This window comes from Arvicanthis niloticus, chromosome 22 (genome assembly GCF_011762505.2).
Source record: "Arvicanthis niloticus isolate mArvNil1 chromosome 22, mArvNil1.pat.X, whole genome shotgun sequence".
Classification (NCBI taxonomy): Eukaryota; Metazoa; Chordata; class Mammalia; order Rodentia; family Muridae; genus Arvicanthis; species Arvicanthis niloticus.
Window position 1 is genome coordinate 4687063 of NC_133429.1, and position 60948 is coordinate 4748010.

At 42.5% G+C, this 60948-nt stretch overlaps 2 protein-coding genes, 1 non-coding gene and 2 pseudogenes across 3 annotated transcripts in view; 2 read left to right on the forward strand and 3 right to left on the reverse strand.

The window, feature by feature from the left end:
* LOC143435945 (uncharacterized) overlaps positions 1-3269 on the forward strand; it is a 14094-nt gene extending 10825 nt beyond the window's left edge. The window contains 2 exon segments of the mRNA XM_076919709.1: positions 533-879; positions 882-3269. Coding sequence (XP_076775824.1) covers positions 533-879; positions 882-1858 — 1324 coding nt within the window. The 3' untranslated portion in view covers positions 1859-3269.
* An 11454-nt stretch (positions 3270-14723) lies between these two features.
* On the forward strand, positions 14724-14826 carry LOC143436550 (small nucleolar RNA SNORA17; annotated as a pseudogene).
* Positions 14827-23871: 9045 nt separating this feature from the next.
* Positions 23872-41568, reverse strand: LOC143435942 (uncharacterized). The gene is made up of 4 exons (XM_076919704.1): positions 40681-41568; positions 28329-28455; positions 28082-28136; positions 23872-27157 (listed from the first exon to the last, which is right to left on the reverse strand). Exons 1-4 carry the CDS (start codon positions 40825-40827, stop codon positions 25591-25593), a joined length of 1896 nt encoding a protein of 631 aa, XP_076775819.1. The 5' UTR covers positions 40828-41568; the 3' UTR covers positions 23872-25590.
* On the reverse strand, positions 34111-34252 carry LOC143436535 (small nucleolar RNA SNORA48). Its single transcript, XR_013106499.1, has one exon. It is a non-coding gene; the product is annotated as a small nucleolar RNA SNORA48 (small nucleolar RNA).
* A 13099-nt stretch (positions 41569-54667) lies between the features above and the next one.
* LOC143436474 (uncharacterized) lies at positions 54668-60382 on the reverse strand (annotated as a pseudogene).
* Positions 60383-60948: the final 566 nt, after the last annotated feature.

Below are 60948 nucleotides of genomic sequence, written 5' to 3' on the forward strand. Positions count from 1 at the left end.
ACATTAACCTATGTAAGATCTGTTTTAGTGTTTCGTTGTGCCTAAATTATCCTTTATACAGAAAATTATGTAGTATATTTTATCAATTTACTTTTCAGCTTTGGATATAAGGTATGTGCAGTAAAATGAATTTCAGGTTTAGGTTAAAACCTATTACCAATAAATCACATAAAGGATTTATTTTAAAACCCATAATGTGTTTGATGCACACCATTTTTTAATGAATATTCAACTTCATTAACTGTGGTACACATAGTTAAAAGCAGTAATATTTAAGAATTTATGTTTGTCTGCTATCTTCCGGACCTGGGTTGAATGTTCAGTTAGCTCATTTATATTCACAAATTCTCATAGAAGCAAAATGAGCCGTGCTATTCTCCCTCCTCCGGGGTCTTTGTGTGTGGCCCAGGCGGACCTGGCACTTGCTATCATCCTGCTGTCCCAGAAGAATAACAGGGGCCCAGCACCCATCCTTCAGCACTTCACTTGGTGACTATAAGAGTGTAGTTATGCTTTTCCCCTTTTTTTGCAGAACTCAGGTGGTTGAGAGGAGTTGTGACTACAGAGATGGTAGTCAGTGTGGAGAAACCCAGCAACAGATTCCAGAACATATCGTTCATAGAGGCACACCTCCTGAAATAACAGTGTGTGAAAACAGTGTGCTTGCAAGAGAGGCCCTTGTTCATTCATCCTCACATGTGCACCTCAGATGTGAAACTGCAGAGAAACCCTATGGGTCACAGGAACCTGTGGAGAAGGCTTTTACACGGGAGAGGTGTTGGAAAGATTCTACTTATTCTGAGTCCTTTCAGACAAATCAAAGTCCTCCTCGAGAGACACCCTATCAAAATAAGCAATCTAATAAAGCCTATAGGAGTCTTATTCTGACCAGTATTGTGAGCGAATTCACGCTGGAGATAAACTCCATGAATGGAAGCAAGTTGAGAAAGCATTCTGGAGGTACAGTTATGGTCAAATATATGAAAGGATCACCATTGGAGAGAAACGGTTTGTGTGTAAGCAGTATGGTGAAGCCTTGGTTAATTCCAGTCACCTAATTAAACATGAAGCAATTCACCCCGAAGAGAAATGTTACACATGTAAGCAGTGCGGGAAAGCATTCAGATATTCCTCATCCCTCCAGAACCATGAAAGAATTCATAGCGGGGAGAGGCCATATGTATGTAAGCAATGTGGAAAAGCCTTCATTCGTTCCTATGACCTTCTTATCCATGAGAGAATTCACAGTGGAGAAAAACCTTACACATGTGAGCATTGTGGAAAATCTTTCACCCATTACAGCGGCTGGTACAGTCATGAAAGGATTCACACTAGAGAGAAACCGTATGTATGCACACAGTGTGGAAAAGCATTTTCATGTTCCACATCGTTTCGGAGGCATGAAAGAATTCACACTGGAGAGAAACCTTATCTATGTAAGCACTGTGGAAAAGCCTTTACCCATTCCAGTGCTCGTTATATTCACGAGAGAATTCACACCGGAGAGAAGCCCTATGTTTGTAAGCACTGTGGAAAAGCGTTCCTCCGTGCCAGTCATCTCAACAACCATGAAAGAATTCATACTGGAGAGAAACCATATGTTTGTAAACATTGTGGGAAAGCCTTCATCCAACGTGATGCTTGTTATAATCATGAAAGAATTCACACTGGAGAGAAACCATATGTATGTAAGGAATGTGGGAAAGCATTTAGGATTTCCACATCTCTTCGTGACCATGAAAGAATTCACACTGGAGAAAAACCTTATATATGCAATTATTGTGGGAAAGCGTTTAGGGTTTCCACATGCCTTCACAAACATGAACGAGCTCACACTGAAAAGAAACCCAGTGGGTAGAACTTAAGACTATGTGTATCATGTGGAATTATCTTTGATCAACTTGCTGTTAGGAAGTGTCTGCAGGGTCAGTCAGATGGCTTGGGTAGAAGCACTTGCCCCAAGTGTAACAGCCATAGTTGGATCCTCAGAACCCTGTGCAGAGAGAACAGAGTCTCCAAGGCTTGCCTCTGACTTGCACACATGTACCATCATTCATATGCATACCCTCACATACACATATAAATAAATGGGATAATTTAAAATACGTTTTGTTATTTTTTTTTTTTTTTTTTTTTGAGCCAGGGTTTCTCTGTGTAGCCCTGGCTGTCCTGCAACTCATTCTGTAGACCAAGCTGACCTTAAATTCCACCTGCCTCTGCCTCCTGAGTGTTGGGATTAAAGGTGTGCATGACACCGCTGCCTGGCTTTAAAATACATTTTGATGTTGTTTTCTATTTTTAGTTATGTGTAGGAGTGTGGGTATGTGCATGTGAGGACTGGAGCATGCAGAGGCCAGAGGCTTCAGATTCCCCTGGAGCTGGAGTTACAGATGCCTGTGAGCTTTTCCATGTGACTGCTGGAAATTCAACTTGGGTCCTTTGGAGAGCAGTATCTACTGAGCCATCTTTCCAGTCGCATAAATGTAATTTTTTTTTAAATCTGGAAGGAAATAGCTGGAATAGGAGACCTTAAAATGTATAAATTTGGACAGATATGGAATTTGATTTTGGATAATAACCAGTTCCATAAAATGTTTAAGGCACATTTTTTTTGAAAATTACATATAACATAAATTACAATTCATGAAAGTTAGATTTATGTAGGTGTATGTGCATGGTGTCCACATGCCAGAGTATGCGTGTGAAGTTGGACAGCTTTCAGAAGTCTGTTCTGTTCTTTCCTCTCTGTAGGTAGAAGGAACTCAGGTTGCCTTCGAAACAAGTACCTTAACCTGCTGGGCAGCCTTGCTGTCCCTGCTTTATGCCTTTTACTCATTAAAGAAGTAGAGGTGAGAAAATGACAAAGCCGAATACAGTGGATTTGAACACACCTAGGAGAGTTAGGAAGAACTCATTCCAACCAATGAAAACTTCAGCATTAAAAATAATATAAGTCGTATGTTGTCTCAAATAAGGTAAAAGGGAATTCTGTATGTTGTAAAAGCAAGAAAATTTAGCACTCCAAGCAAATGTTTTCTTTTGAAAGTCTAATTTTTGGGGAATTTGTGAAAATATTGGCATGATTTTGCCTATCATTTCTGCTGTTTGGAAAACCGAAGTTACAAAATCATGTCTCAAAGAATAACAGTAGCAACAGTATATATTACATGTGTTGAAGTGTTTTTTAGTTTGACAAATCAATTTTTGTACGGAAGCAAGTTCTCATGATGTAGATCAGGCTGGATTATATTAAAGGTGTGTGCTACCAAGTCATGGTGATTGATCTTATTTCAATGGGCATTTTCTGAAAACCAAGTGAGGTAGTACCTTTTTCCATTTTATGTAAAACTGATTCATGAAACTTAGTGAATTGTAAGAGTCCAGTAGACTTAATTTATAATGTAGCTTTTTGTCGGCTCCTTGCAGCCGGCAGGTCCAGGCAAGAGGAGAGAGAGGTCCTGGTCCAGCCAGATCCCTCTGGGGTTGAGCGGGATGGTGAGTGTTGGTGGCCCAAAGAAACACACTAGGCCGGGAGTCTTATTGAGCAGGAACTTAACTTTAATGTAACAACCTCTTGTTTATATAAACTTGGAGCATAGGGAGGAGAAGTTTTGGTGGGGTGAGATGATGTAAGGGGCAGGGAAGGGTGACAGAGGGTGTGGGGTGACTGACAGGGCCAATGGCAAAGCTCTACATCAGCAACAGCTGAGCAGAGGCAGGGACAGACAGGTCCTGTTGAGTCACTCTGGACAGAAGTGACTAAGACAGGTCTCAAAACTCGAGCCTGGCTCAGGTTTGTCCATAAGGCCTGAACTAGGGCCAAAATGGGGCTCAACATCTCCCCCTTTCGTTTTTGTAATGAGCAGGTTACATGGCTTCTGTCTTAGGTTGTCCCCCACATGGGGATCTTACCCCCGTCTCTGGATACCATGTGTCACTCTGGCTTAAAGGGGTGGGGGCTGCTCCACAACCTGTCTTAGGTTGTCTCAGCACATCTGAGGTCAGGTGGAGAGCTGAGGAGGGGTGTTCATAGGCAGAGGGATATATAGAGCCAGGCTCAGAAGAGATAAGTCTTTGGTAATGAACCTCAACTTGGTAAAGCCGGACTGCCTCTAGCCTCAGATAGATAAACTTGAGTGAGCTTATTGAGCATACGTGGCCCGACAGTCAAGATAAGAGGAACGAGAAGGAAGGGTCCAAGGAGGGGGGGAGATAGGGTAATAGGCCAGGGGAGGAAAGGGGGTCTTGGTAGGGTGAGATGACATTGGGGGCAGGGAAGGGTGACAGAGGGTATGGGGTGACTGACAGGGCCAATGGCAAAGCTCTACATCAGCAACTATTGAGCAGAGGAAGAGCTAAACAGGTTCTGTTGAGTCACTTTGGGATGGAAGTGACTAAGACAGATCTCAAACTCGAGCCAGGCTTGGGTTTGTCCACAAGGCCCAAAGCAGGGCTGAAATGGGGCCCAACAGTTTTTGAATAATTGTGGGTCATTTGAAATTGAAAAATAGGCTGCTTGTTAACTACTAGTGTTTGCAGTTGTCCTTACATAATGGGTTATATATATTTTTTTTTGCTGTTCTTAATTTATTGGCAGTTTTTAAAAATTTTATGTACACGTGGATTTTCTGATAGTAAAATTTCTTACACAGATTTTGTATTTTGTGCCTTAAAATATATTTTCTTCAAGTGAGATGTTTTGGGGGCAAAATTGGCTTAGTGAGTAATGCCTGAGGAACTGAGTCTGAGTCCCAGAGCCCACATGACACCACATGATAATTCATTTGCTTGGAGAAATTCTCATTGATCTATACATGTGCAGCTCAGAGTTTACACCACATTTGAACAGGGCAATCAGGAATCTGTAGAAAAGCCCAATAAATATAGGGTGTGTGGGAAATGGTTCTTTGCATTCTAATGCTTTTAGAGCCACGAGACAACTTTACACTGGAGAGAAAGCCCATGAAAGTAAGACACAGGATGGAAGCCAGTAAGGATTGGAGGTCATGAAATGTCTCACACTTAGAAAAACATTATGAACATAAGCAACGTGGGAAAGCATTCAGGTACTGCAGTTACATTTATATTCGTGAAAGAAACGAAATGCTATAGGGAATCATTTTTATGTAAGCCAGTGGGAAGGACTCGTTTCATTACAGCTCAAGAAAAATCAAAGGATTCACACCAAACGAAACTGCCATCCCTAAACAAACAGTTCAGCAAAGTGTTTCTTCTAGTTTCCTTCACAAATTTAAAGTTTCTGGAGAGAAACTCTATAGATGTATTTAAAATATTCTCTTTTGAGCCAGGTGGTGGTAGCACATAACTGTAATCCTAGTTCATGGGAGGCAAAGGCAGGAGGATCTCTGAGATCGAGGCCAGCCTGGTCTGTATAGTGAGTTCCAGGACAGTCAGGGCTCCACAGAGAAACCCTGTCTTGAAAAACCAAAAATTCTCTTTACTTACCTACACATACATGGAAGTGAGTTATTGGAAAATCTTATGTATGTAAACAGTATGTGACAGTTGATTGTGGTGTCAAACCACTTTAATCAAGCTACTTACTGATTCCTAGGCCAGTCTGGTCTACATAGTTTCAGATTAGGCAGGCCTCCCCTATCTTACCAAACCAAACCAAACCAAACCAAACCAAACCAAACCAACCAAACAAACAAACAAACAAAAACCCAACAAAAAACAAACAAAAAACTATATAACAGTCTTTCCTCATTACATTTCCCTTAAAACTCATGAAAGAATTCATACTGGAGAAAAGGTCTATATTTGTAAGAACTGTGTAAACCTTCATATACATAACAGAGAGCTAGAAAGAAGCCTTCTGTCCCTCAGCAGTGTGGAATGTCACCAGGTCATGTTCAGAGTTAGTACAAGACTCACCAGAGAAGTCCTATAAACATAATGTCTAAAAGTATTACTTCCATTTACCGTCACAGGTGTGAGAGGGATGACAGTGGAGAGAAACTGCATACTGTATTCGTATATGGGAAACGGTCTCAAATCACTATCATCCATAGGAGAGCCATTCTATCCAATCACCTTCAAATAGACAGAAGCTCAGACTGGAGACAAAAAAAAAAAAAAAAAAAATCATGTATTTAAGCCACGAGGGCAAGCCTTGAACGTCCATATTTCTAACTGCCAACATGAAAATACACTGAAGGATAAATTTAGATGCACAAAACGTACAGATCTCAATATACTGCGATATTTGTGAGCTCATGAACATTCACAGTAGATTTTTTTATGAGTGTAATGCATGTCAAATTGCCTGTGGTCAGCTTGTTTGAATCCACAAATACGATACACATTTGCACACAGGCTCAAATTTATCAGTTGGAAGACCAAGAAAGTGAATTAGATTTTTAATTTTTTTTTTATCTATTTTATGTTTATTTTGGTTATTTTGCCTGCATGTATAACTGGGCTCCACATCATGCAATGGCAAAGGAGGCCGGAAGAGGTATCGGGGCTACTGATGGCTGTGAGCTACCACACATGGAGGAGGCTGGAAGAGGGTATCAGGGCTACTGATGGTTGTGAGCTACCACACATGGAGGAGGCTGGAAGAGGGTATCAGGGCTACTGATGGTTGTGAGCTACCACACATGGAGGAGGCCGGAAGAGGGTATTGGGGCTACTGATGGTTGTGAGCTACCACATATGGAGGCTAGGACTTAAACCTGGCACTTCTGGAAGAGCAGCAGTGAGTAGTTTTTTTTGGTTTTGGTTTTGTTTAAAAGACAGGGTTTGTCTGTGTAGCCCTGGCTGTCCTTGAACTCACTCCATAGACCAGACTCCTAGGACTCACTGACCCTCCTGACGCTCTGCCTTTGGAGTACTGAGATTAAAGGCGTGTGCCACCACCTCTTGTGCTCTTGACTGCTGATCAATCTCCAGCTCTCCAAATTTTGGATTTTATTAAAATATAATTACATCACTACCCTTCCCATATTCACCCCCCTCTTCTACCCAAATTCTTTTGTATTTTTCACCGTTGTTACAAGTAAATATAAATGAATAAATCCATAAATGCAATCTGCTGAGCCTCTTCGGTGTTTCCTGCATGTATATGTGTCTGGGGCTACCTGTTTGCTATTCGATAAGCAGTTAGGGCCTTTATCTCTGGGGAGACTAGTTCTCCCTTTTTCAGTAGTTGCTTATTGACTCTAGTTATGGGAGTCTCTTCAGAGTTCCCTCAACTATATTAGAAAGTCAATTGTTGGGACTATTTGGATCTTTGTTTTTAGATACTGTGTCTCCTGAGTGTAGCCTTTATGTCACTTCTAGAAGGTTCCATCTCAAAGCTGATTTTCCCGTCCTCTGGCTCTTACAGTATTTCTTTCCCTCCTTCAGCAAAGTTTCCTAAGACTTAGTTGCTGAAGTTGAGTATGTAGGTGTACCAATAGGACTGGGTATCCCATGGTCATTTTGAACAGTTGTCCTTTCTCTAGTAGATTCCTGGTGCTGCAAAAATAAGTTGCTTTGATGAGGGAACAGAACGACTTATCTGTTGGCCAAAGGATAAGATTTGGAGTGCCGTTAGGAATTACACTGATTTAGAAAAGTGGACACAGTACGTTCTCCTCTAGGGACTTTGACCTCTAGCCATGAGTAGCTGGTTAGATTTACAGTACTAGGCAGGATTTTTCTGTTGTTGATTGGGCCTTAAATCCAACTGGACAATTAACATCCAAGATAAAAGTGCTGCTATTTCATCACTGTAGATATGTTACCAGTCTAGTCATTGTTGGTATTCATAGCTTCACAGTTGGATGGGTCTACTGAATGCTCCCCTTCTTCCTTGTTAATTTGCATAGCATCTTCTGATGCTCAGAACCACAGTGAAGAGGCTCTAGGTCAGTTAAGCTATATTACTCCATGTCCCGTGTCCAGATTGTGTCATGTCTTCAGCAATAGGGGCTTACCTATTGTTGGGATGCAACAAAAGGCAACAATAGCCTATATTGTTTTGGGGATCTCTGGCATTTCCTAATCAACTTGAAAGAGTTTTGTTGCACGCGCGCGCGCGCGCACACACACACACATGTATCTTCAGCGGGAACATACCTCTTCCCCACTAGGAGAACTAGGAAGAGCTGGGAATTATGACCACAAGTGGATCACCTGGGGATCTAAGGATAAGTTCCCTGACTTACCTCAGCTTTTTCTTCACACACACACACACACACACACACACACACACACACACACACACACACACTAATTTTAGGTAAGTATAAAATAATGATGCCCTATGTCCTTTCTGATTATTTTCAGTTATTTATTCCCCCTGCCCCTTACCTCTCCTCAGTTCCCCTCCTTTTCCCCTCTATTTTTCTCATTTCTCCATATCACTTGTTTCCTGCCAGTTCCCATGCTAGAGGTCCCCCCCCCCCAATCCCTCTTTACTTTCCTGTGTCAGTGGTTATTTTATATTCATGTCTCAATATTCAGTGCTAGAACCACAGAGAGATTTTTGGGGGGGTTTGTCTTTTTGGGTCTGGGTTACTTCACTTATTACAGTTATGTTCTAGTTCCACCTGAAAATTTTATGCTGTCACTTTTCTTTACATCTGAGTAGATTTCCATTGTGTATGTGTGCCACAATTTCATTACTTGTTCATCAGTTGATGGAAACTCAGATTGTTTCCATGTCCTAGGTATTGTGGATAGAACTGAAGGCTGAGCAACAATCTGTGGAGTAGGGTGGTGAGGGCTGTTGGCCGAAGGGTGGTCTATCTGAGTCATACGGTAGATTAACCTTTAGCTCTTTGAGCGTTCGCCACACTGATTTCCAGAGTGGCTGAGTCGGTTTGCAGTCTCACCGAAAGTGAGTGAGAGTCCTCCTTTCCATGCCTCCTCCCCAGCACTTGTTCTTTGTTTTGTTGATTTTAGCCATTCTGATTGAGATAAAATGAAACATAGATTTTTGATTTGCGTCTCCCTAAGGAAAAGAGGTAATGGCAACCCTTCCTGGTCCTGATTTCAATGGCATTGTTTCAAGTTTTTCTGCACTTAGGATGATGTTGGCTGTAGGTTTTGTATGTTTACTATACTTTGCGTGCAGAATGTGGGGAAATCAAATTGGAATTGATCTGGAATCTTTCTTGTGAATAGCTTTCATAGTGCCTTCCAAATACTTAGAATTGCACCCATCCGTAAGTGCCGATTACAGCCTTGGTCAGAGAAGCTACTGTTTGCCTTGGGCAGTGAGTATTTCAGAAACTCATAACTGGTCCAAATGTTGAGAATAAATGATTTAAAGTAGCTCATCCCAAAGTGGAAATTTTTGGTTTCTTTGAAGACTCAGTTATGTCATGTGACAATTCTGAAAACTGTCTTATGAGAAGATGTTTCTGCTGAAGCAGACACATGGAAGGATGTTTTGCTAAGAACAGACAGGTGCTTTTCTGGAAGCCCCCTGGTTAAAGGGCATGTGGTATTTTGCTAGAGCAATGCTTGAGAGAACACATGAATGTAGAAAGGGTATAAATATAACCTATCAGACAGTGGATGACGCTCTGTGGTATTGATTCATGCTGCCACTCTTTGCTGATCATTGTTTGTCATGCCTTCATAGAGAGAAACACACCAAAGAACTTCTGGTGGTGTTTCTGTGGCTTCTTGCCATTTTCATGGACTTGAGCTGATTGGCAAAGACTTGCAGTATCTTCTGGATCGACCTGGAGTTGCTGATTTGTGAATGGTGTTTGCTAGTGGACTGAGCTGCCACTGCTGATTGCGGTGAACTGAACCGCTTCTATCCTGACAACATAGACTGTATTTCCCCCAAAGAACTATGTCTAAACAGGTCCACATCCTCCTTTGCCCTATCAACCTTTCGTTTCCACTACCTCTGGTGGGTGGTGGGCTAGAAGGGAGGTTAAAGCACTTAAGTACCCTCACTAAAGTAGGTTTTGAAAAATTTAAGCCTGCACATCCCTAAGTGAATGATCTCTATCACTACCTCCTAGGATTAGGGAAAATTGTGGAAGAGGAAGCAGAAAGAATTGGAGTTAGAGGATGTGGAAGAGACTGGAAATGATTATTTTATCCACATGACATGGCTGTTACACTCATGGGCTGAGAACAGCTGCTGCTATTTGCCCATCAACATTCCATCACAGGTTTAGGGGAGGGCCATAAGATCTACCTCTCCCCAGAGAGATATAGGTAGTTAATGGCAGCAGGAGCCATTATTATTCCACTAGTATGTTGCCCCTAGTCAAGTAAATAACCCTTGATCATTCTCTTGCAAGCTATGCAAATTAATTAAATGTAGTCACACACACACACACACACACACACACACACACACACACACACACACAGAGAGAGAGAGAGAGAGAGAGAGAGAGAGAGAGAGAGAGAGAGAGAGAGAGAGAGAGGCAGATGTAGACACAGACAGACATTAAAGTAAGAATGGGAACTTATTGGGAAGTTCGATTAAAAGAGAAAAGGGAAAATTTAAGACAATTGTATATATGCTCAAAATACATTATAAATATATACATGAATATGTATGCATTTGAAGGACTGGAGACGTGGATCAGTGGAACTTGGTAGATCAGAACACTTGGTGGTTTCCAGAGGACCAGAATTCATTCCCCAGTCATGTAGTTCACAAATGCCTATAAGTCCAGTCCAAGGGGATCTGATGCTTTTTATTTTTTGCCTCTGCAGTTGGCTTCATGTACACAAAGGCACACAGGCATATGCATAAATAATATATAAATTATATTTTGTGAAGAAATTTTAACATATCTTTTAATAAAGGATATTCAGGGCTGGAGAGATGGCTCGGAGTGAGGAACACTTTTTTACTCTTTCAGATGACCAGATTCAACCCCTAACACTCACATGGCAGCTCACAACCATCTGTAACTGGGGATTCCAAGGAATCAGGTACCCCCTTCTAGACTCTTAGGGCACTAGGCATACAAGTGGCACACAGGTGACATACATGCAGGCAAAACACCCATATACATAAAATAAAAAGGACTACTGTGATGGCTATTCTTGGTTGCCAACTTTACTACATCTGGAATTAACTAAAACCCAAAAGTGGTTGGGCACACCTATGAGGGATATTTTTTTCTTAATTAAGGCATTTGCAGTAGGAAGACCCACCTCTACATTGGGCCATACCCTCTGGAAGCTGATATAAAGACATAGAAGTGTCTCTCTCTTTGCCTGTTTGCTTTTGCCCTTGCTAGCAAGTCCATTCCTTCCTTGGCACTAGAGCCCATATCTTTGGGATTCTGGCATGTACTGCAGACTAGCTGACATATCCATCCATGTGGACTGAATAACTACTGCATTCTTGAATCTCATTTACAGGCAGCCATTGCTGAATTAGCTGCACCACTGGGTATAAGTCTTTCTAATAAATCCCCTTTATATATAAAGATTCACTTTATAAGTTCTGTTATTCTAGAGAATCCTGACTATACAGTGAGATATCTACACAGTGGGTCTCAAAATAAGTAAGTAAAGACTATTCCCGAGGGTTTGTAATGTGACAAGTGAGATATGCCAGGATTCAATCTTCAAGTTCAGTGCCCAGCCTCAATCTTGCCCATTTCTTTCCCACATTTCCGTGTTGTCTCGGTTAATCTGTATTATGATCCAGATTTATATCAAAAGTTACCTTTAATGTTGTCAGACTCGTTTTGTACCACGACTCTGACAACATACTGAGAAGCAGCTGACATGGAAATCAGTAAAACAAGATTGAGAAAACTTGGCCTGAATGTGGGCAGGAGCATGCCCATGGGCAGAAAGGCATTTGTAAGTTGTTGTTGTTGTTTTAATAACCTGGTGTGTGCATTTTCTATTGCTACTATTTCAAAACATCAAAGTACATCATCTTCTGACTTTGGACCAAGGAACTTCTTTGTCTAAATACATCTAAAAATATATCTTGAATCCTTTATTGAATACTGCTGCCATATAATTAATTTTTCTGTGCACTCAGTAATTGTATTCCCTGGCTGGTATTTTAATTTTCTTGGTAGAAAATGGAAAGGTTGACTAGCAGGATGAGTTAGACTGAAGTCTTCATCCTCGAATTCTAGAGACAGAGGCAGTTGATCTAAGTCCTAGGCCAGCCTTGTCTTGTTCCAGGATAGCCAGTGCTATATAATGGGGGACCCTGCTTTCAAACAAACAAACAAACAAACAAACAAGCAAACAAGCAAAAAGAAAATGAAATGGTTGAAGTATATGTTGGAGCAAAACATATATTATGAGACATATTTTTATATATTGTGTGATATATTGTGATATATATATGTGTGTGTATATATATATGTATATATGTATATATGTATATGTATATATATGTATATATATATATATATATATATATATATGGTGTGAAAAAGCTTCCAATGCATTTACATCATTCAAATAACAGCAACAAAAACAACAACAACAACAAAACCCAAAACACTTGCTCACAAACACCTGCAACATAAGAAGAATCTCTTCGATGACTGAAGAATTCTGTGGTTGAACAGTGGAAAATCACTGAAGAATTCGACTTTTGACCATAGGAAAGGAGAATCATGCAACAATATATAGTTTGGTTATCTCAGGTATCATAGTCAACAATAATGCATTTTGAAAACATCATATGACTTTTATCCGGCATACTCATTCTCTTATTTACCTTCTAAAGTCATGAATAAATATTTTCAGAATAATGTAGATTAAAGTAGTGGTAGATATATAGAGATTCTATTTTTTAGGTTCTATTTTTTAAAATAAAAATACAGTCCATTGAATCTAATTAATGCAGCCTCTATTTGCAATGTGCATAGGGTCATACACTATCATATGGCGAGTCTACCAGTGGCTATAATCCTAAAGGGAATGGTCTCCCCACCTAGAAGCCATTAATTAACACTGGGATCTCAGTAAGGGGTGGGACCTCGGTCTACTTGTGGAAATTTTCACTGTCAGGATCTCATGCAGATCTTATGAGTGTCACCATAGCTGCTGTGGATTTATCAGTGCCACAGCCACGCCATGGACAGAGCACAGAATTTCACTATCCTCCCGTTCTCCAGCTCTCATGTCTGCGCTTCAGCCTTTCCTGAACACTTGTTACCGTTGCTTTAATGATTGTTTTCAACTTTTAGTCTAGTAACATCTCTCTCTCTTTCTCTCTCTCTCTCCCTCTGTCTCTCTCTCCCTCTGTTTCTCCCCCCTCTAATTATTTGACTGCATTTTCTGTGTAACCCTGGTAGTCTTCCAACATGCTAAGTAGACCAATCTTGCTTCAAACTCACAGAGATCCAACTGCCCCTGCCTTCAGAATGCTGGAATTCAAGGTATGCCTATCCACTGATAACTCTTAATATTAGTGTCTGTCCTTCTCTATAAAGAGACACTAGCTAGCCTGTCATAGAAAATAAGCTTTTTTAAAAAAATTTTCTGTCTTCAAACTATATACCTCATCACCAAAGAAAGGTATCACCTTAGGGTAAAAGAATAGAAAAAAAATATTCAAAGCCAATAAAACCAACAAACCATGGGTATTCAGTTAAGTTTTATGTTAAATTAACATAACTTGTCACTTAAGAAGACAGACTCTTAATTGAGAAAATGTCCCCATGAGATATTCCTGTATGTAAGTCTGTAGTGAATTTATGAGTTGGTTGAGTTTCTTGAGACAGGGTCTCCCCCAGGTATTCCTGGCTGATCTGGAGCTTGCAGTGTAAAACCCATTGGTCTTAAACACATGCAGAACACTTCTACTCCCAACTCTAGGGTGCTACTAAAGGCATGCAATATCATGCCCAGTGATTATTTTCTTGATTAGTGGCTGCTGTAGGTGGTCTCAGCTCATTGCAGACAAACAGTGCCACCCCTGGGCAGAAGGTCCTGCATGATATAAGAAAGAATCCGGAGCAAGCTCTGAGGAACAAGCCACTAAATAGCACTCCTCCATGGCTTCTGCTTCAGTTCCTGCCTCCAGTTTTTAGTTTTTTTGCCTTGACTTCCTGCCCTGACTTCCTTTGATGGTGACAGACTATGATGTGGCATTGGAAGTGAAAAAAAATGTCCCCACTCTCTAAATTGATTCCAGTCATGGTGTTTTCTCACAGCAATAGAAACCCTCAGTGAGGCAAGGGAGCATATTTATTATAATATCAGACAAAACAACTTCAAGCCAAAATGAGTCAGAAGGTCATTTAGTGCTTCTTAGAGAGAAAGCCACCAAGAGCACATTACAAGGCTAAACACAAATGTCACACACGTTGGTGTAATCAGTTTCATAAATGACACACTTCTGGGTCTAACATCACAGATAAAGCTCATTGCTGTAAGTGCCTTTAGTAACCCTGCACTTATCAAATGACGTGCCATTTGAATCTAAAGAAAACGACCATTGGAATAATCATAAATGGACTTTACTGGAATCTGCAGATAATTTACAGGAACACTAAAGGCTACATATTCTTCTCCGATGTCCAGTTGATCTTTCTTGAAAACTGACCGTATATTAGGACCAAATAGCTGCCAACAAGTATGGGGAGACTAACATCACAACTTGTGTTCTATTTGATCACAATGGGATGAAGGTGGATATCAACAACAGTAGAAAATAGGGAAAGTGCATGGATTCATGGAAACTAAACATCATACGTCTGAACGGCCACTGGGAAAGAGAAAAACCAAGACGGAGATTTAGCCCTGGCCCTAGAGGCATCGCAGGTACGGCTGCTGTGTCACATGTGTGTCAGTAGGTGGCAGAGAGGAGAAAGCCTATGAAAGATTAGTAAGTAACCTAACACTCTGAAAAAAAGTGATCCTGAGACCTCCACCAGTCAGCACTGAGAAGACCCAGATAGGCTTCCAGAGTGGGAAGCAAGCTGGAGCCTAAAAGACCCTTCCCTAGACCTCAGACCCCAGGCAGGAGTGAACCCTTGCATGGGGCCACTAGGGCAGGCCCAGGCTAGAAGCAACCACCAGTCTGGTGCCATGGGGCCTGGACAGGGAGCTAGCCTGAGCTAACCACCAGTCTGGTGTTGTGTAGGCCTTTGGGGTCAGACCATGTCCATGACAACTCCTGCCTGGTGCCATAATGTATAAACTGGAGAGTTAAGGGTAATGTGATGTGAGTAGCCAGTGATGCCACCTGGGACGATGGTGTGGTCATAGCCTGTGCTACCACCGGGAACATATCTGGGTATTTGACCCTGCAGCAGTGGCAGGGGTCTGTTACCACCAAAGGCCAGGTGGATGTCCCTGGTCTGAGCTGCCACTCTGGGGCTTGCTGATGTCTGAGGGCTCTATGGAACTGGCCCCACCTCTCACCTGGGCATTGTGAAAGAGCTGGGCCTAGGGGTGGGAGACCAGGAGAGCTGACCTGTCCCTAGCTAGCGTCAATACTAGGGAGAGTGGGACCTACACATTTCGGTAGTTTTGGGTGAGCCAACCCTGAGAATATGAGCATGGGAGATCTAGCCCTGCCACTTGTCTCCAGTGTGGTGGTGTGGATGAGGGAGAGATACCTTTCTCCCCTCCCCTTCCCTGTGTGGCAAGTGGGAGACTTGGCCCTGGAGTCATAGGAGAAGGAGACCTGGTGCTGCACCTTCTGCAGCACTCAGGAGAGTGGGCCCTTCATCTTGCCTGGGCAACACACCAGAGCTGGCCCTGGTGGCAGGGGTATGGGCAAGCCAGCCCTGAGGGTGTGAGTGTGGGACAACTGGCCCCTCGACTTGTCTGCCGTGTTGCAGTGTGAGCAAGGGAGTGATGCCCTGCCCCACCCCCGCCCCTTGCCACTTATGGCAGACAAGAGAGCTGGCTCTGGGGTCATAAGAGCAGGAAAGTTGTCCCTGTCCCTCACCAGCTATAGCACTTGGGAGAATGAGCCCTGCACCTTGCCTACCTCGCCTGGGCAGCACAGTAGAGCTGGCCATTGACATGGGGGTTGCAGGTGAGCTGGCTCCAAGGACATGTGTGTAGGACACCCCCCCCCCCTTAATATCTGCTGTATGGTGACACGGACAAGGGCGAGATGCCATCCCTCACCACCTACAGCACATGGGAGAGCTGACCCCACGATCATTAGATTGGTAGAACTGGCCTTGTCCCTCACAGGCTGCAACACTCCAGAGAGTGGGCCCTGAACCTTGCCTAGGCAGCAGGGTAGAGCTGGCTCTGGTTTCTGGGGGGGTATGGGGGTAGGGGATTGCTGGTGAGCCAGCCCAGAGGGCATGAGAACAGGAGAGAGCAGGGGAGTTGGTGGTCTCACCTGCTCAGACACCTCTCAGGCCCAGATCCTGGGCTTTGATTCAGCTCACTCTAACATCTACCCCATCCATTAACTGCTGGAGTGCATTAAGGGGTCAGTCCTACAGATGCAAAATTACAGGATCTCCATGACACAGGCCAACAGTAGGATATTCAAGAGGAACACCAGTGAAATTCCAGTATTGATGGAGCAGCAGAAGCCAGAGACCACTTAGTCATCGAAATGAACATTTGCAAGTATAGAAGTGTGGACAAAAGGGTCTACTGTGGGACACACTGTGACACAATACAGCTTCCATAATGAGATTGTTTTTCTCTGTTGTGGGGGAGATTGCAAGGGTTGAGAGTGGGTACAGGGGAGGGGCACATGGTGTGAAATTCACAAAGAACCAATAAAAAGTTTTTTGTTTTTTTAAAAAAAAGAACATTTAGAAGGTAATTCCTTAATCAGCATACCAAAAAACCAACAGCAACACCGTAGGCTCACATGGCAGGAGGTGAGAGATGGCCACCTGATGTGACAAGCCAGGGTTTTAATCCCCACACAGGGTGAACTGCTCTTTTCCAGACACTTCCCACACACTGGGGATGAGTCCCAGCCTTGTTTATATGTGACCATCACTCTCAGACGGAGCTTCCCACCGACAGCTCCATTTCAGACGGCCTCACTATGGTGTTCTTGGAAGTTGAAAGATGGCTTCGGCTTTCCTGAAACTTGGAACTCTTCTGCCTCAGACTTTAGATGTCTGGTATAACACCTGGCTTTCCTTCTGAGAGATCTTAAATTTTTACTCTTCAATTCCCACAAGAGTTATCTGTGTTTTTTTGTTTGTTTTTTTAATTCCACTTGCTGTCACATTGTCATTCTAAGTATGGTTGTTTCCACAGATCTTCGTCAGGGAAATGGTGGCTTTCACATCCCAGTGAAGAAGATGCTGTTGCTGTAATAGAATGTGACATGCTGGATACTGTATCCTTATAACTGAGCGTTGCTACAATTCCTTCCCTACAGGAGATATAAAGCAATTCTTTCTAAGGCACAACCAACAAATGGAGGCAGGATTCTGCCATAGTTCCTTCTAGGGAATCTGGGAGTTGATTGGAATTCCTTAGAGAACTTAGGTAAAAATTGCTTATAGGGATTTGGTCATTCCTCCCTCAGCCAACTGACCTAGAAAGTCTTACCCAGCAGGGATGAGAGCTACCCAGTAGTTGCAAAAAGAGTCTCCCTCATGACTTCTTTATTTATTCCCACCTTAATATATTTTATCCCTTTCTCAGACCTTGTTCAGCTGGGTCCTCAGCCAAGACTCTTATTCCGTCCTCTATCCTTCACATGGGGTTGCAAATAAATGTCCATCAAGTCCAGCTGAGATAATATTCCAGGGGGATTTCTGAACTCCCCAAGATGCTAGTTATTTAAGAAGGCAGTCACAACTTAAATTAGTTATCACAGTTCCTCTAATATGAAGAACATCTGTGCCAGTCATATTTAGAGACACAATTTGGTAGACTCCTGTAGGAAGTAGTTCTGAATTTGTGAATTTTACTGTTTTTTTTTTTCTAAAAGCTTTTCATGAATAAGGGAGGGAGGGATGGCTTGACAGTTAAGAGCATGTACCTCTCTTCCCAAGGATCACAGTTGATCCCCCAGACTTCTGTGGTAGCTTACAACAGTCTATGACTCCAGTTCCTGGGAAAACAATTCTGTCTTCTGGCATTCCATGGTACTATTAGGGTCCAAAAATTGCTGAAGGAAGACCCCAGACTCAGATAGTTTGCAAAGACAAAGAGTGTTTATTCTGCAGAAACAACCAGCATTCAGGATCAACCATTTTCCAAAACAGCAACCCCAGATAAAGATGTGAAGGCTTTCTTATGAGGAGCTGGGGGAACTCTCTAGAAGGATTAGGTAATCTAAAATTTCATTGGTGGATGCTTGGGGGTCACAGGTGGTCAGTGGTCTGCTTTCCTATGTCATGAACGTTTACCCATAGGTTGAGATAGGGCTGCCTTGCACAGATGGCCCATTTTGAGATATTTCCCCATTTTTGAGGTTATTTCCAGGCTGTTCTTTGGAAGGGGGTTTTATGACTTTGTTTCTGGATTTCATGGTCTGTTCCTGGAGCTGGTGCCTTATGGCCTTCTTTTTTGAAATCAGGCCTGGTTCTTAAATGGGGACAAATGTGGTTTATGTCATCCTTTCAGCACCATCCACACATGAAGCACACTGATGTGCATGCAAGAAAAACACCCAAACTCATAAAATAATCTAATGTGTGTGACTGATATTATTACTCTGGTGAATATTATGCTGTTGAAATAATTATTTCATGACCTAGGAGCACAGCAGGCATGATGAAGCCCCATGGTTAAATCATTTGGTAGGTCTGCATCATCACTAGAGACTGTCCATTTTAGCACTGTGTGCAATCCAGACACTTGTGAGTATTCACTCTAGTGAATGGAGACTTTCTTCATGATCTTGCTACCCCTCCCCCTCAAAAAGTTTTCTGAAGCTTGCTTTTCATAACTCTGAATTCCTGCCATGTTGTGTCTATTTTATCCACCCACTGAGTAATTGTATTCCCTTGTTGCTGTGCTTTAATTTTTGAGACAGAAAATGATACATTGAAACATGAGATGTGGGATAGTCACGGGCTTTTGCATCATCCCTAGTCTTTACAGTTTCCTATCAGATCTTGTACGTGGTCCCTGTGCTTGAGCCTCTCTGAGCCCTGTTTCTACCCTGAGGTCCTGTGTTTTCCCTTTGGGGCATGAGTTTGGAGTGTATAGAGCAAAATTAAGGCTCTGTTTTAGGGGGGAAGACAGGTGGGGAAATAGTGGATATGAGAGGAAAAGAGTGAGAGCACCCGAAATCCCAGAGCATGTTGTCTTATAATGCAGTGAAATTTCAGATTGGAACAGGTTTATTTATTCCAGAGTGCAAGGACCAGAGTACAAGAATAATATGTAATTATTTTTTTTTCTTTTTTTGGTTTGTCTTTTGTTTTTCTTGTTTGTTTTTTCCAAGACAGGATTTCTTTGGGTTATCCTTGCTATTATGGAACAAGCTCTCTAGACCAGGCTAGCCCCTGACTCCATCTTCTTGCCTCTGCCTCAGTGCTGGCATTAAAAAGGCATGCCACCATGTCCATCTCCAATGGTTTTGAGATAGGATGTCACCACGTGGCGCTGCATGGCTTTGAATTCACAGAAATTCTCTTTCCTCAAGAGTTCTAGCATTAAGTTGTGCATTTGAGCTTCCTTCAAATGTCCTGATACTTAGGGTTGAGGAGGCAGGCTGGGTACAGTTCACCACTCACAGACCTTATTCCTAAAAGGAAAGAACTGTCCAATGAGGATTATGAACAGGCATAGGGTGCTGCCTCTGCAGTCTTTTTAAAGGTTGCACAGCAATGGGGATCCTTGTGACCACCGGGCTTGGGTGACTGTGCGTTGTGATGACTGCAAGCTACTTTGAAATGACACCTGGACACATCTGAAGCACATACATGCTGAAGGTATGTGGGCTCCTGGAGTGCTGGGTGGGATACTAGCAGCTTTGGAGCTACGTGGAGCTGCCACCCGAAGGTTTTTCTGGTGTTGGGCAGCCCAGTGAAAGTGGGATCTGCCACACATGCTCTTGAAGTGTGCATCCACGGACAGGACAGCCTTGAACCTTGAGTCCCTCACTGTTCTGTTCTGGTGAAGTTGCTCCACCGCATTCCCCAGCTCTCTTGGGCGAGTCCTTGCTATGAACCTGTGCTCACACATAGCTTGCAGTGCTGGCGGGCTGGTGATGCTGAGTCCGGGCTGCACTGTGGAGGGATGTGGAGGGACTGTGCAGTTTCCCTTCTCCTCTTGTGTGTCTATTTGCACTGATTCGCCCCTCCTCCCATCACCTGGGATTTCTTTCCTCTCTTCTCTCCTCCCTTTGTCTCCCATATTGGGTCTTCTTTAGAATCGAGCCCAGTGCCTCCTGCTGTAAGAGAAATTTCCCATAGAGCTGTGTCTTTACTTGTGGGGGAAAACCCCCTAATATTTCAACTCTTTCCTTCAGCCTTCAGATAGTTGGCTTTTGTAGGCAGTGTAATTTCTGACCATTGGAAAAGCTTCAGAAAGTTCATATGAAAGAAAAAAAAGTGTGCTTTCTACCTGCTTGAGAAAACGTTTTTATTGAAAGATTACTTGAGTATGCAGTACATTCATAATATATGTTTTACTCTTTATGCACGTCTGACACTTTATTATTGTTTGTTTGCTTTTCCAGACAGGGTTTCTCTGTGCAACCCTGGCACTCACTCTGTTGACCAGGTTAGCCTTGAACTCAGAACCCTAGCAATAGTAATAATTTTTAAAAGGACCATAGTAGTAAAACAAAAGCAAATACTGATCAATGGGATACAATTGATGATCCAAATAGAAGTTCAAACAACTAGTTATTTGACTTTTTAGAAGACAAAATACACATTGGACAAAAGACAGGAAATGGCACTTGGAAACCTGAATATCTACAGTGCAAAAATAAAATGTGACCCTTATCATTTTCTGTATAAAAATAAATTTAAGTGGATCAAAGAGAACAATGTTAGACCTGAATCTCTGAAGCTACTGGAAGATAAGTCGAGAGTACATTAAAATACACAGGCCCAGAGACGGCCCCTCTGAACAGGAGTCTGGGAGCTCAGGAAGAAGGCCAACAATCAAGGCTGCCACCATGTGGAATTTAAAAACTTCTATCCTGCAAATCTGTCAAACAGTCTACAGAATGGGAGAAAACTCTCCACCAACTACATATCTAATAGGAGATTCCTGCATAGAATACATTAAGTAACACAACCCCAAACTAATGGGAAACGACCCCATTTAAAATGATGTACGCAAAGAAGGTTTTCAAAGACAAAAAAATCAGTAAGAAAATTAGAAAAAGTATGTAAAAGCCTTGGCCATGTGAAAAATGACAATTTGGTTGACTTTGTGTCTTTATCTTCGTGTCTACACCTGTCAGAGTGGCCAAGACTAAGAAAACAAATAATAAATGCTGATAAAACAAACAAACAAACAGGAAAATAGTAACCCAGATCTAATGTTGCTAAGAGTGCACATTGGTGGTGGTGCCGCACGCCTTTAATCTCAGCACTTGGGGGGCAGAGGCAGGTGGATTTCTGAGTTCGAGGCCAAGCTGGTCTACAGAGTGAGTTCCAGGACAGCCAGGGATATACAGAGAAACCCTGTTTCAAAAAATCAAATCAAAACAAAACAAACAAAAAAAGGTTGCACATTGGTTAGTGCAGCCATGATGGAAATTAGTGTAGTAGTTCTTATTAAAAATAATCTAAAATAGAACAGCCACATGACCTAGCAATACTACTCCTGTGCACATACCCTAAAAGAGAGATACTTGTACTTATGCAATCAAGGAAGTGGTACCTGCCTGAAACTCTATCAGTTGTTGAGTAGATAGTGAAAACTCGGTACTTATACATACAACAAAATTTCATTCGTAATGAATGAAATCATGAAATTTGAAGGAAAAAGACTTAGAAAACATACTGAGTGAGGTAACCCAGACTCAGAAAGACAAACACCTAAGGTTTTCCCATTTATGCAGTTCCTACAGACACCTTTTTACAGCAGCGCTCTGAACACTGTATGCTATAAGGGTCGGGTAAATAGAAAAGGGTCATTCAAGTGAGCAAGGAGAAAAGGGTTTATTCAGCTTACACTTCCACACTGCTGTTCATCGCCAAAGGAAGTCAGGACTGGAACTCAAGCAGGTCAGGAAGCAGAAGCTGATGCAGAGGCTATGGAGGGATGTTATTTACTGGCTTGCTTCCCCTGGCTTGCTCAGCTTGCTTTCTTATAGAACCCAAGTCTGCCAGCCCAGGGATGGCACCATCCACAATGGGCTAAGCCCTTCCCCCTTGATCACTAATTGAGAAAATGCCTTACAGCTGGATCTCATGGAGGCATCTCCTCAACTGAAGCTCCTTTCTCTGTGATAACTCCAGCTTGTGTCAAGTTGACATAAAACCAGCCAGTGCACCAATCTGTTCAGACCCTAAAGAGTCCCATAAAAACCCTAAAGTCTGCACATACATTACTGCTGTAATACATATGCAGAGGACCTGGTGCAGACCCGTGCAGACCCAATACTTGCTGCTTCCACTTCTGTGAGCTCCTATGAGTTTTGCTTAATTGATTTGGAGGGCCTTGGTCTCTTGTTTCCTCCATCCTCTGACTTCTACACTCTTTCTGCCCCTCTTTTGCAGGGTTTCCTGAGCTCTGAGGGAAAGGGATTTGATGGGCATATCCCATTTATACAGTCTCCACATAATTTCTTGCTGCAGATCTCTGTATTTGTGCCCATGTACTGTGGGGAAAAGCCTATCTGATGATGGCTAAGTAAGGCACCTATCTATGAATATAGCAGTATATTCTGATATATGGAGATTATATATATATATTTTTTTTTTCTCCAGTAGTATTTGAATTTATCCTTGGTCTCTGGGATATCTAGTCTCTGGTTCTTGGTCACCCAGTATTGGGTATGGATTCCATGTCATGGAGAGGATCTTAAGTCAAATGACATTGGTTATTCCCATAATCTTTGTGCTACCCCTGCTCTAGCATATTTTGCAGGCAGGACAGATTGTAGATCACATGGTTTGTGGCTGGGTTGGAATTTCCATTTCTTTTTCTGTAGCCTGCAAAGCACCTTCCCATACCAAAGACACTGGAAGATGCCGTGAGTGTTCTATGTAGGCACCAGCTCCACCTCTCCATGTCCAATGAGCTGTGTTGGTGTTGTCTTAAGCAGGGGGTTCTTGCTGTCAGTTTTCAAACAATAGCCTATTGTCTTGGCAACATCCTGGGAATTTTATGGGATCCCTTTGGCCAACAACTCAATTGGATGGGCACCTGCACTAGAAGCTGTGTTTGTTGACAAGAGATACATCTCTAGTTCTTCAAAGCCAGTTTAAAAGCCTGTGGCTGGTGAGACCATAGGACCTGGGGGAGGGGGAACTTATTACTATATTGCTACACGGTCACTCAAGTTTTCTCTTCAGAAGATAATTTCTGATCTATGCTTGAGCAAGAAATTTGAGTTAGACTCAGTGGGGCACACATAAGACATGGAAAAAAAGAAGGGGACTTGTTAAGAATCCCAGCAGAAAAGGGAGGGAGATGAAAAGGAATGTGGGAGAAAAAAAGTACTAAAATTAATTATGTAAGTGTATAAAACTGTCAGAAAACATAAGAGCAAGAAGGGACTGGAGAGGTGGCTCAGCAGTTAAGATCTTTTGCATGTCTTCAGAGTTGACTTCAGTTCCCGGCACTTATTTCAGCTGTCCGACAAGTACTGGCTTGTACGTTTTAATCCTGGCCACTGGAAGTCAGAGGCAGGTGAATCTGTGTGTCTGAGTACCAGGACAGCTAGAGCTACGCTGTGAGACCCTTTCTCAAACAAACAAACAAACAGACCCAAAAAGCAAACAAAAATAAAACAAAACCAACCAACCAACCAACCAAACAAAACCCCTGTAAAACACACATACAAAAATCTCATTGAGCCAGAGGTGGTGGTGTAAGTTTTAATTCCAACTCTTTGGAGACAAAGGCAGGAACTATGTGAGCTCTCGGCCAGCCAAGCTTACATAGTGAGATCCTGTCTACAAACAAAAACGAAACGAAACACATACACTGAAAAACACAAAATATGAAATCTATACAAGCACCAGAAACATTCCATTTTCACACAAATGTAAGGAAATTGCAAAGGAATCAATAATAAATTTTTAAAATGACATATAGTGAGAAAGTACTTTCAAGAACCTTACATTTTCAGATGAACCACTTACCAACAAACTAGATAAAATTAAGTCTACTGTTTTATTACAAATGTATGTCAGTTCAGTGACTCCAACAGCTCTACAGTAAAGTAGAAAAATCACTACCTCACTTCATTTAAACAATACCCACTGAACTGAAATCAATCAAACTTACATCACCTCAATGCAAATGTTTTTTTGCATGGCTGTGGTTGCTACTGTCTGAGATAGTGTCTTGGTAACTTCAGCAGTTCAAACACCAGGCAATACAGGCAAGCAAAATCATGACATTGGTCACCTAATCTTATTTCAGAACTATCAAAATCAATAATGCAAACCAAAGACCTCACATAAGAATTAAACAATGGTAAAGATGCTCTAATTTTACTGTATTCCAGGTTATTTCCAGAAACAATAATAATATTATTATTATACATTATTATTCTGTGCAAATAAATTTGCTCAGTCTCCACATTTATTATAAGATTAGATTACATGATATTTCATATTTTTTTTAAAAAAAAAACACAGCTTTTTCCTATTTGCTTTACACACATAATTTTTAAAAAGACTTATTTATACGTGTATCCCATGTGTTCTATACCTACACAGGCCAGAAGAGGGCATCACAGTTCTTGGATTTGGAATTGCAGATAGTTGTAAGCCACACAATGTTGATGCTGAGAAACAAACTTGGGTCCTCTGGCAGAGCAGCATGGGCTTTGAACAGCTGAGCCATCTCTCTAGCTTTGTTTTCTTTTCTTCTTGCAAAGAAAATTCCACATGCTTGTACCTGGCTCGCCCTAAACTTCCCATGTACTGTTCAAATCCACTGTATCCATTATAATTCTCTAATCTTCACCATCCCCACCTCGCCCAGTGCTAGAATAAAAGGCATGTCTCACCATGCCCAGTGCCATAGGATTTTATCCTATATATGCTTGCATATCACGGACACAACTATACTTTTGAAGGTTTCAGTTGTTCTACATATGTATATACATTTTAAATAGTAAGTTTGGGTGTAGCCGGGCAGTGGTGGCGCACGCCTTTAATCCCAGCACTTGGGAGGCAGAGGCGGGAGGACTTCTGAGTTCGAGGCCAGCCTGATCTACAGAGTGAGTTCCAGGACAGCCAAGGCTATACAGAGAAACCCTGTCTCGAAAAACCAAAAAAAGAAAAAAAAAAAAAAAGTTTGGGTGTGAGCTCACATGTGTACATGGAATTCAGAGGTAAATTTTGGGGAATAATCTTTTATTTCTATCATATGGGTCCCTGGGACGGAACTCAGATTATCAAGTTTAGTAACAAGCACCTTTACCCACTGAGCCTTCTCATAAGCTGTTCAGACACGTAAGTTGTATACAGACAAGGCCACCAGATACACTGCTGTAATTTTTTCAGTTCTTTTCTGTCAGCTCTTTAGTGTATTTAAAGGAATGTGGAACACATAAAAGTTTCTCTATTCTTACATGTGTAAGACTTCTCTCCAATGAATTCTTTCATGCTTTACAAGGTAGCTACAATCACTGAAGGCTTTCCCACATTGTTTACATACATAGGGTTTCTCTCCAGTGTGAATCCGCTCATGACGGTAACGGGCACTCTGGTGTGTGAAGGCTTTCCCACAGTGCTTACATATATAAGGTTTCTCTCCAGTGTGAGTTCTTTCATGGTTGCGGAGGTATGTGGAACACCTAAATGATTTTTCACAATATTTACATGCATAGGGTTTCTCTCCAGTATGAGTTCTTTCATGATTGTGACAAGCCTTTCGTTGAATGAAGGCTTTCCCACAATGCTTGCATGGGTACGGTTTCTCCCCAGTGTGGATCTTTTCATGGCTGATAAGGTGACTGGAATGAATGAAGGCCTTGCCACACTTTTTACATACATATGGTTTCTCACCAGTGTGAATTCTTTCATGACTATACCGGGTACTGGAATGGGTGAAGGCTTTTCCACAGTGCTTACATGTGTAAGGTTTCTCTCCAGTGTGAGTCCTTTCATGGTTGCGAAGGCATGTGGACCATGTAAATGCTTTCCCACACTGCTTACACACATAGGGCTTCTCTCCAGTGTGAGTTCTTTCGTGATTGTAACAAGCATCACGTTGGATGAAGGATTTCCCACACTGCTTACATGCGTAAGGTTTCTCTCCAGTGTGAATTCGTTCATGGTTGCGAAGGGATGTAGAACAAGTAAATGCTTTCCCACATTGCTTGCAGACATAGGGTTTCTCTTCAGTGTGAATTATTTCATGTCTGTAGCAGGCACTGTGATGGCTGAATGCTTTTCCACAATGCTTACATGTATAAGGTTTCTCTCCAGTGTGAATTCTCTCATGGACGAGAAGGTGTGAGGAACGAACGAAGGCTTTGCCACACTGCTTACACACGTAGGGCGTATCTCCACTGTGAATTCTTTCGTGTTTCTGGAGGTATGAATAGTGTCTAAATGCTTTTCCACACTGATTACACACGTAACATTCCTCTCCCGTATGAATTCTTTCATGGTAGACAAGTTGGCTGAGATGAACAAAGGCTTCTCCACACTGCTTACACTTAAAGGGTTTCAGTCCAGTGTGGAGTTTTTCATACATCTGAAAATAAGCGTATCTCTGGACGGCTTTTTCAAACTCATTATATGTACCTTCATTGTAAATTCTCTCATAATTTTGATCAGAAGTGAGAATCCTATAGGTTTCATTAGGTTGTTTCTTTTGATAAACTATCTCTCTAGAACCTTCTAGTATGTGAAAGGGTTCAGAAGAAGTGAAATCTGCATAACATTTCTCATAGTGAGAAGCTACATGCACATGTCCCTTTGTTGCAAATGGTTTCCCTCCAGTATCATCTGTGAGATGCACATCTGAAGGGGAGTGACCACTGATGCCTCTTGCACACACACTGCTCTCACACACTGCCATTGCAGAAGGCACGTCCTTGTTAACAACATATTCTGGAATCCGGTGGTGGGCTTCTCCACACTGAAAACTATCTTTATATTTACAATGTCTCCCAATCATATGAGTTCTGCAAAAGATGAAAAGAGCATAACTAATATTTTATGATTAGCCAAGGGAAGCACCAGGGGCTGGGAGCTGTGGCTAACTCCTGTTAACTCCTGCTAACAGAGCACTCAGGAGGCGGCAGCAGAGTGACACCAGCTTTGAGGCCCACATAGAAAGAGCTTGTTCTAAGAGTTGAGTTTACTCTTAGAAGGAATTATTCTTCAGGCGTTTGAACTCTTGTGGGTTCATCATGCTCCATTGGAACACTCTGCACCCATTCCTATAAACATAACACTAATGAAATTCCATGGGCTATGTAAAAAAACAAAACAAAAAGAAAAGAAAAAGAAAAAGAAAAAACCCTTCTTTAAAAAAGAAGACAAGAAGTTACCAGAAGAGGGATGTAAGGACGGATGCCGGAGGAGTTGGGAAGGAAGGAAGGAGGATGGACCTATGATTGGATACGTTGCATGCATGTATGCAATTATCAAAGAATAAGTTTTTAAAAATGTCTATACCAGTTAACAATGGGAAAAATGACTTATGCAAAGGACATGGATCAAGCATGATGCAATCGAAGTATCTGAATATTCTTCATGAGATTTATTGAGGCTAGATCCCAATTTAAAACTAAAAGTCACTATACTTAACATATATCCAAATCTTAAAGAAAACCTGATAAAAGTTTATTAAATGCTTTTGTGCATGAAGAGAAGGTTGTATATACAGCAATGTCTGATATTGCTTAACGTAACATATTTAGGAAATATTAATAGATTAAAGAGATGGAATCCTCAACACCTCTGGATGCACAAACTCAGTGCAGGTTTAAAAAATTTGTCAAAGAACTAATTTATATTTAGATATAGTTGGATCGCTGGTTTTCATATTTCCTAAAACAAACCGCAAACGTCTGATGCCCATCCCCCCTCTAAATGTGGATTACCGCATGTTTCTTCTGACATTCGCATAATCCTCTTCAATGTTTCCTTCTGTTTTCCCTGGAAGTAAATCACAAGAAACCATCATGACTTATCCAACACTAGAGAACACTTTTACTTTTCCTGTGGTGTGACTTGACCTGTTCCTCCACCATCATGTCCCCTTTCCATATTCATTTCATGAAACTACACAGATGAGCAAGAAATAGCTATCCTCTCCCTGAAGAAGCAGAAGAACCATAGTGTTGTTACCAATGGAGATCAGGTTCATAAAGGTCTCCGTCATCACGTCTCTGTAGAGCTCCTTTTGGTAAGAATCCAGCAGAGCCCACTCTCCTGGACTGAAGTTCACAGCCACATCCTCAAAGGTCACTGGCTCCTAAAACAACAGGGAAATGGTTAGTGTTAACTGACAATCTGACAGGACCAGGCCATTGTAGTGAAAGCTGGAAGACAAGAATGCTGATAGAAATGCAGACAGGCATCCCACCTGTGACATTTTTTGAGAGAAACTGGAGCTCTATCAGAAACAGGGCATTTGTGTCCTTTACCACAAATCTGGACTCATTCTGCTCAGGGCTTAAGATTCTCGATGACTTTATTATAAAGACAATGGGCTAATTATTTGACAGAGGAAAGGAGAGTGTGCAATTTTAAAGTCTTGGACAAGCAGATCACAGATAACCAGGCAGCCATATTGATTAAAAAGGTCAGCATTGGACACTGGGGCAATGCAGAGGTGGGCAAGAACAGGAAATAAAAATGTGAGGCTGCACGTGGCTTGGATAGTGTGAATATCCATTTCTGAAAAAAATTGTACCTGGTAACTTACTGTCAGTCTAATACTCTCTATTCTCCAAGATGCAAGTATGCCCGTCTTAAACAATCAAAACACACTACACCACTTACCCAAGCTTTGCTAATGTCTGGACTCCATTCAATACAAATGAGAACACATCCAGACTGTCTGGATCTGAACAGAACTAGTTTTTAGGTACATGGGCAATAGGCACGTTTTTCAAATGAACCTATAAAAATAATCTTTTTTCCATCTCATGCTTATGTGTAACTGGGCATGGATGTGACCACATTCTGATGAATTGTGGCAAAGGGTGTGTGCTATGAACAAAGGCTCATCCCAAACCAGCCTATCAGTCAGAATCATCTGGGCATGTTACCCTCCTTAGCAACCAAACTCCCTTTTCAACTCTGTAACATAAGGAAGCCAGGAACAAGTGACCTCACTGCTCAGTACCGAAAGCAAACTTTGCAGCTACATTTGTTTTAAAGGGCTGGAGAGACAGTTCAGCAGTTAACAGTAACCGTTCCTCTTAAACAGGAGTGGAGCTCGTTCCCAGCACCCACTTCCAGATGGCATGTAAGTCTAACCCCAGGGGATCTGACTTCTTTGGGCTTCCACTGGCACTAACACTCTCATGCACGCTGACATACATTTAGACAAAATTAAAAACGCTGCAGCAAATGTGCAACTTGGTGCTCACGTGGGTCCCCTAACAAGTGGAACAGCCTGTCTTGGCTTCTGTTCCCTGACATTGGATGCTCTTCCCTCTACTTGAACGGCCTAGATGGGTCTGTGAGAGAGGGTGTGCCTAGACCTGCTGAGACTAGATGTCCCAGGATGGGGTGGTACCCAAGGGGCGCTCCCTTCTCTGAGGGTGGGGGCAATGGGAGGAGGGATTTGTAAGGGTGGGACTGGGAAGAGAAGAGGGAGGGGGCTGTAAAAAAATTTAAAAATATAAGAAAAAAGAAAATAGATCTTTTCATAAAAGCCAGGTGTTTCTTTTTTCTCCTTCCATTTTCTCCTCTTGTGCTCTCACACACGTGAGAGTTACAGAGTGTCACTGCCTCAGGAGTTAGTGTGCGCTTGTGGAGATAAGCAGACAAGTAAAAGGACAAAGAGAAAAAAAATTCTCTCCGTGGGCACAGATTACAGAAAACAACTACAAGCTACTGTGTTGCCACATGTAACACTGAGAAATGATGATGGAGAATGGCTTTGTTCTGGGCCCCGGAGCTAAGCCACGCCTCCCAAGGAGTAACCGCTGAGCCACAAGTTCCACAACCACCCCAAGAAAGCAAGCCTCTGACCGGGGAGCCTTTGCTTGAGTACTACTTATCTCTTTAAAACTTCTGGTCCCTGCCTACATTATATAGTTACGGTCATGGTGGTGTCAGCCCATTTCAAAGTAGCCCGATCACGGAATTGGGCATGTCAGACCCTTCTGGTTAAAACAAACTGTCAGGTCAATGTTTGCCTAATATGAGTAACTTTCATCTTCCTTTCTGTGGCTTAACATCCTGTGATCTTTTCAAATCTCTCTTCTACACTAGTACAATGTGCACACTTGAGGGCTCAGGAGCCCTCTCTTTTTAGGTGACATTAAACTGTAACCTGTGCTCTCTAATTATGAAGTGATAGCCATTTTATGGACTATTTCTCTATTTCCTATCAAATCCCAAGGAAGCAGCTCTCTCAAATCATAGCATTTCCTTGACTCTCTTAACCAGATAAACCTTCACCAACTCCCATTCAAAGAGCAACTCAACCAATGAGCCAATGTCTTTACAAGAGGCTTATTGGGGGTTCGTGTTCCCCAACCGGAGGTTGCCACAAACATATTGTCATAGAAATAGCTTTAGCAACAAGGGACTCCATTTGTCTTGGGCTACGTACATACACCACTTAACAAGTCACCTAAGCATGTGGTAACAACCTGAGACATCCTACCACACCCCTGCAACAAATGATGGAAACAGGTTCCTTCCCTTAGAAAACACAAAGACCTATTTCTAGTCAAATACAAACCAGTACACATCCAGGACATGGAAATTGGACCAATCCAGTATTACCTAGTTTTGGCTTCAAGCTCATTAAGACAAATTGTGCCCTCCAAAGGATTTTTCTTTTTTTAAAGGAGAACCATTATTTATAGTCTTACGCCTAAGCATACTTAGGAGTGCATATGATTAAAACCAGATGCATTATGAAAAATAGGATATAAAGTCTCTGTCAATGATGAAGATGTGATTTTATTGAAGAAAATAAGTGGACAAAAATACAAAGGAAACAGGGCACATATTCTTAGGACCTCAATGTCACACATTAAAAAAATCTTTATCAGGCTAGCCTGGTCTACAGAGTGAGTTCCAGGACAGCCAGAGCTACACAGAGAAACCCTGTCTCAAAAAACCAAAAAAAAAAAAAAAAAAAAAAAAAAAAAAAAAAAAAAAAAAAACAAAAAAAAAAAAAAACAAAAAAAAACCAAAAAAAAAAAAAAAACCAAAAAAAACCTTTATCATAGATGTGTCAAAGTATGAAATTCTCACAATACTTTAGATTAGGCCAGGATAAATTCCAGCACAGGTTTGGGAGGAGCTCACAAGAGCCACTTCCTGATGGCTGGTGGGGGGAGTCAGTATCCCTTTGTGCCTACAGGCAGGCTGATTTTGCTCCAGTGGGAGGCTACAGCCATCCATTTTCATCTGTATTTCATAATGGCTGAGGACCTTGAACACTTTTATGTACCAGCCATTTGCATTTCTTATGAGAATGATTTGTTCAGTTCCACAGTTGTCATCTCCTCCTCCTCTTCCTCCTCCTCCTTTCGGGTTTTCAAGAGAGGGTTTCTCTGTGTAGCCCTGGCTGTCCTGGAACTCACTCTGCAGACCAGGCTGCCGTGAATGCAGAGATCCGCCTGCCTCTGCCTCCAGAGTGCTGGGATTAAAGGCGTGTGCACCATGACTAGATGCCACAGTCTACGCCTTTTTTTTTTTTTTTTAACTTTTTATTGATTCTTTGTGAATTTCAGATCATGTACCCAGTACTGCTCATCTCCCCGTCCCCTCATACATGCCCTTCATCCTTGCAAACCCCTCCCTCAAAAACAAATGACACAAACAACAAAAAACGTCTCATTGTGAAGTATGCCAGTGTGTCCCACAGTATATTTTTCTGTTCACACACCTTCACTTGCGAACCTTGTTGCCGTGGGTCACTGGTCTGGTTTGACATCTCTGACTGCTGTGACACCATCAATATCCTCACCAGGACTCCTGGTTATCCTGTTGTGGCCTTGTGTCATGGAGGTCCTGAAGCTTTGGAACAGCAGGACTGGCCCTTTCATACATCACAACTGTTTGCAGATGATACAGATTTTGGGGTGGGCCAACTCAGAGCTCTGGATCTGGGCCTAGGTGGTAGCTGAGCTGGCCAGCCTGCTGGTTCTCTCTTATCTCCACCACTTTTCGGCACTGGTCACCCAGTGTCACCATCGGCAGGAGCAGCGATCAGCTTTCATACACTCATGCTTTCAGAGCTGGATCACCTGCATCCACGCCTCCAGAGCCAGCTCCACTGTGCTGCTTGGTCAAGGCACAGGGCCCATTTTCCCAAGTGCTACAGTCTTGGAGGAGCTGGGACAGCTCTCCTGTACTCACACCCTGGGGACTGATTCATATGCCTTTGCTATCAGCGTCAGGGCCCACTCTCCTGGGTGCCGGAGCCAGGGCTAACTCTTCTGCTCTCATGCCTTCGTAGGCAGCTCTCCAGGCTACTGCAGGTGGCAAGAGGAGCAGAGCAGCACCCCAGCATCCACACCACCTCATTGTTGATGTGTGGCCGGACCAGATCTCTTCTGCTCTTGTCCTTGGGGCTAGCTCATTGGTGCCCCTCTACCAGGGCCAGCCCCACTGTGCTGCCCAGGTGAGGCACTTGCCTGCTCTCCTGAGTGCTGCAGCAGGCAAGCAGCAGGGCCAGGTCTCCTGACCACTGCAGTTGGTGAGGGGCTGGGGGTGGGGGAGCACCACCTCACAGGAGACAAGTGGTGGGGTCAGCTCTCCCATGTTCTCACCCTCAGGGCTGGCTCATCCATGCCCTCTTGACCAGGGCCAGACCTATTGTGTAGCCCAGGTGAGGTGCAGTACCCACTCTCCCTAGTGCTACAGCTGGTGAGGGCCAGTGCCAGCTCACCTGCTCTCATGACCCTGAGGTCAGCTCTTTTGATTCTCCCAGGGGGCGAGGGGTTAAGGGGTGGGCATCTCCCCTGGGCCCAGGCCACCTCACAGCAGAGTGGCAGGGCCAGCTTTCCCATGCTCTTGCCATTGGGGATAGCTCATCTGCACCCTAGCACCAGGGTCAGCTCTGCTGTGGTGCCCAGGCGAGGTGCCCAGCTCTCTTGAGTGCTGCAGCTGCTGAGGGCAGGCACAGCTCTCCCGAGCTAATGGCACTTTGGGCAGCTTTCCCGAATGTCAGAAGTGGCGAGAAGGGGGTGCAGGGGGGCATCACCTCTGCGTGCATAACACCCCATGGCAAACAAATGGTGGGGTCAGCTCCCATACTCACACACTCTTGAGGCTGGCTTACCCACACCCCCACCACCAGGCAGGACCAGCTCCAGTGTGCTGCCTGGGCAGGGAGCAGGGCCTCTTTCTCTAGTGCTGCTGCAGGTGAGAGATGGGGCCAGCTCTCCAGAGCACCACATCCAGTGAGGGGCAGGGCCAGTTATGCATAGACCCTGGACATCCACATGGACCCTGGTAGCTGCCCTGACCAGGGACAGTCCTATGTTCTCTAGTGGTAATACAAACCATGGAAATCTACACTGACCCCTGAGCCATGGACTCGGACATGGCCTTCAGCAGCAGCTCGGGCTGGGACCTAATCACAGCCCCATGTGGCGGGCTGCCCACTCACCGCAGGATCCTCCTCTCCACCCTGGAGTCCCCAGTTCAATCTCTCTTCATCATGTTCAAACCGTCCCACTCCTCTTCTCTCCGATCTGACCACCACATAGTCACACTGTGGTTGTTTCTGCTCCAGACTGGCCATGCGACTGGGAGGCCCCTGGGTGACACTGTCTAACCATGCTGCATGGTGTGGCAGTAAGCAGGTACCTATGGCTCTCTGTGCCATGCACTGGAGGGCAGGTCTGTGGGTGGCATGGCTGTCTGCAGTTCTCTCCCTGACTTCCTCCTCCTGCATTGTACAGGAGAAAGATTTGATTTAATCCGATTTTTATGAGTCCTAGGTATAAAACAGCTCTGGACACCAAGTGCAGAATCAGGCTAGGATGAACAAAGGAGTGTCATCAGCTTTACCTCTGACTGATATGAGAACACCACCATCAACAAGGTGTGTCTTTGACCATTGCCGGGTGTGTGTGTGTGTGGGGGGGCGGTGCACAGTCTACATTTTAGTTGTTGTTTGAAGTCTTGATTTTTTAGTTGTTTTCTAAATTGTTTTATATGTCGTAGACACTAATCCCATTAGAGGTATAGTTGATTTTCTTCCATTCTGTGGGCTGCCTCTTCACTTAACTCTTTATTTTGCTGTACAAAAGCTTTTCAGTTTCATGAAATCCCATTTGGCTTACTTCTTAGTTCAAACTACTGGAGTCCTACTTAGAAAGTCCTTATCTGTACCTGTGAACTTAAGTGTACTTATAAAGTTTTTATCTCGGAATTTCTGGATATCAAGTTGTGTGTTAAGGTCCTTAATCCATTTGGAGTTAAATTTTGTGCAAGGTAATTTTTGTGCAGTTTCATTTGTCTGTACCTTCCAACTGCATTAAGAATCTCTCTCGCCAGAGTCAAATGGCTGTCATGAGGGATACAAAGGATACAGATGCTGGGCGGGATGTAGGTACAAGGGAGCCCTTCTGGTGAAATGTAAACTAGCATGTACCTGCTGGTAATCAGTCTGCAGGTTTCTTAAATAAAATAACCACATACATACATACATACATACATACATACATACATACATGAAAGGATGATTCAGCAGTTAAGAGCACAGGAGTGCTTCCATAGCCCCCAAGTTATATTGTTAGCACCTACATGGTATCTTATAACTGTCTGTAATTTCAATTCCAGGGGAATCAATACTCTCTTCTGAATTCCTCAGATACTACCTATCTCTGCCTACTTCCTGTCAACAGACACACATGCAGGGAAAATATCCATACAAATAAAAATAAATGAAAAATGTAGAAATTTGAAATAGATTTACCATATGGCCTAGCTATACCACTCCTGTATGTCCAAAGCACTTTGTATCTTATTACAGAGATACTTGCACATCCATGTTCACTGCTGACCAGTTCATGATACGTAGGAAATAGAATCAACCTAGATAGTCTTCAGCTAATAGATGGATCATGAAAATATGGCACCTATGCACCATGAAATATTATTCAGCTATAGAGAAAAATGAAACTTTCATGAAAATTTCAGGTACATAAATGGAACTAACAAAAGTATACTGAGGAGCTCATCCAAGCTCAAAAAGAAGCCCTGAAAGCTCTTCCTCAGATGAGGTTTCTAGGTTCAAATTTTGTTTTTGTATTTGTGAGTATATATGGAGGAAAAGAAAGCAAAATTAGGCTACTGGGGGGTGGTGGGTGTACAGGAGGTTAGAATATGGGTAAATTGAAAGTAGAGGGTAATACTGGGGACAAAAGGGCTCAAGGAGGTTTGTGAATGACAGCAATAGGAAAAGAAGGGGCCAGAAACAGGCTTAAACAAACCAAAACTCACAAAAAGAAGTTATCTGGGCACCTATGACCTTGCAAATCAAGGGGATAGAAGACCATGTGTGATGAGTGAACAGTGAGAAAACACTGGAGACTGAAGATTTAAAGAGTGATATGGATGGAGCATTAGGAGAAAGAAGGGTCAGGAACCGGGTTAACCAAAACTAAAGATGTGTCAAGTAGCATCATGAAACACCACTAGTTTGCAAGCGAGTTTAAAATACAGTTTTCTTGGAGGGAATAGGAAACAAGTCTTACTAGGTAGCCCTCGTTGGCCTGGAACCCTGTATGCAGACCATGTGGCCACAAGCCCACATAGATCTAAACAAACAGAAGTACCACCACATATTAGTGAATAATGTTGCTCCCAAATGTCACAGGGACAAGTCATCATCATATAGTTTATTGGTCAGAGAGCCCCCAGTGGCATCTTGTCTTAGTTAGAGTTTCTATTGCTGTGAAGAGACACCATGACCAAGGCAACTTGTATTGGTGCTGGCTTACATGGCAAGAAGCATGGGAGCATCCAGGCAGGCATGGTGCTGTAGAAGGAGCTGAGAATTCCGTATCTTGATCCAACTGCAGCCAGGAGAGAGCCTGGTGTCCTCAGGCAGCTAGGAGGAAGCTCTCTTCTGTAATGGTGGCAACCTGAGCATAGTAGGAGACCTCCAAAACTCATCCCCACAGTGACACACTTTCTCCAACAAGGCCACACCTCCTAACAGTGCCACTCCCTCTGGGCCAAGCATACTCAAATCACCACATTCCACTCCCTGGCCTCCACAGGCTTGCTCAAACACATGACTCTATGGGGGCCATACCTAGCCATAGCATAACGCAAAAATACATTTAGTCCAACTTGAAAAATTCCCACCGTCTATCAGTCTCACCAGTGTTCAAAGTCCAAAGTTCAAAGTCTCTTCTGAGATTCATGTAATCTCTTAACTGTAATCTCCTATAAAATCAAAATGCAGATCACAGACTTCCAACATATCATGGCATAGGATATACATAATTATTCCAAAACATCCTAGCAAGGAAATACTGGACCAAAACAAGGAAATACCAGCTGGTCAAACTCCAAACTCCATGTCCAATGTCAAAGCACTCTTCAGATCTCTAACTCCTTTCATCCTTGTTGACTGCTGTTGACAGATCTGCAGTCAACTGCATTCCGCAGTAACAAACTTCATTCTCTTGGGCTGGTTTCACTACCTTTTAGCAGTGCTCCTCAGCAGATATCCCATGGCTCGGCATCTTTAATATCTTGGGGTCTCCAAGGCAACTTCAACCTCACAGCTTTTCGTTTCAGTGTCTGGGATCCACACATGATCTTTTGGGCTCCTCCAAAGGGCTCAAGTCACTGAGTCACTTCTCCAGCTCTGTTTTCTGCAGCACTCTAGGCTCTGCTTGACTCCACTCCATTGCTGCTGCTGTCCTTGGTTATTATTCCAGAGTACTGTCATCTCCAATGTGCTATAGTCTTCTACTGCAACTAGGCTTCACCAATAATAGCCTCTCATAGGCTCTTTTCAGAGTGCCAAGCTTCAGTTTCTTTGCATGACCCCTTCAGTTCTGGGCCGTCAACTACAACTGAGGCTGCACCTTTACCAATGGCCTTCCTAGGCCTCTTACAGTGCCAACCTCACCTGCTCTTCATGATCCCTTCATGCCTTCAAAACCAGTACCACCTCTTACACATTACCAAGTCCAGTTGAAGCACAAAGTACAACTTTAGTTATTTCTGGAAGATAGCTTCTTTGTGTTCTCAGATAACACTTCCCAGAAGACTTTACCTCAGTGATGCTAGTCTCTTCTTAATCACTGCTAATTTCTTAGCTTCAGCTAACCAGCATCAACTGTCCCAGTAGTCCCTTCTATTCTTGACTCTAAAGCCAGAGTCACATGGCCAAAGCTGCCAGGTTCTGATGCTTGCTTGGGCTGGATCATAGCCCCCCTTGTTCTATTATATCATCACCAACTTTCTGTTTTTCAACTTCTTCACTGCCTCAGCTTGGTTGTTCTGGAGCTTGCTCTGTAGATTGACTTTGAACTCAGAGATCTATATGCCTCTGTCTGTTGAGTTCTGGAACTAAAGGCATGTACCACCACATCTGGACCTAAGATTTTCTCTACTGGGAACTTGCTGTATACCAGGCTGGCCTTGAACTCGGAGATCTGTTTCCCTGTCTCCTGGGATTAAAGGTATGTACTAACTACCATGTCTGGACCTATGCTTTTCATGGTCACTATTCCTCAAGATCTGGATCAAAAGCCTGTGTCATCCATTTCTGGATTGTAGAAAAGTCCAAATGAAAACAATGAACAAGTAATAATAATGCCAATATGATATAACTACTCCTAGTGCAACAGCAAATACATAGACAATAAGCTTAGCTGGTGGGATCCTGCCCCAAGGTCACCACTCCCTTAATCTGTTTATCTCCTCAAATACAGGATTTAGCTCTACTGTACTTCCTGGTCCCTTTTATTACTGGAACCAAACATTTTTGTATTTTTCCTTCCTAAGCTGGCTAAGCTTGATCAAAATGATCTCCATGAGAGTATACCAGAAGACAAAGGTCTATGCTGAGCTTTTCTGAGCATCGTAAGAATTACCTCATCATAAGAATGAGGCCCAGAGTTCAATTCACCCTCAGTACCAATGTCTTCCATATTCCTACTAGGATGGCCCATTAGATCCCACTTAAAGCATTCCATGGCTTTCCAAATCCAAAGCCCCCAAATCTACATTCAAAAACAAAACAAAACAAAACAAAACAAAACAAACAAACAAACAAAAAACCCAAACCCCAAACCGAAAAACCATGGTCAGGCCTATCACAGCCATAACACTCCTGAAGTGAAACTATGACTGCTGGAGGGTGTGAGCAGTACCGTGAAATGCTGTGTTCAGTGCCCGGCATGGCTGCTGCATACATGAGTTAACAATAGCTGTGGCTACCCACACAGGTTCTGCATGGGATCGTGCCAGTGAAACACTCCAGCAGTGGACTTGGGAGTGGCTTCCAGAGCCCCACCATTAACTGAGAAGCAACTGCTGGAACTTCAGGAGTTCACTATGATCAGCAATGGCTCATAATTTTAATCCCCTCAACAATGGTACCACCACTACTAAACTTCATCTCTTATATGTGATTATTTTTCCCATATAAGAAAGGTAGGTTTTCTATTCTAATGTTTTCTGTCACTCCCTTGTGCATGCAAATGGACAATTGTTAACACAAATTTGTATCTTTTATGTGTAACTGCTCTCATTGCAATAAATTATATTTTGCTTGCTTCTTTTAAGATTTATTGTTTTATATGTCTCTGTGTATGTCTGTGTGTATACAATTTGTGTACAGGCTCTAGAGGCCAAAGGAGAATGTCAGGCGCTGGATTTACAGGTGTTTGTGAGCTGCCCAGCCTGGCTCTGGGAACAGAATCCAGGTCCTCTGCAAAAGAAGCAAGCATTCTATTGACAGTTGAGTCATCTGTCTCGAGACCCTACTCTTTCCTTTTAACTTGGTATTATTTTCTTTTCAAATTCTACTAGAAAATCAAAAGTGCTCTTTTCTAAATACTGTTTACTCAGAGTTTAAAAAAATTCATTGTACAAGTAATTTAAATTCATTTCCAAATAATAGTATACTGTTTCATAACCCTCTCCATGGTCTTCCTCATTTTAATATAATTTTACCTATAGCTAGCCAAAAATTATCTAGTGCACTCCTAACATTCCATCAATTTGAGCATGAATACAATACAGAGAGAATTTTAAAAAGTAGTATTTTTTGTAACATTTAATACTTTTTAAACATAGGATATAAAATCAACATACAGTAAACAATATAATTTCTCTACTCCAATAAAAACTAGAGTGAAAGAGAAAAATCAGAAACAAAATACCATTCATAGTAACAGGAAAAGAATTACTTAGAAATAAACCCCAGCAAAATGTTTAAAAGACTTCAACGATGACAACTTCATACAGTAAAGAAACCGAACACTCAAGTCCACGAAGTGGCAAATACTGTACAAATGAATGTTGTACTGAAAATACTAACGTCTTTTTTCCCCCCTCAGAGAATGTCAGCTGGTGAATATTGATCAAGTACTCCCAGTCACAGTTTTTCTATTTGGAGAAGCAGCCTCCAACACACAAGCAAATGATGTATAGCCACAGGCACCTAATCTCTGTCACTAGGCTCACACACACCAGGTCTAGGAAAGCTTTTTTAAAACCCGAATTTTGGCCTCAGAAATGGTCAGTGGGAAACAAAACAAAACAAAACAAACTTATACTTCGCTACTTCCTCTAAGATTGAAAAATTTGGCCCACTCTCACAGAGGGCACAACTAAATACTAAACTCAGACTAAATACTAAACTAAATCTCATTTTTAAAAGGGCAGAACACAGAAACACGAGAGACAGAGCAGAGAGAGAGAGAGAGAGAGAGAGAGAGAGAGAGAGAGAGAGAGAGAGAGAAGAGAGGAGAAGAGAAGAGGAGAGAGAGGAGAGAGAAAGAAAGAGAGAGAGAGAGAGACAGACAGACAGACAGACACGCATTTATAAAGTGGAGTTTGGGGAACGTAGCCCTTGTCCGGTCCTAGTGTTCAACTGCAGTACTAAGCAGATATAATTTACAAAGGCGATGAGAGAAAAGTCTCAAGCAGCACAGACACACGTGTAAGGGCATGGAGCAACTGCTCACACCACCCAAGTCCCCTTACACCGGTCTGGACTCAGCGTCACCAACCTGGCAGTGCTGTAGTGACTGCGGAAGCGCAGGTTTCCGGGCCTGGACGTACCCCATGAAGATAGGGGTCCGGGACGAAGTAGCCTCCCTAGGACAGAACGGGGCGGGCTCCGGTGCCCGGCCGCCGGCCCTGCACACAATTCCAGTGCTTTGGGCATCACCGAGCCAGTGCCCGGCTCCAGGGCACAGTCGGCTGCACAGCACCAAGGGAACGGCAGGCAACAGCGCCACAGACTCTGCAGTGTCACAAATCTTTTACTTACGACTCCAGGAGCCCAAGGCACACTCACCATTTCCTCTTTCAGAGGCATCCAGGTGTTCTTCCCAACAGACCTAAAAACGGAATAGTCCAGACCCAACACCACAGACCTTCTGGACGACACAGGACTCAAACATGGCGGCAAGGGCGGGGCCTTCCGAATATTCGGGCTCGTCATTGGACAGTCCCCAAATAGCAGTAACAGCACCCCTGATTGAGGAAAAGATAGTGACAGCCTTGAGCTTAAATGCCTTAATTAATAACATTCGTCTTCTCCAATGCAGCTAGAATGGCAGATTCTTTTGTACCCCAATTTTTTTTTTGTTTGTTTGTTTTCGTTTTGTTTTTTAAAGCTGGGCTAAGCCCGTCCGGACCTAGTTTATAACTTTGCATTTAAGGGGAACAAGCTACTTTTTGCTGCTCACACTCGCTTCTTGTGAACTCTGGGGCTCTCTATTGCTTTGATCACAGTGTCCGAGTTTGCCCTGAACATTCCTGATTCAAGTTCTTAACGGGAAAACCCACAGACTCAAAGGAATCCCAACGTCTGTCCAGAGACAGGAACAAGGAGGGCCTACTATGGAAACTCGTGAATTTAGAATGCGGCAAAAGTGTTGTGAAGCTCTCTCACACCTTATGTTTCAATTTATTGATTGTGTTTGCTTGTTTTTATTGTTTGTGAGGCAGAATCTCTGTTATATAGCTGTGGCTGTCCGAGTACTCATCATAGAGACCAGGCTTGTCACCAACTTACAGTGATCCATCTGCCTTTGCCTCCAGAGTGCTGGGTTTTAAAGGAGTGGGCCACTACGCACTGCTACTCAACCAATGCATTTTTTTTAACCAATAAAATTAAAGCAACAACAAATGAATACAATTATTGAATTGCAGAAACATGAAGTTACATAGCAGCAATATTCAATATAGATTTCAAGACATATAAAGAATAACCTCAATTCAGACAAAAACGTTCCTTGGCCCAAAGTCTGAAGGAATGTCTACATCCAAAAATGTAAACATAATCACAATCCTCAAGATCACAGTGATTAAACAGTCCTTCCATGGTGCTGAGACAGAGACAACTAAGAAGTCTGGGAAATCACAGAGGAAGCCTTCTATTGCTTCCTACAAAACAAAACAAAACAAAACAAAACAACAAAACAGAAACAAAACAACCTCTTTCAACACCTTAGTATTCACAAGAGGGACAATGCTGTCCACAATGGCATTAAGATGTATAGGTGAAATTATCTGGGCTGAAGAGATGGCTCAGCAGTTAAGAGCACTGACTGCTCTTCCAGAGGTCCTGAGTTCAATTCTCAGCAACCACAGGGTGGCTCACAACCATCTGTAATGGAATTTGATGCCCTCTCCTGGTGTGTCTGAAGACTCATATGTATAAAATAAACAAATCTTAAAAAAAAGAGATTATCTGAGTCTGGAAGGCAGACCCCACACATGCAGGTTCTCATGCCTCTGTGCAATGACTTGTAGAGACAAAAGAGAAGCTGGTGGAAGAGCCTGAATCTATGCCATATCTGGACTGTGGCCTGGCCTTTAGACAGCAAAGTTGGGAAGGTGTTGGAAGGGGCTGAAGGGAAGGCGTTTATGAGTCTCCTCCAAGGTCTCATTACCAGAGACTTCCCAAGAGGGACTGGCTATTAATAGTCCTGGATGAGATGCTATTCCTCTAGTCCTTGTCTATATTGATACAGGTTCCCACAGGATGGCTATTGAACATCCAGAAGGACAGTTGCTCCAGGATTAATGAAGTCCTGTTTGCAAACAGAGCTGTTGGGGCTACAGAAATGGCACAGAGGTTGAAGAGCACTTATAGTGCACCCGACATGGGTTCAATTTCTGGCAACCAGTTCGTGGTCAAAACCACCATCAACTTGAGTTTTACAAATCTAGAGTCCTTCTGACTTCCACAAGGCACCAAGCCCTCACATGTTGAGCATATACATTCAGGGAAATCATTCATACGTATAAAATAAAGATTTAAGTATTGTAATTAAAATAGTATTTGTCTGTAGTGTAATACTTGGCTAAAGTTTGACAGTGAAAGATTATAAAATAAACTTGATAATAAACCTTGATATGTTAAAAAGAAATCTGACATAGTTGTGGGAAACTATAAACAATTATTTTGGTGAGACATACTATTTGGGGTTTGTTTTTAAGCCTATTAATTACCTAAGGAACTCTGAAATCCCAAGGCTAAGTTATTTTTTTAGTCTTTACATTTTAAGGATCACAGAGCCTACAGGATCATCTCTGAGAGGAGGGCCTTTTTCATGATAATGAAATTGGATGCTGGTATAGAAGCTATAGTGTCCTGAAGCAACAAGGGGATTTTAGTCTTCTTAGTCCTCAGAGCTGAGATGACAATTCATCAAACTAATACTAATGCTTTGTCTAACTTTTAAAAAATACTATCTTTAGTTACACTGTGGACTAAAAGAAATTTAGGCCAGCCTAGAAGTTTTAATTAATATGATCACTTAGTTATAAGCTAAATTCTACCATGGAAGCAATATAAAGACACAAGCATTTATACACATACCATATATACATAGGTATAATAAAGATAAATTTAAAGCAAAAAATATTAAATCATTTTTCAGTTTTAGATTAGGCTGCTTATTGTATCATATTTTACTAGCATCAACAATCCTTAATGTAAAGCTTGGCTTTAAAGATATAATTGTAATATAAGTTGAAAGCCTCTAACTCAAAGATTTAGAGCCTTAACCTGGTAATGGTAAGGACTTTTAAACCTCAGCTTGATTTAAATTACCAGAACGTAAAAAAAAAAAAAACCTGTCATTAAAAAGGAGACACAGACAGTTCATTGCTCTTAATTTTACTGTTACAAGTTATACTTTATCTTAGAAACACAAAGATATTGACTATTGTTATTTTAATACTTAATAACACAGCCAAATTTCTTATATATGGAGAAGGTATTCTCAGATTTTGAATGTGACCTTGGTTGGTCTTGCATGTTTGTCATCTTCACCACAAAATGAAATTTCACAAAAAAATTGCTAAGCAAGCTTTATCATTATATATGTGTATGATCATGTGCATATGTAATAACAGCCTTACACTTAACATTTGCATATTAGGACTACTTCTGGGGTCTGGGAGACAGGTCCATTGGTAAGAGGTCTTGCTGTTCTTCCAGGGGACTTGAATTTTAATCTTAACACCCACGAGGTAGCTCACAACCATCTTCACCTCAAATTGTGGGGGTCTGGTGCCTTCTATCCTCCATGGCACTAGGCTGGCACATGATATCTAGACACAGTATTTGTCCAGCCAAATAGTCACACACAAGAAAAATATAAAATAAAAAAATACTTTTGGAAAAGAAATGTACAACAATTTGTCAAACAAAGACTTACAATATATATTATCTACAGGCGGCATCCCGAATGTTATAAATCAAACTTTTTGTCTTATTTTTGTTTTGCATGAGAATCATCACAAATAAAATAAAATTAAAAAATTTTGAAACTAGATCATTGTTAGAATCTCTGGATTTTAACTTGTTGAAAATCAAGTTACAGTGTTGACTGTAATACTTGAATGCTAATTGTATTTCATGGTGAAAATGGATTTTTTGTCATAAAATAACTAAACATTGTTCATTTAGAATAATTTTTATTCTTATAAAATAAAAACATATATAGAGTTTTAAAAATTAAATGATGGGCCTAGCTTTTCTGAAAATCAGTAGCCCTGCATCGCCCATCACACCCTCCAGTCCTACCTCCCTTTGAACTCTTAACAGCCTCCACATCTCTCAGTAGTGGTTCCTCTGGTATCAGTTAGTTCCATGCTTTGCATCTGACTTCATTTCAGGATACAAGAAGGTTGTTCTTCTGCTCCCTCATCTTTCATCCTTTTTTTTTTTTCTTCTCTAGTTTCACCATCACAGCACTGACTGTGATTTTTTGTTAAATCACTTTTCAGTATTTATATTATTCCAGTCGGGCTCGAGTTAGTTTCTTATAGCTATAGGACAAATCACTTCAAAACTTAGTGCTTAAAAATAGCACAGAGTTACACATCTTACACTGTAGGGACCAGACTCTGAAATGGGCCTTATTGGTAGAGCCAAGGGCTGTCTCCTTCTTTAAGTAGTCCCTCCCTTAGAAGCTTCTAGAATTCCTTAGCCTTGGCTGTATCACCTATCTGCTTCTATCATGTCTCCAACTCTGTCTCCTCCCTATTCTACATTATAAGGACTCTAGAGTTTATACTGAATGGATGCCAAAAAACGGCAAGGTCGTTCTCTTGCCTCAGCATCCTGAATCTGAAAAAAAAAGTCCAATTGCAATGTAAGATGATTATTACAGATTGGTCATAACAACATCTTTAGAGGCCCAATATTCGTACATAATTGTGCTCTGTATCACCCCACTAATCACGCTTCGTTTTCTGTATCACCCCCCACTAATCACGCTTCCGTTTTCTGTATCACCCCCACTAACACGCTTCGTTTTTCGTATCACCCCCACTAATCACGCTTCCGTTTTTCGTACACCCCCACTAATCACGCTTCCGTTTTCTGTATCACCCCCACTAATCACGCTCCGTTTTCTGTATCACCCCCACTAATCACGCTTCCGTTTTCTGTATTCACTTTGCATCTGGTCATTGCCCACATCCTGGTCACCCCCTCCAAGAACCCCCTCACCAAACCTCTTCTCCTTCTCCTCTGAGCTGGTGGAGGCCTCCCTGGGTCTCCCTCCACCCTGGGCACATCAAGTCTCCATGAGGCCAGGTGCATCCTCTTCCACTAAAGGTCAGACAAGGCAGCCCACGCTAAAAGTGGATATTGTTTCATAGAAATAATTAGCATTTTAAGATTTTATTAAACATTTAATAGAGCTTAAAATATCATATTAAGAATATTTGAGAGCTGCTGGGGTAGGTATTAGGGGAGGCACTGTCAACCCAAGTGACATAAAACATACACACATGGATATGTGTCCGTATCGTATATTCACACATACATGGTTTGTATATAATTTTATGTATTAAAAATAATGACTCTTTAATGATGTATCAAACATCCTAGGTATCTGCCCTCCTTTCAATAAATGAAAAAATTTAAAATTATCTTTAACCTTTTTTACAGTCCAGTCGTTATCCCCTCTATATTCTGCCCTCCGACAGCTCCTCATCCTATTCTCCTCCCCCATCTCCAAGAGGATGTCTCCCCACACACACAGACAACCACACCCCTCTAGGCTTCCCATCCCTGGGTCCTCAAGTGCTCCAGGGTTAGGTGCATCTTCTCTCACTGGGGCCAGGCCAGGCAGTCCTCTGCTGTATATGTGTTGGGGGTCTCGGACCAGCTCCTGTGTGCTGCTTGGTTAGTGCTCAGGTCTGAGAGATCTCAGGGGTTCTGGTTTGTTGAGACTGCTGGGTCTCCTATGGGGTCGCCCCCCTCCTCAGCTTCTTCCAGCTTTTCCCTAATCCTACCACAGGGATCCCGGCTTCTGTCCATTAGTGGGTGTAAGTATCTGCATCAAAGACTGTCAGGGAAGTTCATGCCATGTTTTAGGAATCCATACTTTCTTGTCAGCTGGAGTTGAACAATGACCCGAAAATAACAAGAAAATGTTATTTAAGAGAAATCTTCAGAGATTTAAGTCAGCCCCTTGAAGCAGGCTGCATCTCAACCTGGCTGCAGATTATGATAATTTATGTTCTTTCAGGCAGTAGTAATTTTGGCGTCATAGAGCTGCTGATTGAAGGGAGCATGGAGTCTAACCCCGTCAAAGGCCAGGGGAGGCCATGACTGAAGGTGGAGCTTTGGTTGCAGTGGAAACCGCAGGATTGGGAGCGGTTATGAAAAAACTGAAAGTGCCAGGAGGGAACCCCTGAAGAGAGGCCAGGAGGGCACTGAGGTGCAAGCTGCGCAGTCTGTGGAGTATTAGAGATGCTGGTACCATGAGAAGGCTGTCGAGGACTGAGCGCCTGCGCAGTGGAGCCGGTCTGAACCCATCAGTCACGTTATGTGTTCTGTGCATGGCAGAACAAAAGGGTGCATCATGCAAAAACACTTGGGAGATCAGGAGATTGTGAATGAACTACAAACATGGGATATGAAACTAGATCGTTTGATTTACACTGCGTAATTTTTGTTTTGCTTTGGTTTCAGTGGAAGTCTATACTGGTTCTTCATATTTAGAAAGCAGAAATAAAAAAAAATTGTTATTTTTCAGGAGTCCACAGTAGAGACTAATGATTTAAAAACATTAAAAATTTTTATACACTGGGGACTTATAATGTTATTTTATACTTTGTATAGAGATATTAAGAGTATTTGGTGACAAAAACATGCAATGTTATGGATTACTAGTAGCATATTCATGTGTCATGTTGACAAGGGTTCAGTAGTCACCTGACACAGCTAAGACACACATCTGAGAAGAAGAAACCTAAATGCATAATGATAAAATTAAGGTGTAAGCAAGTCTGTAAGGAATTTTTGGTTAATGATTGATGTGCAATGGCCCAGCCTACTTCAGGTGGTTTGCCCCTAGAGCCCACATTGTGTAAGTAAGGTAGCGGAGTAAGCTATGAGGACCACAGGGATGCATGGCACTTCTCCCATCACCTCTGCTTCAGTTTCTGCCTCCAGGTCCTTGCCAGGCTTGACTTCATGCTCTGAACCCCTTTCATGATTGGACTGACATGGAAGTATATGCCAAAATAAGCCTGCCCCAAAGTAGGCAGAGGCAGGCATATTTCTGAGTTCAAGGCCAGCCTGGTCTACAGAGTGAGTTCCAGGACAGCCAGGGCTACACAGAGAAATCCCTGTCTCAAAAAACCAAAAAAAAAAAAAAAAAAAAAAAAAAAAAAGGAAAGAAAGAAGCAAATTAAATTATAGTCCTTATATTCAAAGCCTGAAAAGAATATCAATAAAAAAATCTGAAGTGTTTTGGGTATGAACAAAAGGTTTATATAATGAACAAATAGAAAATCTCTCACAGAATTTAATGTTATATTACATGCTTGCCACTATTCATAGATTTCACAGTTGGGTTACTTAAATTCTGCATGATCCAGTTCAAAGCTCTGTTACAGGAATTTGTCTTAGATCAATTTGCACTTAGATATATTTGAATCATTTGGTAAGTTCTTAGTGGTCTTCCAAATGTTTTCATGTAAATTGCTTTCTATTGAACAAAAATTACCTCAAATTTCTCCTAAAATCTCTGGAGTTATCTTCAGAATTTCTTTTTACTATTTTATTTAGAAGCAAACCCAAAGAATTATTATGGCATATTTAACATTTAAAAACTTTAAATTTAGCTGTTATGAAATGGCCAGTTAAACTAAATTCACATGTTTCCCTTCAATAATGAAATTTACATCATTACACACATAAAAAGGAAACAGTTATTCTCTTACTGAACAAGCCACAGAAGCTTGGTATTTTTTTTTTTAACTAAGGAGATCAGATTCATAAAGTTTCCTTTACCACATCTCTGTAGAGCTTCTTTGGAATCCAACAAAACCCATTGTTCTGAGATGAAGTTCATGGCCACATCATCAAAGGTCACTGGCCCTTTAAAAAGTGCACATATCAGGATGTTGAGTTTTACCCTGGCAGGCTCACAGGGTACAGGATCACCTAGGACAGAAGCTAATGAAGACACCTCTACGTGACTATATAGATAAAGGCTAACCCACGAATACCTGTGGGATGCTGTATCTGTTATTTCAGGTAAGACAAGAACCCAGTATCTTAGTTACGGCTCTGCTGAGAAGCATCACCATGACCAAGCAACTCTTATAGAGAAAACATTTAGTTGGACCTTGCTTGCACCTTTAGAGGGTTGTTCCATGGGGGAAGCAGACGGGTGTGGTGCCTGAGCAGCAGCTGCTTTCCATGTCTAAAGGTAGCAAAGAGTCAGACAGGGACTTTTGAAATCTCAAAGCCACACCTACAGCAAAGGAACGTCCTTCCCAAACAGTTGCACTACCTGGGGACCAAGCATTCAAACACATGTGCCTGTGGAGGACAGTCACATTCAAACCAATGCACCTCCCCACTAAGAGACGGCATTGTATGGATTGCATCCTGGATTGCAATATTTCAGACGGCAACTGACAGCAGTCACTCCTGTATCACTCTACTCAATTGTGGATGTGACTTGACCAGTTGCTTTACAGTCCTGCTTTCTGTAGATTGTACGCCAAGGAATGAAGGAAAACTCATTCTACCTTATGTCACTTATATCTGCATAGTTATCCACCAAGTTGAAAAACATAAGAAATAGATACAAAAAATTGGGGCCAGAGCCATAAGTAATTTTGGAGGGAATGGAGAAGAATTAGCAAGGGAAGTTTTTTTTTTTGTTGTTGTTTTGTTTTTTTGTTTTGTTTTTTGTTTTGTTTTTTTTAAAGGACAAACCTAAAATACACTGAAAGCAAAGCCCAATACATCATTCTGGTAGAGATTTCAATGACAGAAATGCTTGCAGAGGAGACATGGAACAAGAAGGAACAGGGATCCGTGGGGAACAAGTACTCTTCAGGAACCGGAGTAAGAGCTATCCCTGTGCTGTTATCCTCAAGCATAGAACTTCATTGTGCGCTACAGCAGGAGCCTGAATGAACGTGAATTTAAAGATTGTCAGGTACTTTGGTAGAGGACAAGAACGGGAGCAAGCGAAAATTCTACAGAAGCAGAGCAGCTGAAATTGATAACAAGCTTAGTCCTAAGCTCTGGGCAACAGTGAGGCAGACGAGCATAAGGAAAACAGAGCAACCTGAGATGCTACTTGGCTTGGGCCAGGCACTCAGTCTTTTTACAAATATGCACCTATTACCATGTGGGTATCCTTCTTGAACAATTATCTATGGGTAAACTTGGACCACACCATTTGTTATGCTCTATATTCATCTGCTTAAAAAATAACAAGCCACTTCCTGGAACGCACAGGCCACTCCTACCCTGGAAGCAGGTAGATTAACTGCGCGTATCTTCAATTTTCCTTCTACTTCTCCAAATCAAATCACCCAAATTCCCAGCTCTGCAACAGAACACCTGCCCTTCTCCGCTCTCTCCTGATTGCCATGTTCAGTGAATCCCACAGAAATGCCATCCTAACCTCCCTCTTTCTACTCTCTCCTTCACCCCAGCCCCTAACTCCTGAGGCACCCTCTGCTAGCACACAGGCCACTCCTGCCAGGGAAGACTGCAGATCTTTATTTTCTCTGCTCCTCCAGATCCAGTCCTCTAGTCTCACTCTCAGCTCTGCATCTGAACACCTTTGGAATCGCGCCCCTCCCCCATCTCTAATGTATCCCCTAGATCTTCTAGTTCCAACCTCCCTCCCCACTCTCACTGCTTTATCCCAGCCCCCAACTCAAGCAGGCAAAGTCTGGGAACCCTTAAACCACTCTGAATTAGGAAGCAAGTAAGCCTACAGATCTTCACACCTCTCTCTCTCTCTCTCTCTCTCTCTCTCTCTCTCTCTCTCTCTCTCTCTCGGTTCTTCCAAGTTGAATACAGGAGTCTCACTCTGGGCTTTACAGCAGACCACCTGATAAGGCCTCCCTTCTCTCCTGTCCCCCATCTCCAGGGAACTACATAGCTCTTACCCTCTTAATTCCCACCTCCACATTCATTGCTTTATCTCAGCTCTCAACTTCAGCAGGCATTCCCTGGTAACCTGGTCATTCTGACCAGGGAAGCACAGTATTGAAATAAAAACAGACATCTTGATCAATGAATCAAATAAAAGACCCAGACATAAATCCACATACCTGTGGGACACCTGATTTTTGATTTAAGAAAGCCAGAAATGCACGCCGCGCTGCGCACACACACACACAGAGCTTGTGAGAACAAAATTTGAAAGCAGCATTGTAACAATAACAAAATTCATGGTCAGCAAAGACCACCAACAATTTGTTAAATATAGTCATAATAAAAATATTAAGCCCCTGCAGGGGCAGGGTGACAAAAAATAAAGGCATACAAGGACATGCCCAGACAAGTCCAAACAAGCCCAAGTGAGTAATGGGCTATCTGGTGTTTACTTTTCTCTCCCTCCCTTTTCTGGGAGGTCCGAGTTTCTGCAAGTTCTGCCAGTTCTGCAAGTTGCTGATGTTTGAAATATCCAATCATATGTAACCGCGCCAAATTTTCCCGCTCTCCCCAACCCCTACCGATAAATATCCCAAGTTCCCTGGGTCCAGGGCCGGAACCTCTATCTCCTGTGTGAGATATGTTCCAGCCCGAGGGCCCTCGTCATTAAACCTCCTCTGCAATTGCATCAAGAAGGTCTCTCGTGTGTCCTTGGGGCGTGCAGGTCCGGACTTGGGTGAGGGTCCCCTTGCGGGGGGGGGGGGGGGGGTCTTACAAGCTCACTTCACCTGAAAGATCAGTGTTCTTTAGCAATGAACCACCTCCTTGAAGTCTCAATTATGTGTATGAGTGTGAACACAATTGTGTGCATACTTGTGGAGAGCCAGAGGAGGTAGGAAGGTAGTCAGATCCCCTGAAACTAGAGTGACAAGTGGGTGCAAGTTACCTGATTCCCGTGCTGGGAAACAAGGCAAAGAGCTCTGGAGGTGAAGCCAATGCTCTTCATCACCATCAATTTCCCCAGGCAGTGAATTGTCAGGGGCAGCTTATACACTGAAGGCCTAAAATCAGTAATAGGCCTAAGTCAGCCTGCTAACACAGTCTTGGGTCTCTGCAGGAAAACACTGAAACAGATAGCTATAAGATATTGTAAATAGGCAGCTTTGGTGGAAATTTACCAGCCTGGATGAGAACAAGTAGTCATAGGTCTTGTGGATAGTCATAGACCTGGGGTAGCCTTGGTGGATAGTACCAACCAAGATAAGGACAAGTGAATCATAGATGGAGTCATAGTGACCTGTCCCTTGAACCTTCACCCAGCTGATACCCTGTTCTGGAAGAATCTGTACTCCTCCTGAACAGCTACGCTCCTGCGTCATCCCCTTCCCCACATCCTGCCTTTTTGTGTATATAACCCCTGTGTGAAAAAGAAAAACAGGGTAGTTTGATCAGCCTATAGACAAGCTGCTGTTCTTTGTGTCTGCCTGTTTCCCCCCTTCTCTCTTTCAGGTGACCTCCCGGACCCCTGTTTAATGCCCTGCTGGATGGGGCAGCAAATCATTTCCTATATACTTGTTATTGTCGGAGAGTTTCTTTGCCTCGGGTTTCCAAGCAACAGAAATGGCAGGTAAGCAGAAATCACACCAAACTTACAGCAAATGCTTTCTAAATTTAATGATGTACATATTTTATGTGTTTCTCTGTATGTGCTTGCAAGACCCTGCAGACTTCCCAGGAGGCACTGAATGCCTTAAAACTGGAATTGTAGACAGCTGTAGCCTACCATGTGTGTGTACGTAAACTGAGCCCGAGTTCTCTGAAACAGAGTAAGCACTAACCATTGCTGAGCCTACCTTCCACCCCCTTTAAAGTCTAATTAAATAACGACCACATTTCCCCTTCCCCCTTCCAACACCTCCCATGTCCCCACATCTTCTGCAATTGATGGAATATTTGTCTTTATTGTCACATAAATATTTATAGCTGTATAAACATTACTATCCCCCCATATTATTCTTCTAGTTTGGGTGTATACAGTTTCAAGAGCACATTACTCTGTATTGAATAACCAATTACAGGACTCATACCTGGGAGATGGTACTTCTCCCTCTTTCATTAATGGCTTATAATTCTTTGTCTAGGAGGAGTTCCATATGACATCTCCCCCTACCCTGTCTATTGTTATTGGCAATATTCTTGATTGCCAGCTATGTTGTTGAGGTATTATAGGGGTAGCTTCTCTGTCATTTCTAAGAGACACAGTCTCACTCAAAACATCACAGAAGCCTGGTTTCTTAAAATCTTGCCACTCCTTTGAGAATCATCCGAGCCTCAGGTGTAGGAGTTACATTGTATCGATGTACTTAGTGGGCCTGGGATTCCGACCATCAGTTGACCTCTACATTATAAACTATTGTGGTTTTGTTTGTTTTATAAAGAGTTAACTTAAAGAAAGGTATGAGCCATACTCTGTGAGTATAAAGATATGTCTTAAAATTCAGAAATTATGTTGGCCTAGTAAAGTGGCAGAAGTAGGTTCTTTAAAATGCATGCCTTTGCTATCCTGGTTGGTTGACTAGGTTTCTAGTACAAGGTGTCATTTCCCTCCTATGGAGCAGGCCATTATACAGTAGCTGGTTACCAACAACATATAGACAACTTTAACTCTATTGCCGGACTGATCACTCTTTGGGTTCATATGGCTCTTAGTTAATTTCCTATTGCCGTGAAGAGACATCACAACCAAAACAACTTACGGAAAAAAGTGATTTATTGGCACTCATGGTTCCAGAGGTTAGAGCCCATGTTTATTATGGCAGGCAAGCACAGCAATGAGCAGTGGCCAAGAGTTTACATTGTGATATGGAAGTTAGAGCCAGAAAGAGCTAACTTGGAGCAGTGTGAGCTTTGAAATCTCAAAGCCATCTACATCAGTGCACACCCTCTCCAACTAGGCCACATCTTCTAATCCTTCCCAACATTTCCACTAACTGGTAATCAGACATTCAATATAGGAGTCTATAGGGGCCATTCTCATTCAAACACAACCTAAGTCATAGCTGGGGAGAGCTATCGATTGCTTCCCTCATTGGCAGCTTGCATTGTATCTATCTCTTACAATGAAAGTTAGACTAAATGAAGGTGACTCTGGCATTAGATTCAGCTCAATCCTTCCAAGTCCTGCATCCAAAGTCTGCAATGGTCCTTGAAGGGTGAGAACATAGACATGCAGGCACACACTGCTTGCATGGGCAGTGCTTTCTAAACGCTATGAATTATTTCCCACATTTGTTTCTCACCACTGTGAAATTACTGTATGAGTGCAATAGGAACTAAGGGTGCTAAAGGCTTTCCCACATGGTTAGACCTGCAAGGCTTGTCTTTAGGCTGGATTCTTTTATGAATTCGATAGCAGCTGGAACTGCTGAGGGCTTCTGCACAGGGCTTACATGCCCAAGGCTTCTATCCAGTGTGAGTTGTCCCAGGAATGCCATAGAAGTTTGAGGTAGTGAAGGCTTCTTCACAATGCAGACACTAGTAATATTTCTCTCCAATATGAGATTTTACACTTGATCAAATGATGAGAACAACAGAACATTTTCTCACATGGTTACTGACAGTTTCTCACCAGCATGAATCCTTTCTTGATTCTTGTAGCCATGGAACTGGCATGGGACTAGTGAGGGCTTTTCACACGCTTGTCAGCTTCTTACAGCCAGCAGGTCCAGGCGAGAGGAGAAAGAAGTCTCGGTCTGGCCTGGTCTCTCCGGGGCTGAGCGGGATGGTGAGTTTGAGTGGCCCAAAGAAACACACTCGGCCGGGAGTCTTGTCGAGCAGGAACTCAACTTTAATGTAACAACCTCTTGTTTATATAAACTTTGAGCATAGGGAGGAGGAGTTTTAGAGGGGTGAGATGATGTAGGGGGCAGGGAAGGGTGACGGAGGGTGTGGGGTGACTGACAGGGCCAATTGTGAAGCTCTACATCAGCAACAGTGGGCAGAGGCAGGGCTAAACAGGTCCTGTTGAATCACTCCAGGACGGAAGTGACTAAGACAGGTCTCAAAACTTGAGCCAGGCTCGGGTTTGTCTTTAAGGCCCAAACCAGGGCCAAAATGGAGCCCAACACACGCTTGCATCCATTAACCTACTGTCTAGTGTGAAGTCTTTCATGAGTGTCACGCCAACTGGAAGTGGTGAAAGTTTTCCCACAATGCTTGCATGCACCGTAAGGCTTCTCTCCAGTGTGAGTTCCTGTGAAGGCTTTCCCACAGTGCTTACATCTATAAGGCTTCTCTCTAGTGTGAGTTCTTTCATGAGTGTGACAGGAGGTCAAACTGGAAAAGGTTTTGTTACAATGCTTACATGCATAGGGCTTCTTTTCAGAGTGAATTCTTAAGTGCCTATTAAGACAAAAAGAACTACTGAAGGCTTTGTCCACAATGCTGACATGTGTAAGGTTTCTTTCCAGAGTGAATTCCTTCATGAATGTTAGCATAATAAGAACCAGAGAAGGTTTTTCCACAATGCTTACACGCATAAGGCTTCTCTCCAGTGTGAATTCTTTCGTGCCTGTTATGGTAAAGGGAGCGGGTGAAGGCTTTCCCACAACGTTTACATGAGTAAGGCTTCTCTCCAGTGTGAATTCTTCCATGAATGTTACAATAATAAGAACTGATGAAGGCTTTCTCACAATACTTACATGCATAAACCTTCTCTCTGGTGTGTGTTTTTTTCATGAATTTTACATCTCTTGGAACTGTTGAAAGCCTTCCCACAATGCCTACAGGCATAGTAAGGCTTCTTCACCTTGTGAATTATTTCATGAATGTTACGCAGACTAGGTAAGGTGAAAGTTTTCCCACAGTGCCTACATGCATAGAGCTTCTTCATTTTGTGTACTCTTTCATGAGTGTTACACCAACTGGAACTGGTGAAGACTTTTCCACAAAGTCTACAAGCGTAAGGCTTCTCTCCCGTGTGAGTTCTTTCATGCGTGATAAGATGGTGTGAGAGAAGGAACATTTTCCCACATGTTTTACAAGCAAAGGGTTTCACTCCAGAGTGACTTCTTTCATGAGAGTCACGAGGGCCAGAGCTGAAGAAGGTTTTCTCACAGTGCTTACATGCATAAGGCTTCTGTCCAGTGTGACCCTTTTCATGAATGTTACGCCAGCTGGCGCTGGTGAAGGTTCTTTCATAATGCTTACATCCATACGACTTCTCTCCAGTGTGAATTCTTTCATGACTGTTATGAGAACTCAGAATGGCAAAGGTTTTGTCACAATGCCTACACAATAAGGTTTCTCTCCAGTGTGAATTCTTTCATGAACGGTTTTTCCACAATGCTTACACGCACAGGGCTTGTCTGCAGAGTGACTGCTCTCATGAATCCTACAGTTACTGGAGCTGGCGAAGGCTTTTCCACAATGCTTACATGCATAAAGCTTCATTCCTGTGTGAGTTATTTTATGTTTCTCAAAACACTTTGTGTATCTAAAGGTTTTTCCACACTGCTTACAAATGTAACTTTTCTCTCCAATATGACTTTTTTTGTGGTTGATGAAGCCACTGGACTCCAGGAAGGTTTCTTCAGAGTGCTTACACTCATATGGTTTCAATTCTGTATGAAGTCCATCATCTTTCTGGTCATATGTGCACCTAAGTATGGTCTGGTTGAGTTTATCTCTTCTTTGTGTTGTCTCATGAGACTGATAAGAAGGACGGCTGCTACATGCTTCCTTACACCGTTTCTCTCTAGACAATTGAAGTACCTGAAGTGATTCAGAAGGGACTGATATTTTCCTGATCTTTCTGATGTCTAAAAGCCTTTGTCAGAGTTTTCCTGACATTGAGATTCTTTCGATCCAGCTTCGTCTCCGAGATAAGCTTGTGAGGACGAATGTCCAATGATGTTTCCTGCTTGAAATCTGCTTTGGTTTACTGTTTGCGCAGGAGACATGTCTTTATTTACCACAGTCTCTGGAATAGGCTCCCTGTTTCCATCACGCAGATTATCACATTCATATCCATAGTCTTTCTCAACCACCTGACTTCTGCAAAAAATGAGGACAGCATTACTGTAGATAAGAGAAAAATCTGAGGCTGGCTTGGGTGGACTTCTGTAACTATACTATCCCAGGGGCACCAGCGGAATGCCTCCAATGTTAAGGAATCTATACATGACATGTAAAGACCCTGCCAGGTGTAAAGAAGTAGAGTATTGGCTTTACTTCTTAAAGAATTACAAAGGAGCTGTAACACACACAGGTTGGAGGCGACAAACACTTCCTGTTTCTTCAAGCTCACCAGAGTTTGATGACCAGCATCTATGTGGAGGTTCATAAATTCCTGTTACTCTTGCGCTGAAGGATCTGTTGCCCGCTTCTGGCATCCATGAATATTTTTTTTACACAAATGGTGTGCATAAGCAAACATAAGCATACACATAAATAATTAAAGGACATAAAAAGAGTGAACATTTAGGCAAAAGGCCTGGTGTTAATTGGCAATAATAACAATCACATAAAATTGTGTAACACTGTGGCATTTTGACATTTGTAACACTCAGCCAGTGTTGGCTAGTTCCCCCCCCCACCCCCCTCCCCTGCCAACTCCACCTGACCTATGCTCATCTAAGAATATGAACCCTTAATTGAGAAAATGCCTCAATCAGATTGGCTTGTCCAGGTCTCAAGTTGGCTGAGATTATGGATAGTTTACAAGATTTGTCCCCCCCAAGCAATACTGGTTTTGGCATTCTGACAGCTGCTGGACTGAAGGAGTCTTGGTATAAACTAAGGCTTAACACCAGAAAAGTCCAGGAGAGGCCATTACTGAAGCTGCAGGTTTGGTGTTGAGTTGGAAAACACCAGGATAGAAAAGACTATGGAGAAGCTGATGAGTGGCCCCAAGTGGAGGGTTGGAGTCCCTGAGGAGATGCCATTGGTGAAGGTACAATGTGGGGAGCCTCTGGCATATTAGACAGATAGATACCAAGAAAAGATTACCACAGACTGTAGGAGCTGTGCAGTGGAGCTGGTCTGAGCCTATCAGTCACATTATGTGTTCTGTGCATGGCAGAACCAAAAGGGCAAATCAAGCAAAAACACTCTGGAGATCACGAGATTGTGAGCGGATTCCAAATATGGAGGTGAAGCACATGATTCACACTATAGAATTTGGATTTTGCGTGGATCTAAGTGGAAGTCAGCCTTTTTCTTCTTGAAAGGAGAAGCACAAATTTGGTTAAGATTTTTCAGGAGCTCACAGTAGAGACCTTTTGGGCTTTTAATGAGACACTGATATTTTACAGAGACTGACCATTTAAATTGTCAGAGTTCTTTAACACAGAGAGATTTCTAATGTCATATTATGCTTTTTTAAAACTGTGATATTAAGAGTATTTGGGGACAAATAAGATATGAAAAGCTGTGGATTAATAGTGACTTATTTGTGTGTCACACTGCAAATGGATCAATTTTCCTGGTTAGCATTTCACAAACTAAGACACACATCTAAGAGGGAACATCAATAGAGAAAATGGCTCTATCAGACTGTGGGGAGCCAACAGAAGGCGGCTATCATCCTTGCAGCCATCTTGAGCCATATACCCTGAAAAGAGACTTGATTACATCAGCCTGCAACAGGCTGAGCACACTCTGATAACATCTTGGTTTAGATACCCAGGATCTTCCCTTGGGTGTGTGAGACTTAAAGCTTGTGATTTAGAGCTGAGACTTAAGGGTGTGACTTAGAGATCAGATTTAGAGACAAGGCCTAAGGGCATGACTTAAAGGCATGACTTAGAGGCGTGGCTTAGAAGTGAGACATATAAAAGGCAAGAGGCAGACAGAAGAGTTCAGTACAACTTGGACTAGGAATTAGGTTAGAGAGTACAACTTAGAGTACAACTTGGAGTAGGAATTAGGCATTGAGGAAGAAGACACTTGGACTAGAGAACTTGGAAAGAAGAATTATTAGGCATTAGGCACTTAGCACTTGGAAGAAGTAACTTGGAACTTGGAGGCACTAGGGACTAGGAACTCAAGACTTGGGACTTGGAGAAGAAGAGAGACTGAAGAATAAACAGGATTGAATCACACTCTGTCTGGTCTCCATTCTTTAAGTCCGTCCTCACTCTCTCTCTTGCTGAACCCCGACCCGCTGACCGGAGCAGCTTGGGCAGTGCAGGCTCTAACAACTTAGCCCCCAAGGCTTTTGGCAGTGTGGGTTCCAACACTGATAGAGTGGTCCGTGACATTTTTGGCCCCCAAACATGGGGCAGCTCGGTTCACAACATCAGATTACTAGTAGGCATGTCTGTGGAGTCATTTTCATGATTACTGACTGATGTCAGTCAGCCCACTGTGGGTAGTGTGCACCTAGAGGTGACCTGGGTTGAATAAGGCAGGTAGCTGAGTAAGGGACAAGGAACACACCAGAGAAGAGCATTGCTCCATCACCTCTGCTCCAGATTCCTGCCAGGCCGGAGTTCCTGCCCTGGCTTCCATTTACAGTGGGACTGTGACAAGGGAGTATAAGTGAAAGTGAGCTGCACACCAGGTTGTTTATGTCACAGCAAACAAAAGCAAACAAAACACAACACTTATATCCAAAGCCCAGAAGAATATATAGAAATATATTAAATACTTCCAGATATGAAGGGAAGTTTTTTGTACATAAAGCACTGGAAATGCTTTATCAGAGCTTACCGTTGCACCATGTGTTGGTGATGTTCATAGATTACACAGGTGAGATATTCAAATATCGAATGACACAATTCAATGTTCTGTTTACAAAAATTTGTATAGAATCAATTTGCAGTGAGAGATATTCGGATGATTTGGTAGGTTCTCGGTTGGCCTACCACTCCCAAATGTTTATTGTATTGGCCTACCACTCCCAAATGTTTGATATAAGTTGCTTTCTTCTTTTGTTTGTTTGCTTGATTTTGTTTTTCAAGATAAGAGTTTCTTTGTGTATCTCTGGCTGGCCTGGAACTCAGTTTGTACCAAGCTGGCCTCACAATCAGAAATTTGCCTGCTTCTGCCTCTTTAGTGCTGGGATTAAATGCATAAGCCACCAACCACCCAGCTGTAAATTGCTTTCTACTGAATATATTACCCCAAATTTCAGCTGAGATCGTTGTGGTCATCTTCAATATTTTCTTCTCGTGTTTTCTCTAGAAATAAACCCAAAGAATTCATTATGACATATTCAACATTAAAAGAAGATTGAAATCTAGCTCTTATGACATGGATTATATGCACTAATTCAGCATATGGTTCCTTCAGGAATTCAAATCACACCACTACACACATAAACCAGGAAAACAATTGTTCTCTGACTGAATATGCAATGGAGGCATGGTGTCATGTTGGTTTTTGTTTCTGCTTTTTACCTAAAGAGATCAGGTTCATAAAGGTCTCCTTCATCACATCTCTGTAGAGCTTCTTCTGACTGGAATCCAACAAAGTCCACTCTCCTGAGGTGAAGCTCACAGCCACATCCTCAAAGGCCACAGGCTCCTAAAACAGTGCACAGGAGGATGGTTAGTTTTAACTGCCAGGTTGATGGGATGCAGAATCACCCAGGACAGAAGCTACTGAAGACACCTCTAAGCAATTATGAAGATAAGGTATACCCAAGAAGACCTGTGGGATTCTAGCTTGAGTTCTTATTGTAAGGAAAGGAGATGCACCGTCTTAGTTACTATTTTACTGCTGCGAAGAGACTTAATGGCCAAGGCAGCTATTAGTAAAGAAATCATATAATTAGAGCATGGTTACACATTTAAAAGGTTAGCCAATCATTATCCATGGAGGGAATAAGGCATGTTGGTGGAGCAGTAGCTGAATGTTTTAGCTACTAGAATGTAGCTAAAGTAGAAAGACAGACACAATGCCTGACATGGGCTTTTGACACCCCAAAGACCATCCCCCAGTGACACACCTCTTACATCAAGGCTTCTCTTAATTCCTTCCAGATATGTTCACTAAGCTGGGATGAAGCTTTCAAACACGTGAGCCTATAGGGCCCAGTGACTTTCAAATCAACACACCCACCTACTCGGGAGGCAGAATTTTTATGAATCACATAGGGAACCATATTAGTAGAAGGAGGGAGCTATGACACAGCTATACATCACTCTAGTTCTGATAATGTGTGAATCGCCAGTCACTTCAGATGCCTGTATTTTATGGACTGTATTCTTCAATGTTAAATAAACTTTTTTGTGCCCTAAGTCACTTTTCTCAGGAGTAATTTATAACAGCCAGGTGAAAATCCTAATATAAGAAATATGTTTTTGCCAGGCGGTGGTGGCACACGCCTTTAATCCCAGCACTTGGGAGGCAGAGGCAGGCAGATTTCTGAGTTCGAGGCCAGCCTGGTCTACAGAGTGAGTTTCCAGGACAGCCAGGACACAGAGAAACACTGTCTCGAAAAACAAAACAAAACAAAACAAAATATGTTTTTTAAAAAAGTTAGACTATTGTTTTAAGTGAATCTAACCAGGTTGTCTGTGGGCATTTAGAACTTGTTTTGGAAGGAATGTGGAAGAATTGACAAGAAAACTTTCTTGTCAAAAATCTCGACAAAAATTTCAAACACACTCAATGCAAAGCTGAATGAGTCAATAACAAAAGTGCAGAAAGAAGTGCTTACAAAGGAGG

What these genes read in the sequence shown, in the direction of transcription:
- LOC143435942 (XM_076919704.1), bottom strand. Translation starts at nt 40,827, where the DNA reads ATGACGAGCCCGAATATTCGGAAGGCCCCGCCCTTGCCGCCATGTTTG. An exon ending in TGCCTCTGAAAGAGGAAATG is followed by an intron (nt 28,456 to 40,680) that starts GTGAGTGTGCCT and finishes CTGTTGTTTTAG; the next exon opens with GAGCCAGTGACCTTTGAGGA. An exon ending in TATGAACCTGATCTCCATTG is followed by an intron (nt 28,137 to 28,328) that starts GTAACAACACTA and finishes ATTTACTTCCAG; the next exon opens with GGAAAACAGAAGGAAACATT.